General features: G+C 42.8%; 1 protein-coding gene across 1 annotated transcript; it reads right to left on the reverse strand.

Annotated features, from left to right (window-relative positions):
* Nucleotides 1-18,201: 18,201 nt before the first annotated feature.
* pyya (peptide YYa) lies at nucleotides 18,202-39,313 on the reverse strand. The gene is made up of 4 exons (XM_028818846.2): nucleotides 39,188-39,313; nucleotides 31,258-31,445; nucleotides 20,518-20,598; nucleotides 18,202-18,679 (listed from the first exon to the last, which is right to left on the reverse strand). The coding sequence occupies exons 2-4, from the start codon at nucleotides 31,443-31,445 to the stop codon at nucleotides 18,655-18,657; spliced, it is 294 nt and encodes a 97-aa protein (XP_028674679.1). The 5' UTR covers nucleotides 39,188-39,313; the 3' UTR covers nucleotides 18,202-18,654.
* Nucleotides 39,314-72,089: the final 32,776 nt, after the last annotated feature.

Genomic DNA, 72,089 nt, shown 5'->3' on the forward strand with positions numbered 1-72,089 from the left:
TATCTATCTATCTATCTATCTATCTATCTATCTATCTATCTATCTATCTGGAAGATGAATTTGTCTTTTTTTTAAAGGGTCAGCTCAGGTTGGACGACTGGGAGACAAAGTCAGAGAGACGAGATGTGCAGAGGAGAGATACTGGGTATATTGGGAGAAGGATACTAAGGATAGAGCTGCCTGGTAAGAGGAGAAGAGGAAGGCCTGAGAGAAGGTTTATGGATGTGGTGAGAGAGGACATGAAGGTGATGGGGGTGACAGAGCAAGATGACGAGGACAAGAAGAGTGGGAGAAAGATGATCCACTGTGGTGACCCCTAAGGGGAGCAATCAAAGGAAGAAGAAGAAGAAGAAGAAGAAGGAGGTGGAGAGTCGCAGAAATGGGTGTCCACATGGGAGTCTCTGCCATCTCCATCCACAAAGGTATGTCCGGACCTTCGGGTTCTGTATTTCAAAGACTTGGCTGAGGTCCCCACAGAGTCTCCTCTGCTGGAGATTAAACAGGTTTAATTCTCCCAAGTATGTCAGAGTGGGACATGTCCCTAAGTCCTATGCTCCTGGTTGTTCTCCTCAGCGCAGCCTCAAATTCTGCTCTGTCTTTCTTGTAGTGTGGTGACCAGAACTGCACACAGGACCCCAGATGTGGTCTGACTAGTGCGTTATAGACTCTAAGCATAACGTTCCTTGATTTATATTCGACCGTTTTTACATTTTATTTACCTTGTCAATGACTTCTGCACATTAGACGATGACAACGTTGTGTCAACCCCTAAATCCTTTACAGAGGTTGCTTCCTGTAGCTTAGTGTCTCCCATCTCCAGAGGTGGTCTTAGGGGTGTGCGGGGCACAGGGCTGATTACGTCAAATGCTGTACCGGTATGTGTGGACTGTATAAACTTGTGTGCGCATTTAATAAAAATAATGGCAACACAGGGTGGCATGGTGGCGCAGTGGTAGCGCTGCTGCCTCGCTATAAGGAGACATGGGTTCGCTTCCCGGGTCCTCCCTGCGTGGAGTTTGCATGTTCTCCCTGTGTCTGCGTGGGTTTGCAGGTTAGGTAAATTGGCGGTCCTAAATTGTCCCTAGTGTGTGCCCTGTGGTGGGCTGGCACCCTGCCCGGGGTTTGTTTCCTGCCTTGTGCCCTGTGTTGGCTGGGATTGGCTCCAGCAGACCCCCGTGACCCTGTAGTTAGGAAATAGCGGGTCGGATAATGGTAACATACACCGAATTTTCTCATTACAGTATTCAGCTAAATTTCTGCAAGATAACACGCAGACTTTATCATAAATATAACGATACAATTTATTTAAAAAGTGCAATTCATAATTCATGACAGTACCACGACAGTGCGAAATGCAATGCAGTGTCATGCGGAAATTAGCAGGGCCTCTTCTAGAAAAAGTACCCAAATACTCTGAGTCTCGATTTTGCAGGTTGTCACAGTCATAACTCACGTTGATGTCATGTCAGCCGGTTATCATTAGCGATGCCTTAATATTTGGACTATGGAAAGTTTTCAAAGACATACAGGGTGGGGCAGAAATAACTCCCACATTTTGGAAAAATCACTGTGGGGTCCCCAAAGCAGGTAGAGGGGTGCAGTCCGTTCCGTTAGGTAGGGTATATAATAAAGTTTTCAGTTGTCACCATGCCGTGGTCGGGTGAGCATCGAGGCTTTGTAGTGGAGGCTTTTTTCACAAATGGCGAGTCTGTAACTGCGACGCAGAGGGCGTTTCGCACGCAGTTCGGTTTATGTGGTAATGAAAGTGTTCCAGACCGGAAAACGATTTTGCTGTGGGTTCAAACAGTAAGGGCAACAGGATCTGCACTGAAGAGAAAACCACCCGGATGTCCAAAAAATGTGAGAACACCCGAAAACATCGCTGCAGTGAGGGCTTCAATTGAGCTGTCTCCAGCGCGTTCAGCACAGAAACATGCCTCAGCTCTTCGGATTTCGGAAAGAACTGTGAGGCGAATTTTGCATACTGACCTTCATTGTGAGATTTTGTGACTTTTTTTTTTCTGTGGGGGTACCTCAGGGCCGAGGTTTTCAAACATCAGTCCTTGGACCAACTAAAGGAGGCCATTCAAGAAGAAATTGAAGGAATTTTGTCCGACATGCTATAGTAATGGAAAACTTCCAAGAACGGCTCCAAATGTGTATCCGCCGTCAAGGCCACCATTTGGACGATATAATTTTTAAAACTTAAAGTAAAAAAACTTTTTTATATCTACATTTGGGAAATAAAAAGTTTTGGTGATACCTCGTACCATTTTTTTTCAATCCCCCTTTGAAATGTGGGAGTTATTTCTGCCCCACCCTGTACATGTATGGAATTTGACCTTGAAGAGGGATTTTAAAAGGGTTCCTCTTAGAAGCATCTCAAAAATATATATACTGGAGAATATAATTTGACAAATTTGCTCAAACGGGACACGTGGACCTCAAACGCGGGGCCTGGGGCGGTCACCCCACTTGCCACCCCCCCAAACGCCGCTCTTGCCCATCTCGTCTTTATAACTCACATTCCTTCTGCCCACCTGTAGCCAGGGACGTGCGGTCAGGGGAGGCAGAGCCTCACTTGTCATCAAGAAAAGTAAAAAAACTAATAATGATAATATAAAATAAATATGCCCACTGGTCTGTGCTATAAATTTTTTTTCTGTATGATTCCAATAATTTTGATAATTTTTATTGTCAAAATCGCTGAATTTGCGCATTTCCTGTTCAAATACAGGGGAGAAACGCGAGGTGCGGCAGCGAAAAGCTTCAGCTCACCTCGGACTGCGCTCTCCTCACACTCTGGGTTGATGCGTGTAATTGGCGCGTGCCTGTTGCTGTCTCTCTGTATGTCACCAATATAAGGTTTGCAGACACGTTTATTATACACCCTGACTTTCTCATATCTTTAATGAATGTGTGTGACATATTTAGTCTTGCTGATCGGACAGTGAAAAGGCACAAGGTCAGGCAGACAGTACCGTGCAGCCCTGAAGGGGGCGCATGTGAGCTCAACAGATGCTCGTTGCTGCTCTTCTTCTACACAGAGGCGCCGATAATTTAGCGACATCAGAAAGTCAAGGGCACTGCAGCGGGCCGTTTATTTTTATTTTTTTTTTGTTGCCGACTGACTGCCAAAATGGAACATTAAGACAAAACTAAAGGAAAATAAGGAGGGCTTTTAGAAGAAAGTGATGGAGATTTTCGTGGAGAAGGACAGGCTGCGCATGGACTTCATTTACAAATAAAGGTAAGACCATACACGATTTTCAATATTATAAAAATGGTATCAGAGTAAGAAAAAAAAAACAATCCAATATTTAAAAACAGAATTTTGACCTTAAATAAAACATTCTTTTGTTTATCTTGTTATCCTTTTGTTGAGCAGTCTGCATTAAATTTGATTAAAGCGTCATAATTAAAAGCTTTTTCAAACAACTAAATATTTCAATTAAGGTCAAAATGTAAATCCACTTATCTCGTACACCTCTCTGTACTTTCATTTGTATTGAATGAGTGTGAATTGTGGAATTGCGACGGCAAATTGAGAACAAATGGTGGGTGAGGAGCAAATGCGCTCTCTCCGCTCTCTCACCACTAGAAATGTGACGTTCTGTCTTATCCAAGTATGCGCCTTACCGATGTGTGTGTAAAGAATGCTGATGAGATATGAAACATAACCAGTAGTCAGTGTGCATGCTGTCTGCCAACTGAATAGTGAAATAAGCAACTCTTTAGGTTTATATATGAAGAAATGTCCAAGGCCAATCAAGAAAAAGCCAAGAAGACTAGCCAAGTAGTCCATAACAAGAAGAACACAGTAAACCCTAATTTTTTTTATCCACTTTGTAAGATAATGGACTTTGAATGGAATTTCATCTGTTCATCTGTTGTGATGTGAGATTTTGCATATAACTTGATAAATATTTTGTATGTCTTTATTTGTAATTTAGGCAAAGCAATGTAATTTAGTGTTACTTTGGTGAGAGACACCCCCCCCCCCCTTTTACGACTGAGTTTCTTTGAATTTTACGTCAGAGTTGGGGGGGTGTGCTTTAAACCAGTTTGGTGAATGTTTCTCTACTAAAGTCTTTCAACCCCTGCAAGGAAGCCAGGTAACTTTAACATATGGTTTTGGGAGGGGTGGCAGGTTTTAAAATGTTGTATTTCCCCATTGGTGTGAAATATGGCTGTTTGGAATTGGCTTGGATCAGAAGCTTTTAAGTACCATGATGTCCTATTGGCTCTAGGGGTTGGACAGAGAATCTATAAATCTGCTTGTTCAACCACATTCTCTCTCTCTTACTAACCAACATATGATGAAGAAGTATCTCTCTTACCAAACTGATGAAGACCATCACACCATGAACTGAAAGGACAACACAATGGGGACCACAGCTTAGTAGCCATTTTGGAACAGGCATGCGACCTGTTCTGAAGAAAGCTAAGAACCAATGATGCTTTAACTGGAGACATTTTTAAATAACTACAAGTCTGTGTGCCGCCTGAAACTACACATCACCATTTAATCAGGTTGTATGGTTGCCAATATTCAAATGTACTTTGCATATTGTTATTATTTATGAATATTATCAATAATACATTATTTTATGTGTAACTTAACTCCTGCTTGTCTTTTTACTACATCTAATTGCCTGAGGTTATAGATATAGAAGGGAAGGTGGGGATAAGTTATATACAATAATACCTTATAAACAGTGGTAAGTCTGTGAGATTAGGCATTCTAAGGCTACATATTAATAATACAATAGGGGAAAGTAGAGCAATATATTACTCTACCAAGACAAAACATCATCCAAGACCACTTTGTTCACTTTTAATTTTGACATTTTAAGCCATTTTTGTCTCGCATGGTGTTCATGTATTATTAAATTACAGTGTAATACTGTAAATGTTAATTACAGCAACTGCACAGTAAAAGTACAGTAAGTGGCTGGCAACTCTGCTGCCAATATTTTATTATAAAATTACAATGAAAACTTTTACAGTGTATTTGTAAATCTAACTCCCCTGGTGGTAATTTAATAATACAGTATGATACTAAAATATTATTGTACAATACTGTATTATGAAATTACAGTGTAATACTGTAAATGTTAATTACAGCAGCTGCACTGTAAAAGTACAGTAAGTGGCTGGCAACTCTGCTGCCAGTATTTTACTATAAAATTACAATAAAAACTTTTACAGTGTATTTGTAAATCTAACTCTGAAGGAGTCACCAGCCATGAACCTCACCGCACGTCACTGCCTGTAGCACTTTGCACTTTCCTACCTTCAACTTCATTTTCCAAGTGTCCCCCCAGATCTGGAGCTTCTCCACGTCATACTGAATTGTTTCTGCGGCCTCCACAATGTCTGGCATTCCTCAAATTTCAGTGTCATCTGTGAATTTAACAAGTTTAGTAACCAAAATGAAATCAATGTCATTTACAGAAATCAGAAAAAGTAAAGGACCAAGGACAGACCCCCGAGGGACACCACTGATGATTACATTCTCCTCTTATCTGTACTCTTTGTCTCTTGCCGGTTAACCAACTTGAGCTCCAGTTTTGTAGGTTACCTCTGAAGCCCACAGCTTCTAGTTTTGGAATTCCTCTTCGGTGTCCAACTGTGTACAACTGAAAGTCTAAGTCAATTGAGTCGCATGATTTACTCTTCTCAGTTATTCCAGTTGCCTGTTCAACAAAAAAATCTAAAGCTGGGTTTGGCAAGATCTTCCTCTCGTAAACCCATGATGGCTGCTGTTTAGTAGGTTATTTTCATACACATTCATTCATTCATTCATTTATTTTCCGGGATGTGGAGGGAACAGTCTTAGCAATGAGGCCCACATGTCCCTTTTGCCAGCCACACTTGCCAACTCATACTGTGGGATCCCAAGGCTTTCCCAGGCCATCTGGAAGATATAATCCTCTCAGCAAGCTCTGGGTCTTCCCTGGGGTCTCCTCCCAGCTGGTCATGCCCGTAAAACCTCCATAAGGAGGCATCCAGGAGTCATCCAGTCATATCAGATGCCCGAACCACCTAAAATTGACTGCTCTCGATGTGGAGGGTCAGTGGCTCTACTCCGAGCCTCTCCCAGATGTTGGCGCTCCTTAGCCTATCCTTACATGAGAGCCCAGCCACCCTGCAGAGAAAGCCCATTTCAGCTGCTTGTACCTGTGATCTCAATCTTTCCATCGTTACCCAAAGCTGATGACCTTAGGTGAAAGTTTACAGATGTGGTGAGAGAGGACATGAAGGTGGTGGGTGTGACAGAGCAAGATGACGAAGATAGGAAGATATGGAAAAAGGTGATCTGCTGTGGCGACCCCAAATGGGAGCAGCCGAAATAAGAGGAAGATTAGACAAATGTGTGGATTGTTTTATTGAATGTCAGGACCGCAGACAAAGCCCACCAAAATGATTATCTTCAGCTACCTGCTTTTGAAAAGAGCGAAAGGCAGCATTCTCAAGTCAAGGTGGTGGGAGATCCATTAAAGACACTCCATGTAACACCAGAAACGACCAGCCTGGTTTAGCTTTATGTTGTTCATTAAAAGCATTCAGCTTTGGCAGGCTGAAGAACATCTGGAGGTCCAGCAACCTGAGGATCTACACTAATTTCAGAGCCACGTCCTCATCGTCACTCCGTATCATTCAGAATTCTGGAACACCACCGGTACAAAAGATCTGTGATTCTCGGGTAACATTTCCTGTATGAGTCCTTAGTGTCCCGTCAAGGTTGCTGAAGGCACTGGTCCAAGTAGCTTTGACCTCCCCAGGAATTGGGGTTGAGTTGAGTTGCATCAGAATCAGGAGCAGGCTTGATATTCAGGATTGTGGAAGCTACAGAGGGAGCGGATGTCACACACAATGAAAATCTGGGAAAGGGTTATAAAGAGAAGGCTTCGGGAAGAGACCACCACAGGGGAGGAGCAGTTTGGTTTTATGTCACAGAGAGAGAGGAACAACTGCAGTCAGTGCATTGAGACGGATGAGAGAGAAGCACCGAGAAAGACAGAAGGATCTGCATATGGTGGTCATTGATTGGGGCAAGGCTTATGATAGAGGGCCACGTCAAGAGGTCTGGAGGAGCATGAGAGGGAAAGCAGGATGAGATAAGTGTGTGAGGAGTGTCCAGGATGTGCATGAGGGAGTGAAGACTCGGTTTAAGTGAAGTGTTCGTTTAACAGGTCTGCACCAGGGGTCTTGTTGAGGTCCTTACCTCTTTGATCTGGTGATAAATGCGGCGTTCACTGGGTGTTCAAACTGTTCTTTATACAGCTTTCAGTAAATCCAAAATGCTGCTGTGAGAATTATTACAAGAACTTGAAAATACGAACACATAACTGCAGTTCTTAAGTCCTTACACTGGCTCCTGGTTAAGTTTAGGGCAGATTTTAAAAATCCAACTTTTAACATATAAAGCCTTAAATGGCCGAGGTCTGGCTTACTTATCTGAACTTATCATGACTTACAAGCCAGAACGTACATTGAGATCTCAAGATGCCAGTCTGCTTATGATTCCAAGGATTAATAAAATAACAGTGGGAGGTCGAGCTTTTAGTTACAGGGCCCCTAAACTGTGGACTGGCCTGCCTGCTACTATAAGAGACGCCCCTTCAGTCTCAATTTTCAAATCCTGACTGAAGACTCACGACTTTAGTTTAGCACACCCTGACTAGAGTTGCTGATCAGCTGTGCAGACTGCATCTCTGTTATTAGTTATTAGCAATAAAACATAAGTAATATGGTTGTTAAAATTTGTTACTAACCCTCACCTAACACTGTTTGTCTTCCCACTTCTCAAACGCGGCACTTGGTGCCACTGCCTTAATGCCAAGTCGTTTGCCTGCCTAAGGAAAAGTCATCTCTGATGGAAGAGCCCTGGAATTGTCAAGTAGAAGGGTCCTTTCATCTTATTGGCCGGGCTGGCACTGACTCAGCTATGGAATGGCCAATAGGGAGAGGCAGCTTGATGGCTGAGGTGTCCAGGAAATCTGAACCAATCGGAATCCTATTATGTGATGTTATCTGCACTTGTGTTTTGCTCTGTACAGTACTTGTACTATTACTATTATATTGTACTAGCCAACCCACGGCGTAGCATATGCCGCATAATTATGTATCGATGGGTGAACACTTCCTGAAAGACACAGTTGTCCAAATGGGGTGGGTTTGAGGATACGACTGTAAGTGAATGAAAAGATGGAACTCTGGAGAGAGCAACATACAATTGTCCGTGACTGAAAACTGGAGGACCGCCGCTGCGCCCCCACCTCCCAGAGCGAGGGACGAGGCTGGACTGCGGTCGCGTGCGGAGGGCGGAACAGGGTGAGAGGGGAAGGACGCCCAGTGAGAACGCCCTTTCCGCACCCTCTGCCTCTCTGGAGAGAGAGTGGGGAAGTGGGTCCGAGAGGTTTCGGATCCTAACCGTCCGACGATGGGTCGGCACAACCGGTAACGATCCTTCCGCAGGTTCACCACATTTACATCCTCTAGACAGGAAAGTTTGATCGTTTGACGCCCATTCCCCTAGTGTGTGCTTGGTGTGTGGGTGTTTGTGTGTGTGTCCTGCGGTGGGTTGGCGCCCTGCCCAGGATTGGTTTCCTGCCTTGCGCCCTGTGTTGGCTGGGATTGGCTCCAGCAGACCCCCGTGACCCTGTGTTTGGATTCAGCGGGTTGGAAAATGGATGGATGGATGGATTACTTGTGTTCTGTTCTGTGTACTGTGTTGTATTTAACCCTTTTTTTTGACACCCTCTACACACCCAAACTACCCACAAAGGGGTCTCGCTCTGAATTGCCTTTAACCAGATTTCTTCTATTTTTTTCCCTATTAGGGTTTTTTTTTTGGGGAGTTTTCCACTTGGCGAGTCAAGGCTGGGGGGCTGTCAAAGGGGAGGGCCTGTTAAAGCCCATTGCAGCACTCCTTGTGTGATTTTGGGTTATGCAAAAATAAATTGTATTGTATTGTATTGTATTGGGAGTTTGCATGTTCTCCCCGTGTCTGCGTGGGTTTCCTCCGGGTACTCCAGTTTCCTCCCACAGTCCAGAGACATGCAGGTTAGGTGCATTGGCGATCCTAAATTGTCTCTAGTGTGTGCTTGGTGTGTGTGTGTGTGTGTGTGTGTGTGTGTGTGTGCCCTGCGGTGGGCTGGCGTCCTGCCTGGGATTTGTTACTGCACAAAACACCTGTTTGTTTTTCAAATCTCCTACCGTTTACATCCTTACTCTCCTAATTGCTATTCTAGCATATCCTCTTCCATCATTTCTTTATTTGGGAAAAAAAAAATCTTATTCCTATATTCTCTTGTCATTCCTCAAAACATCCTCTTTCGAAAATATTGGACAAACGTCCATTTTACATGCATTTATTTTAAATAAGATTACAATTCTCGGTAAAAGCCTTATTTTCCGTTCTTCAATAGCCACAAACCCTTCCGTCCCTCCAGAGCAGCGTCTCCATTTCTCGCTTCACCTTCCCTTCCTGCTGCTTTCCCAAGCGTTTTTTTTTTATTTTCTATCCCCGTATGTAGTTTTTTGCGTTTTTTGTGCATTATTATCCCTTTGTGAACCTACGCCTGCCCAGACTTGTGGTTTCTCGACGTGAATTTCTCTAAATTATGGCAACAAAGAATTATCAGCTTTGTTTGGTATCAATATTTAGGGCCTCCTGCGGCCCATGTATTAATCTAGTTGGTTTGGGAAGTAGCCGTTCGATTTGACAGGAGTGCTACAAAGTGGCAAAAATATGGGGGATCTTGGGAAGAATTTGCCGTTTTGCTGTAAAGGGGGCGTTCCTTTATGCAAATATTCTAACTTTATGCAAATTTTGAATTCTGTACCACTGCGAGTTTACAGCAATGCAAAAGTCATTCATAAAATAATCTTGCACATTGAAAAAATTAATTAATACTGACACCTAAAACACTGCTTAATATAAATTACTTTAATCTGTTGATACCAATATGTTGTTTTTCCGGAGCCAATCAGGAAACAGATCACGGCGGCGCTAACGTTTTCTTCTTCTCTCATCCATCCATCGTTCTGTTGACGTAACAAGCCCCGAGCTTAGCCTATACTCTGCTGCCCTCTAGCGGCACATGAATTTAGGTTCAAGGTTATTTAACAGGCATCTATTGGAGTATCGTTACTTTTTAAGTAATCACAGCACAATATATGATTTTTTTCAGATTAATAGATGATTTATTTAATTAGCGATATACTAAGTGGTCATTTGGAATAAAAACCAACTGTGAATTTTGATATGGGCAGTGAAACGTAGTTTCTGTATTTATTACAATAGGGGGTTGTCTGCATGAAGGTGCAATCTTTAGCCTGTGATCTCAAGCATTTAGCCCATCAACTGGACAACTTCCCCCTACCCATCTAATCGATATATGCATCTACAGGGGGGGATTCCCACTTTTCCATGATGAGGTAATGACTTTATCAGAGAGGGGGGACTGAGCCCCTAATAAGTGTTGAAGCTGGAGACACCTCTGCGCCAGTCCTATCCCCCCACTTAATTCCTTCAAAATAACATTAAGTCGAGTCTTGAAGGTCCATAAAGTCTTGCTGTTTACACTACTACTTCGAAATGTTTGTGCGGAATTTACTCTTAACAAGTTTCTAGTTGCACACTATATGATTTTACTTAAATAAATGAGAAATGCCTTACTGCAAATGTCACCTGTTGGAATGACAAATGCAATGCACTTTATTACTTCAATTGTTTGTGATACACCATCTGTTGGAATGACAAATGGAATGCATTTTATTGCTACAAATGTTTTTGCTGCGCCATCTGTTGGAATGACAGACTGAATTCATTTTATTACTATAATCTGCCATCTGTTAGACTGACAAATGAATGACAAACATTGTATTGTTTTCTAACCTGGTTAATACAGACCAGGGTCTCAGGGGGTGCTGGAGTCAATCCCAGCATGCATAGGGCATAAAGTAGGAATAAACCCTGGACAGGATACCAGTCTATCAGAATGTGACCACACGGACACACTAAAATCACACTAGGGACAATTTAGTGAAAAAAGAAAAAAACAAACATGCTCTATGATTCATGGCTAGATCACCAGTATTAGCTAATATTCAAAGTGTTTATATAGCGCCACTCATTCCAGCAGTATAATTTTAAGGATTATTTTGACCCTGTAATCCTTCCTTTAATACAGTTGATGTTGCTGTGTTCACCTTTCCTAGTGCAGCAGCTCCCAAGGGGGCTCCTACAGGGGGACACCACTTACGGGTGAAATGGCCTCAGATACCTGATACAGAGAGCACTCAGAAAGGCATCCATTGTGTCGCCCCCTAATCAAACAGCCTTAATGAATAAGTTTGGTATTTTTCAAGTGGATTTCTTTAGATAGATAGATAGATAGATAGATAGATAGATAGATAGATAGATAGATAGATAGATAGATAGATAGATAGATAGATAGATACTTTACAATCCCATCACTCATTTCCAGTACTCATGAGCTCCATTACAAAATGCAAGAGCAGGCCAGTTATATAGAGAGATAGATGGATAGATAGAAAAGGCACTATATGACAAAAGGGTTGGGACGCTTGACGATTACACCAACAGGCACTTTAATGACTTTGACTTCAATATGGAGTTGGTTCCCCCTTTTGCAGCTCTAACAGCTTCCACACTTCTTGGAAGTCTTTCCAAGATTTGTGAGTGTATCTGTGGGAATTTGTGCCCATTCATTTTGTAGAACATTTATGAGGTCAGGCACTCATGTTGGACAAGAAGGCCTGCCTCGCAATCTCCATTCCAGTTCATTCCAAAGGTGTTTGATGGGTTGAGGTCAGGGCTCTGTGCGGACCAGTTAAATTCTTCCACACCAAACTCATCCATGTCTTTATGGACTTTGCTTTGTGCACTGGGGCACAGTCATGCTGGGATAGAAAAGGGCCTTCCCCAAACTGTTTCCACAAAGTTGGAATCAAAGCGTTGTCCAAAATGTCTTGGTATGCTGAAGCATTAAGATTGCCCTTCACTGGAAGTAAGGAGCCTAGCCCGAACCCTGAGAAATGGCTCCACACCATTATCCTTCCTTCACCAAATTTCACAGCAGTGTGATTCATTTCTCCATAGAACACGTTTCCTCTGCTCCACAGTCCAGTGGCGGTGTGCTTTCCACCATTCTATCTGACGGCTGGCATTGGACTTGGTGATGTGAGGCTTGAAAGCAGATCCTCGGCCATGGAAACCCATTCCATGAAGCTCCTGCTCCACAGTTAATGTCAGTGGAAGTTAGCAACTCTTCAGCTATGGAACCAGCTGGGCATTGCTGACTTTTACACACCATGCACCTTAGCAGTCGTTGACCCTGTTCTGTGACTTTACGTGGTCTTCTGCTTCATGGCTCACTTACTGTTGTTCCTAAACACTTCACTTTCCAATAATACCATGTACAGTTGACCATGGAATATCCAGCAGGGATGAAATTTCATGAACCGCCTTATTGCAAAGGTGGCATCCTATCACAGTACCACGCTTGGTCAATGAGCTCTTCTGAATGATCCATTTTGTTCCACAAATGTTTATAAATGGAGACTGCATGGCTAGTTGCTTGATTTTATACACCTATGGCAATGGGTCTGATTGAAACACCTGACTTCAATAATTAAAAGACGTGTCCCATATTTGTGCATATAGTCTAGATAGATAGATAGATAGATAGATAGATATGAAAGGCACTATATAATAGATAGATAGTGTGGCTGACAGCCGGGTCCCATGCCCGGCAGGGACGCCCCTTCTGCATCTGTTCCGGGGAGCAACCATAGGCAGCTCAGTACCCTCCCCTGGGATGCTTGGTGGCAGCCTCCCTGGCGGACAGTGATTCCCCAACCCGTTGCATGGCTCTATGGGAGATGGAGTCCTCCACAGCCTGGTTGGGGGCTCGGATGGCCGTTAGGGGGAGCTGCATGGAGTCAGCAGCCCAGCTGGACGAATCTTCAGTCCCACCTGGAAGGGCAATTAGGACCAGGTGGTCAAGCAACTGGAATGCTTCCGGGTGGGATATAAAAAGGGCCAGCCACCACCACTCGAGGAGCCAGAGTTGGGAGGAAGGAGACGAAGCTTGAGGAGGAGTGGTGGTAAAAGGGAGAAAGGATTGTTGCTGTGTTGGGATTGTGCTTAATGGACTGTGTCTTGCCTGTGTGTCACGGGGAAGACGTGCGCCCATGGGTGAAGAAAAATAAAAGTCTTGTGTGTTTATATGTGCCTCTGTGTCTATCTGTGTCGGGTCAGGCGCCTATATAGTGCCTTTGTTACGATAGATAGATAGATAGATAGATAGATAGATAGATAGATAGATAGATAGATAGATAGATAGATGTGAAAGGCATTATATAATAGATAGATAGATGTGAAAGGCACTATATGATAGATAGATAGATAGATAGATAGATAGATAGATAGATAGATAGATAGATAGATAGATGTGAAAGGCATTATATAATAAATAGATAGATATGAAAGGGGGCAGCACGGTAGCGCAGTGGGTAGTGCTGCTGCCTTGCAGTTGGGAGACCTGGGGACCTGGGTTCGCTTCCCGGGTCCTCCCTGCGTGGAGTTTGCATGTTCTCCCCGTGTCTGTGTGGGTTTCCTCCGGGTGCTCCGGTTTCCTCCCACAGTCCAAAGACATGCAGGTTAGGTGGATTGGGGATTCTAAATTGGCCCTAGTGTGTATGCTTGGTGTGTGGGTGTGTTTGTGTGTGTCCTGCGGTGGGTTGGCACCCTGCCCGGGATTGGTTCCTGCCTTGTGCCCTGTGTTGGCTGGGATTGGCTCCAGAAGACCCCCATGTCCCTGTGTTCAGATTCAGCGGGTTGGAAAATGGATGGATGGATGGATATGAAAGGCACTATATGATAGATAGATAGCTAGATAGATAGATAGATGTGAAAGGCATTATATAATAGATAGATAGATATGAAAGGCACTATATGATAGATATCTAGATAGATAGATATGAAAGGCAGTTTATAATAGATAGATATAAAGTATAATTTCTCTATCTATCTTTGTCTCCAAGCGACATGTGGCAGATTAACATTTCAGCAGCCTCCTGACCTCAGAAGGACATGTTCTCTAGGAAGCTGCGGACCGCAGAGGGGACAGGGGTCCCTGGAGAAGCCAGCTGTATAAGTGGGTCGTGAACAGTGCTGGTGGGAGTGCAGACATTACTCTGTCAGTTAGTACTTTATTCTGTGTCTCCCTGCTGCTAAGGACTATTGGCCTGTGAGCATGGCTGCCAACGAGCTTAGACGTGGACCATAGCCCCAGGTTGGCTCACAGAACTGGGGGATAGAGTGTCAGTCAGGTTGTCTCTCAGCATGGATGAGTGGAGCCGTTTGCAGGCCAAGGGGACAAAGGACCTGGGAGTGCATGGCGCCACAGAAGACCTGGTGGCTCAATAGAGGCACGCTGAAGAAGCCAACAGTCCTTTTCAGGGCCACGCCAGCAGTCTGACATTAGGTATCTGTTGCACCCCTTGGGTCATTATACTGGTGTTAGAAGTGGGATAGAACCAACTGACAACTCAAAGACGGAGGACTCGTTCAGAACTAACTCCTGTGGACCCCCTCAGCCAGGTTCATGATGGCTCACTTCAGGCTGGGCGGACTGGCGTGTCCTGTACGTAAGTGTCCCGTGTGTTACCCTCAAGGCCGAGGGGTCGGAGAAGAGGGCAGAGTAACAACCCTGGGTCCAGATTTGAGAGGTACATATTCTCCAAGTAGCCACAAACTGCAGAGGAGACAAGGATGCCTAGAGAAGCCTGGCTATGTAAGCAGCCTGTGAACATTACGTGAGTAGGGAATTGCATATCCAGCCCTGTAGAGAAGCTGTTTATTACGAGTCTCTCTGAGCTGCTGAGCCAGATCAGCTTGTGAGGAGGAGATGGATGGTGTGCTTGTTTGCCAGCTGAGGGAATGAAACAGCTGGGCTGGCATGGAACTGCAGAAGACCTAATGGCACAGTGGAGGCATGCAGAAGAAACCAAAGGTCCTTTTCAAGACCACACCACCAGTCTGGCATAAGGTGACTTAATTGGCTCCTTCATCTCTCACACCCCCTGAGTCATTACACTGGTGTCAGAAGTGGGAAAGAACCAACTAATGACCCCAAGACGGAGGCTTGGTGTAGTATTAATGCTGGGGGTCTCCTTTACCATGTTCATAATAGAGGATTGGAGTGTCTTGGACTTACAGTAAGTGTCCCAGTGGATTCAGATTGCGTTTCCCTTGAGGGTAGGAGGTCTGAGAGAAGGGAAGTGAGTGCAGACCAGAGAGTGTCATGGTTGTTGTGGACTGCAGACTGGAAGAGGAAGCCTGGAGAAGCCTACATATGTATGGTTGGTTATGGGGATTGCAAATCCAACCCTGTCTTTACTACACGTCTCTCTGCTGCTAAACCATGTAGGTATGTGAGGCGGAGATGGGTGGTGTGCGCGTGTACTGGCTAAGGGGGTGAAAAGGTCCTTTTTAGGGGCACACCAGCTTTCTGGCGTAAGGTGGCTAAATCCATTCCTCCTTCTCTTGAACCTGCTGGTTCATAATATTTGACCATGATTGTGCAGAAAAAACAACGACTTTAAAAATACCAAACTCGTCCTTTATAACCAAAAGCAAACGCAGGGCACTAATCAGCCTCGGACAAGGCGTCAGGCGTCGCACACTCCTAATTCACACTCACACCGTCGGGTAAGGCTCGTCAACCCCCCTCTAGTGTAAGCTTACGCGAACATTTACAAGACACGCCAGCAGATGGCGCTAGAGATTACTACTCACTTGACAACGACTAGAAATGAATGAAAGGAACGCGCGCTGGTCTGCAATCTGCTTAGCGCCGCCCGGGAAACGTTTTACTGAATAAAAAGAAAAAGAAAAGATGTGTTTGCGTTTTAGTGTCCCCAAGTTCAGATCTGACAGGCCTCAGGGGGCGCGAACAGCCAGAGAAGCGGACAGTAAAGCAGCTCCGCGGTTTTTCAGTAGCACGTAACTGTAAGGGGTCTGTCCGCCAATTCAAAATTTCTTTTAAGGACGGGAACGGTGGCGCTTGTGTCACCTCGTGTTGGCGATTGGCTGATGAATTTGGACGAGTATACCAATTCTTCATTTCATTATTCTCTAAAAACCCATTTTTATTGCGTGCACAGCGAGGTGCGATTTTCTTTTTCAGTGGCACAAGTTAACCTTTTTTTGTGCATGTGAGTGACACGCCAATGAGACAGGTGACCTTAAATGAAGTGGCGCATTGGTCTCCGCCATTGTTCTAAGCGACACCTGCAAATAAACGAGCCTCATTAAAACGCAAACGCTCATTTACCTGCATGACAGCTCGTGGGAAAACGTGCAGCCATCGGAGTGGTCGGCAGATACAGCTGTGCTCGATGGGGGGGCTGCGCACCAAATGGCGTTTCACTTTCAGTGTCCGTTCTGCCAGGGCAGGACCATCAGGTTGCACTCATTACGAACCTGGTGTGCCACAGAAGAGGTGTGAGGGAAGGACAGGAAAGGAAAGGAATGGAATGGAGCGCCTAATTGACATGTTCTCTAATCAAAAGTACGTTCAGCTGTTTTCGTGCGCTTTAATAAGCCGGTGCTGCGCGATCCCATATTCCTCTCAGCTGCTCCTTGGATAAACAAAACACTTATAATAAAGTAGCTTTTAGTATTGTGTGTGTGCGCGCGCGCGCGCGTGTTGGGCTGGGCTGGGCTGGAGTATGTAAAAAAAAAAAATGTCTACAGAAACACTGAAACATCATATAGAGTGCAATACACAATGTGGAGGAGCCTTCTACTTGGCAAAATGAGGAGTTCAGAAAGTAGAGAATTACTTCAGCTGTCTCTAAGAGTCCTCCGATAGATAGCCTATAGGTGATTTACTTCAATAGATGGGGAAGGCAGATCGTATTAGCCAAATATTAAAGGCCCATTATGGATGGATAAATGTGTAAAAGAACAGAAAGTTGAGATAGATAGATATGTAAGGCACTATATAATAGAGAGATATATAGATGGATATGAAAAACACTTAAAAATAGATAGAATGATATGATAGGCACCTATATAATAGACAGAGAGATAGATATGAAAGGCATTACAGTATATAATAGAGGGATAGATATAAAAGGCACTTGATAGATAGATGGATGTGAAAAGCACTATATAACAAAAGCATAGATATGAAAGGCACTATATAATAAAAGGTTAGATGTGAAAGGCACTATATAATAGATAGACGGATATGACAGTTATGATATAATAGAAACATAGATGGAAAGTGCCCTATAACAGACATGATATGTGGAAGGCACTATATAATGGCAGGATAGATTTTAAAGGCACTACTGTATATGATTGATAGATAGATAGATATGAAAGGCACTATATGACAGACAGATAGAAAGATAGATAGATATGAAAGGCACTATATGCTAGAAAGAAATGAAAGGCACTATATGACAGATAGATAGATATGAAAGGCACTATATGCTAGATAGATATGAAAGGCACTATATGACAGACAGATAGATAGATAGATAGATAGATAGATAGATAGATAGATAGATAGATAGATATGAAAGGCACTATATGCTAAATAGATATGAAAGGCACTATATGCTAGATAGATAGATAGATAGATAGATAGATAGATAGATAGATAGATAGATAGATAGATAGATAGATAAAGGCACTATATGATAGATAGATAGATAGATAGATAGATAGATAGATAGATAGATAGATAGATAGATAAAGGCACTATATGATAGATAGATAGATAGATAGATAGATAGATAGATAGATAGATAGATAGATAGATAGATAGATACTTCCATGTAACATCTATCTATCTAATAGAAACATAGATGTGGAAATTGCTCTATAACAGAAATGAAATGTGAAAGGCACTATATGATAGATATGTGCCAACAAAAAGGCTCTATATATTGGGTAGATACACATGAAAGACACTATATATTAGATAGATTAATACATAGATGATAAAGAAACTATATCAGACAAATAGAAAAAGCACTAAATATGTTGTAAGTATGTTGGTGGAGTGTTGTATCCTGTGGTGGTCCGTTGGTTTTTGATGTTTTACCTTCGTAATGCAAGGCACACATCATCTTGAGATCCTCCTCCCAGTTTTAATCATCCATTAAACTTTATTCTCACATAAGCATTTTTACAATACAAACAAAAGAATCTCTTTTTTTTTTAATAGTGCTTTTGACTTCTTATATTTTTTTTTTCCAATGTCATTTCTCATAATAAATTATGTACAATTGTCCCTCTATAGGTACACGCCAAATTAAACCAAAAAGTGATGGAGGGGATAAAAGGGAAAGGGCAGAACAAAAGCCGAGAGAGAGAGAGAGAGAGAGAGAGAGAGAGAGTAAGAGAGAGAGAGAGAGAGGGAAAGGGAGAAAGAGAGAGAGAGTGAGGGAGAGAGGGAGGAGAATTGCATGCTGCGAAGGTCTGAACACAATTAGGAAATGTCTGAGTGCGGCCGTCACGCTCCTGCTGAGGGGCTCTTCAATGCGCCAGGCTCCCAGTGGTGGGCATGACACCAGAGTTGGAGAGAAGGTAAGGAATCACCACATGTAGGAGTCATCAAATCTGAAAACAAAAATACAACAACAGGACAAGTCAGGCTTTCATGGATGTTGGGCACACTTGAGTTCACACCAAACACGCGGGAGTCTCTGAACCCCCCAAGGTGACTGAGAAATGAAAGAGAATCTCAGCTCCCAAGCTCATTTTAAGTGTGTGGGTGGCTTTAGTTTCTCTGTGCTTTTTCACAGATACGAGACGCTCACAGTAGCTGAGAAGGGGACTGCACTCCAGTGGGCTTCTTAAAAGAACGCTGCAGTTTCGTGTGCTTAATAAATGTGAACTCACAGCTCTGACGGGTTTGTGAGAGGAAGATCTGGCCAAGACAATCCACTGGACTTTTGCTACATGAACAAAGCCTGTGTTGGAATTTACTTTGACTTACAGAAGCCTCGTCAACCTTTAAGAAATATGGGAGTGAAATGTGGGGACACTGTAGCTGTTAGATGAACAAGTAAACTTGATGGACAGAATGTTCTCCTCTTGTTTGTCTAATTTCTGACGTTCTTACCCAAGAAATGAGGTAACCTTTAATCGGAGAATCGGAGGGCCTGAAAACGGATGGAGAGATAATTCAGACTTATAGGATTCTCAGAGGGTTCAATCAGGTGATTCAAGCAGAATTCATCCATGAAGAACTGAATTGGAACCATCAGAGAATCCAAAAACCTTAAATGAGGACATCAGGTGGTGACTACATGACCTTACTCAGGATAAGGCTGTATAGAAAAGGACATGAAGTAACCCTCATGTGGACTAGGGGTGTGACCGTAAATGGATTAATGGGGCCATCAGACATCTCGAAGACTTCATTAAAGTAAATCCAGAAGCATTTGTCCAGTAAGCTGGTGAAACTCAAAACTGAGGACACCTAGTGGCGAATATAGGAAACTGTGCAGAAATCAAAGTGACATAACTTTGAATGGGGCTATGTGGGTCTGAAAATGTAGACGGGAGATCAGATCCTTCAGAATTGTAAAAGCTTCCAATGGCCCACAATCATTAGAATTCATCCAGTGCAAAAGAGAAACACATAGATGAAGAACCCAAGTGAAGATGATGGCGCCTTTGGTAGATTAAAGCTGCATAGAAACTAGGGCCAAGGTTATCCAGGTCTTTGGACAGCTCAAGGACTTCATCAAAGTGAGTCCAGAAGAATTCATCCACTCAGGACACCTAGTGGTGACTGTAGGAAACTGTGCAGAAATCGACTTGATCTGACATTGAATCTGAAAATGTACTTGGAAAATCCATCCAGTGAAATAGTGAAAGATATAAATGAGAACACCTAATGGTGACAAATTAGGGGGGACAAAGGTGGTACAAAAATGTAGATGACATAACCCTGAATTCAAAAACGCTGGTTGGAAGTTAACATTTGGTTTGAAAGTTGTTTCTTTCGGAACTCGTAAAGCTTCAGTTAAGTTCTGGTACAATTCACCTAATGAAATAATGCAATATGCAACTGAGGACACCTAGTGGAGACAGCACGACATTACAATGAATAACAGTCAGTCATGTTATCTGAAAAATGAGATGAGACCACCTTGAATTTGAGTAAGTGGGTTTGAAAATATTGATGGATAATTCAGTCCTTCAGGGCCCCAAAAAGCCTCAAAAAATGAAATTCAGCAAAGAAATGTGTGCACGAGGACACCTAGTGGTGACAGTGAGATTATACGCATGAAAAAAAAATGGTACAAAAATGAGGTGAGGTGAGGATATTTGAAACTAAACATTTGGGTACCACTTTAAAAAAACGTAATAATTTTTCAATGAGGCTGGGGAGGTTAATAGAACTCAGTCTCTTTTTTCATTCACTAATCCCTTACTCTTTTCCTCACCTTGTCCGGGTGCTGCGCTCAGAATTATCGCCGAACAGCAGATCAGACAGCACAGTCTCAGGACTGGACCTCTTACCATATCTGGGGGTGAGAAAAAACACAATTCAGTAAATCACAAGATAACATCGCAGAAGAAACAGGAGACTTCACATTACTTAAAGAGCCACCAAGACGTCCAATATATTTGTTGAGCATGTGAGATGGACATTGCCGTTTAGAATCATCGCACTTAACCTCATAACAGATGGACGCTGGTAAGAGAAGACACTCAAATAATCCACCGCCTCATCAAAAACTCCCACACTTGCAAAAATGAGAGACAAAAGGCTGACCAAAATGTTCCTGCTTTTACTGAATGCTACTTGATGGTTGGTGGGGTATGTGGAAGAATACGTGTAACTTCAGTACAATTGGACAATCAGTACTAAGGTGGTGCATGGCGTAAGAATCTATGGAGCGAGAGTGCTCATGATCTGCAAGCTTCCACTTAGATCAACTCAACTGTAGACACCTGACCATCACACCTTGTCACACATGTGCACCTGGGGATCATCTTCTTGGTTCAGTAAGATAAACAGTAGCACTCCAGGACAAGAGGGGGTGCTGCCACTAACTGGGATCACCTCTTCTACCTGAAGTTCCAGGAAGCCGTCCAAAGGAAAACACCTAACCCCACCCACAATCCCCAGCAAAGGCTCCGCCCATTCCAGTTGGACAACATAAAACCGAATGAGCCCAGGAAGGTGGAGTCTCATTATGACCCAGCGAATCACAACAAGGCAGAGCACCAGTGTGACAGACAGCAACCTTTAATCCATTTGGAGAATCTTCCGTTTTTGGGCTGCTGTAACAAATCTTTACATTGTGCCCCCTCACTGGGCCTGGGACCGCCAAGTCAGAAGTTTTGTTTCTGTTGAATTTTTTTTCCATTTTAGTCATTCTAATATGTGTTCTCAGACCATACTGTGTATGTCTATCTATCTATCTATCTATTACAGTGCCTTTTAATCTATCTATCTATCTTATAGTGTCTTTCACTCTTTAACTCTATCTATCTATCTATCTATCTATCTGTCTATCTATCTATCTATCATATAGTACCTTTCATTCCTATCCATCTCTCTATTATATAATGCCTTTCCTTCCTATCTATCTATCTATTACAGTGCCTTTCACTCTATCTATCTATCTATCTATCTATCTATCTATCTATCTATCTATCTATCTATCTATCTATCTATCTATCTATCTATCTATCTATCTATCTATCTATCTATCTATCTATCTATCTATCTATCTATCTAATAGTACCTTTCATTCCTATCCATCTCTCTATTATATAGTGCCTTTCCTATCTATCTATCTATCTATCTATCTATCTATCTATCTATCTATCTATCTATCTATCTATCTATCTATCTATCTATCTATCTATCTATCTATCTATCTATCTATCTATCTATCTATCTATCTATCTATCTATCTATCTATTACAGTGCCTTTTAATCTATCTATCTATCTATCTTCCTGTTTTGGTTTAACAGAAGAGTAGTCTCACTGAAGCCATATCTGTAATACATCTGGAGACAACCAGGAGTGAATTTTGCTTTAAACAGAGTGGTTACAATTAGACGGGTCTCAGATGATGCTCCACAACATTCACCTTCTGACTGCACAACTAAACAAATAACTCGAGAAATGTAAATTGGAAATGCAAACAGGCCGTGACGAAATAGCTGCAATGTTTTAACACGTTGAATACCCACAGACCACAACGCCCTTCCAAACTCTGTGCTGTTGTTATGTCATCTAGTGATTCTGTAGCTAAAATGACAGAGAGATATCATAGCAGACAGAGGCATGTCTCTAATGTGTGGAGCCAAGCAGTTGTGGTGGTCTACATGTGTGTCTGTCTCCATCATCACAGCATTTAATACAACAGAAAAATTAATTATTAACATTCAGTTACCTTCTGCTCTTGTGCTCCTGAATGGATAGGTGCAGTTTTAGCTTGTTATTTCTGTCTCTTGTTCAGTTTGTTTTGCTGTTTTCTGAAGCCCCGCCAATAGTTTAAAATGCACGGACTGGAGAAGCTGGGGATGGTTAGGTTTTTATAACTTTGGACAATGGCTATCCTTTAGAATTCTGTTACTTGAGGTACTTTTTATCCCTGGGGTGGTTAGGGGTAGGGTCAGGGTCAGAGTTTAGGAAGATGACTTGCAGGGGGAGCCTTTGCAGTGCATGATTTCACAGAACTATGCTCCTTTTAATGGTCTGTCCCCTGGCATGTCTGGCACCCTTGAGACTAAAAGGAGAGCGCTGAAGTCCTTACCACCTGCTGGATTTCCACCACCCATCAGCAGAGCACCTGCAGTTCACATCCAGCTCAAAGAGCCCACCTTTCCACTTTGTCTTTGAGGCTCAGATTCCCATTCACTTTCTTCAATGCCAAATGACAGCTGTGCCAGTCTCGGTATGACAAACCACTTCTGGCCCGGGAAAAATGCCAACGTGCCCGCAGCGGTTAAGCATTCATGAAACCTTATAAGCTGGAGAGTGTAGAGGAAATCGGAAACCCGAGTTGCCTGATAAGCACAATTACTTTCATATGACAGAGCACCCTGGTCTGCCAAATAATATCATTAGTGTCCGCCTGGTCTATAATGGACTCTTATCTGCAGCCTGTGGCCCAAAAATACAACTAAATCTCAGTTTTGTTCTTCCCTGTTCTTGATTTAAAATGTCATGTCACTTATCCATACCAGGGTGTTTATTACTGGAGAATCCACCCACTGCCCTCTGTAACTTAGCTATGATGTGTCCATCTGCGTCCTAAAGGAAGTTACAGTGGATATATATGAAAGGTGCTATATAAAAGATAGATAGATAGATAGATAGATAGATAGATAGATAGATAGATAGATAGATAGATAGATAGATAGATAGATAGATAGATAGATAGATAGATAGATAGATAGATAGATAGATAGAATCTGAACATGACACTTGGCGCCCTTCTGTCCTGAGATTAGCGGATGGACTGAAGAGTAGATTAGGACCCCATGGCTGCAGAAGAGACAGGGCAAGCTGATCTCAAATGCTGAGGCCTAACCATTTATTAAAATGGCATTTTTACTCAGCGTTAGCCTCTGAAGACGGTCAAATGTCACTTGGATTGAAGCAGCAGCCTGGCCTCTGCTGGGAGCCGTTTCTCAATATACTAGACGCTCTGCAAAATGTCAAGGGGGCAAATGGTTTGTTTAAAGAACACAGCTGCCTCGCCAATGCAAACCCTGGCAATTTATTTTGCGGGCCTACAGTGTGCGGGTAATGCAAAAATAAAGAAAAAAGAAGCACGAGGCGCCTCGACGGCAAACTCATTAACGCCTGCAAAGCAGACACGGTAGCCGTGTGGTTTTTAATCAGGGGCGCTGGCGTTAGGAGAAGAAAAGACAATAAAAATGCAAAACAAGAGGAGGAGGAGGAGGAGGAGGAGGAGGCTTTAACAAAAGGAGTCTATGCGGAAAGAAAGAAAGAAAGAAAGAAAGAAAGAAAGAAAGAAAGAAAGAAAGAAAGAAAGAAATGAAACAGAATCTTTGTAATTAAATGATAAAATTGAATGCAATTAATAACATTAAGGAAAAGAAAGAAAGAAAGAAAGAAAGAAAGAAAGAAAGAAAGAAAGAAAGAAAGAAAGAAAGAAAGAAATGAAACAGAATCTTTGTAATTAAATGATAAAATTGAATGCAATTAATAACATTAAGGAAAAGAAAGAAAGAAAGAAAGAAAGAAAGAAAGAAAGAAAGAAAGAAAGAAAGAAAGAAAGAAAGAAAGAAAGAAAGAAAGTTTAATCTTAGTTGTATAGTTAAATGACAAAAACCAAAGGAAATTAGAAAATACTAATCAGGAAGGAGGAGTAAAGGGAAAAGCTAGCTCTTTCAAGAAAGAAAGAAAGAAAGAAAGAAAGAAAGAAAGAAAGAAAGAATATGAAAATTGAATCTTTGTCTTTAATTAAATGATAAAATTGAATGAAATTAGTAATATTAAGGTAAAGGAAGAGCAAAGGGAAAATGAAGCTCATGTTAGAAAGAAAGAAAGAAATTAAATTAAATAAATGAAGCTGAATTTTTGTTGTGTTTTTAAATGAAAAAACTGAATGAAATAATTAATATTAAGAAAAAGGAAGAGTGAAGGTAAAGGAAGCTCCTTCTTCAAAGAAAGAAAGAAAGAAAGAAAGAAAGAAAGAAAGAAAAAGAAACTGAAGTTTAACATTTGGTGTATAGTTAAACGATGAAATTAATAATATTAATGAAAAAGAAAGAGTAAAGGGAAAAAATAGCTCATCCTTAAAAAGAAATGAAGACGGTAAACTGGCTGAGTTCTTTCGGGTGTCTGTGGACCGCCACTCCTCTTTGCGCCAGTGGCTCTCCTTGACGCTCTGCTAGAGGAGTGGAAGTTGATGGCTCCTGTGAACGCCTTTCCCGCTGGGGCACAGGCAGCATTTTCTAGGTTTTCCACTGTTTTCTCAGGATGGCAGATGGCTGACGTGGTTCACCACATACAGTACCTAACTGTGGGCACAAAGATTTGTCGTAGAGTAGTGTTCAGGAGGTATCATTCATCTCATATGTTGCAGATAAGGTGCCTAATAATCTGTTGCCTTTTATAGTTTGCGCAAATGAATTCCACTTTGTCTTTTATTCTTCTTCCTATTCCTGTTCAATTTACAGCAATTAGCGCACTGCTGCCCTCTGTTGCCCACTAATGGATGCAATTTCTAATTTTCTCCGTAGGTCCCTTTTTTCCCTGCCAATGCCCACCCATTAATTTACCAGAACCATTTATCTACTGGGTGGCAGGTGGCAGAGCCCAACCTTGCAGCATTTCAGCATAAGGCAGGAGGCACTAGAATTGTTGTGCCACTCCATCTGAGGGTGCCTTCATTTACACAGTCTCTCATAATCTGGATTATGTCTTCAGTGGCTACTAAGGAATAAGAGTTTTAAGTGCATCCATTGGACTCTTCTGTTTGCGTATCACATACAAAGCCTTTGCTGAGTTCTTCCTACGGAGCAGTAAGTGACCGGTAGACGCACTTTAGGCCAGCACAGTTTTAAAGTCTGTATTGTGAGACTTATTAAATTCACATTAAGTCCTTGTTAACTAACTGAATAACGCATGCATGGTAGTTCCCTTATGTTAATATGTTAAATTTCTTCATTATTTTTTTCTGTGTGCATTTAGTCTCCAAATATATATATATATATATATATATATATATATATATATATATATATATATATATATATATATATATATCCATTCATCCATTTTCCAACCCGCTGAATCCGAACACAGGGTCACGGGGGTCTGCTGGAGCCAATCCCAGCCAACACAGGGCACAAGGCAGGAACCAATCCCGGGCAGGGTGCCAACCCACTGCAGGACACACACAAACTAGGGCCAATTTAGAATCACCAATCCACCTAACCTGCATGTCTTTGGACTGTGGGAGGAAACCGGAGCGCCCGGAGGAAACCCACGCAAACACGGGGAGAACATGCAAACTCCACGCAGGGAGGACCCGGGAAGCGAACCCAGGTCTCCTAACTGCAAGGCAGCAGCGCTGCCCACTGCGCCACCGTGCTGCCCATATATATATATATATATATTTGTTATTAATTAATATTCGCAATTGCAAATGCTGTGTGTGCCTGTTTATTTGGTTTAATTCAGGCATCCTTCCGGCCATTATCGAACCTGTTTAATCCGGTTCAGATCTTGATAACACATGTAGCGAGTGCCAGGCGCCAAGAGTTTAAGTGCACAAAACTCCGCCCATCCAGCCGATTCCTCGGCACCGCCCACTTCGAAGTCACAGGACAGCGCGCCAGTGAGCCGTCGGTCTCTTTTTGATCTTCTGATTAAAAACACAGAAAAATCATAACCACAAATATTACACTAAATATAGCGGGAAAAAACAATCTTTTCTTTGACATAAACAGCTCAAAGCGGTTTCAGATTTTGGCAAGAATTTACCGATCTCCGCCTCTGCCTCTTCTGATGTTTCAATACACGTCAGATACGGCTACATAGCGGGATTTTCATTCGCAGAGCTCTCTGATTTTGTTAGAGGGAGGCGCTCAGCGTTTATTGTGATTTAGTGCGTCTAGCAGCTCTTTCGGAAATGTTCGACTGGCCGTATCTCGTATTATATAGGAATCTTTAAAACATAATAAAAGCATCGTAAACAAAGTTGTAATTAATGAAACCTAAAGGTTGCTCTGAAGAACTGATCATTTTGTGCCAGTGTCTGAAGCGAAAAAGAGTTTTTCCATTCGTCTACACAAAAACAAAAAGGGAGAGCTGTACGCCCATATAACAAAACGAAAGAGGGACACACTTTGTGCGAAGTGTACCGAGGACTGCACTTCAGGAGTACGATTCCCTCGACGTGGTGACAGGTCCTGGTCAGCACAAGAGCCTTCATAGTACCGAGAGCTTGTGGGAAGTGGCGCTATGAAAGAAAACGCGACGATAATCTGAAGAGTAAACTTTTAGATGTTCCGCAACTGCATGCTGAGAAAACGACGAGCAAAACGTACAAATGGAGTCCAGGTGAGTGCGCTGGGGTGTACTTATCGTGAGTGCGTACTTGTAGGTGTAGGTTATCAGTGAATGAAGCGTAAAGTATGAGCCACAGGGTTGTCACGTTTAGTTTTGCTGTTAAGAGTGTGATAAACAGTAAATTAGAATGGGCGAAGCATAATTGAAGAACCTGTGGATACCAGGGGGTGCCCAAGACCCCCAACCGCCCATGCCCCCCCCCCCCCTCCCCCCTCCTCCTCGATCACCAGACACAACTCAAAACTTCTTCGTTCTTTCTGCTGTTCCCTTTAGGGGTCGCCACATTGGATCATGTTTTTCAATATACAATAATTTACTTACAGGGTTAAATGAGTCTAGCACAACAATAACGCACAATTGGTCACTTTCCGTCTCCATCCACCATTTTTCTCTGAGTGTCACCCACCTCCTCTGACTCTGACTGACCGTCTGGTGCAAATGAGGTGTGCCAACTTTTACGCTGGACCCAGTTTCTTCTGGGGTCAGAGCATTGCACATTGGAAGTACTTCTGGGTCAGGTGGAAGTCCCCTGAAGTAGGGACAGGGTTCCCCTGCAGCACCCCCTGGTGGTACCCCAGGACTACAGCTCCCACTATGGGTTGCAAATGAAATTTCCACCAGAGGGATGCTTGTCACTCTGTGTACTGGGGGAATAGGTAGCCCAACTAAACAGCCACCTTCTGTCCTCCTGACCTGGAAAGGTACCAGCAAGCAACCCAGCAGGGATGCCTGCCCATCCACTGAAAACTCTCAAGCACACCTTTACATATTTACGTTATATCCCAAGTCAAATATTATAAATTGCTCATAACATAAATCTTATTTACAATAACACATTTAAAACTGAGAAATTATGAAAAAGTACACAAAACGATTTTGAAATGATGGAAGACTGTTGTCTGCTGATTGTATTTGTAACCAAATAAACACTTTACTTTTTTTCAAACTAGTTTGAAAACGTGCTCATGGCATAACATTCAGAATTTCTGAGATTGGATTTGCTGTTTTGAAAGACATGCTAGGTAGTTGGATTGCTAACGCTAAATTGTGGGGGTCTGGGTGTTTACAATGCTATATACAAACACGTTTCCTCTGCTCATACACACAACAGCTCTAAAGAATAAAACCAAACAAATCCAACTTCAGATCCCCTCTTTATTACTGGTGGGCTCTAAACGTCATCTTGTGCACTTGCTGTGGCGTATCGCTAAGTCACAGTGCCATCTAGAGAAGGAAGGCCACGGTGTCCCTTTAAAATGGGGCGGTGACATCCATCACTTTCAACTCTGTGACGGCCAGTGTGGTGGGCTGGCCTGGTCACATCACTTCCAGAGAGGCAGACCGAATCAACACGCAAATTAAAAGGGCAGGCTCAGTTACGGGGCACACTCTGGACCCCCAGTATAACAAAGGCATGAATGTGGTCGACCAACAATAAGCTGGTAAGCCCATCAACAAGAATCTGGAAATGCTGGGAGGAGGCTGCTGAACTGGTGTGGGACTGAACACGGTGGCCCTGGGCATCTCAATCGGTGCGGGAAGGACCAGGTAACCAAGGAACTTAAAGAAGGCCGGCTCGGACCCCCGAATCTCAGCAACAAGAATACATTCCATTATTCATGTTAACTTCATCCTCTTTTACCTTTTTAAGTAACAGTTCTTCCCTTTTAATCTGCTTGCCATCACCCATATGCTAAAGATGCTCTTGGATGTTCATTCATATAAAAGCTTTGAATGAACAAGAATCGGGACTACAAGGGAACAACACGCATGTTGCATGGGGCGCTCCAGAGACGTCTTTCTTCAATGCTGTTCTTCTATACTGGCTGGCATCTTGAGAGCTTTTATATACTAGAGACGAAGGTAACCAAAGAATCCACCGAGTTTGGGATCAAGAAACTCCCTTTCAACAGCCAACTCAGATCGTATTTCATTTACAATATCTGAACAGTCCTACGCTTGCACAAATTGTGTCTTCTACAAGTCCCGGCCTACTTGGCACACTTTTCAGTGTCTTTATGGTTTTGTTTTATTACTACACATTTGAAAGTATCGACTCTTCATTAGGCCCCATCGTCCCGTCCCGTTCTCCTACCAGTGTCATTGTTAATGATACACAGTAGCTGTGCCCGTCATTTCCTCCAGAGGACCACACGGTCTTGGCTAGAACAGGGGTCCCCAACTCCGTTCCTGGTGGGCCACAGCTGCTGTAGATTTTCATTAATTTTCTAAATTATCGGCCTGTTTTGCTGCTAATTAACTTCTTTTGAATTCATTTTAATTGATTTGTTTTTTTTTTTTTAAGATTTGTTCCCCTGAATTTCTTCATCGTTCCTCTGAATTGCTTCATTTCTTTCCTTAAATGGCACCCAAACAGAAATGAAATGTGAAGTGAAGGAGTCAACAGAAGACCAACTAAGTCGGGGCCTCAAACTCCAACCAATTTCACTCTAACCAGTTACTTAACTAAGCGCAGAGTCTTGTTGTTAATTAAACCCATTCTTGAATTCCATGGCTCTCATTGTGCAATAGCAGACGTGTCCGACATTGTGGATCTTCTCTTTTCTAAGAGCTCTTGTTCAAATGTTTTGTGGACCTTAGCAGACCAGCATTCCTGAGATGTTCACCTTTCTTTATTTTCAGATATTGTATGATGGATAGACACACTTTGCTGGTCCTGTTTTGTGTCTCATTATTGTTTGGCTGCTAATTAAGGAAAAAGAAACAATTAAAGGGTGGAGTCTTCAAGAGAAGGTCAATTAAACTGAATTCAAAAGAAGTTAACGAGCAGCAGAAACAGGTCACTAATTAAGAAAAGGGTTAGAATGAAAACCTGCAGCCACTGTGGCCCTCCAGGACCTAACCCTAACCCTAACCCTAACCCTAACCCTCCAGTTGGGGGCCCCTGTGCTAAGCAAATAAATGTCAATGTATTTATAAATGTAAACTCCTAAAGCCAACGCCTCTTTTAAGACTATGAAAATGAATGAAAGCAATCCAGGGTGGTCACTGGACAGCAGCTGTGACCCCACACTGACCACAGGTCCTGCACCTCACTTCTCAGAAGTGCAACACTGGCAAGGCTGCGTGAGACGAGTCCTCCCTCTTCTCATCCCCCCCATCAAGGTGGCTCTGTGCGTGCATGTGACAGCTGACAGCCAATCAGAGCTCACCTGGAATGTATAGAGTGCAGCAATGAGGAATAAGAAACACTGGGGGGGGGGGGGATTTGGACCCCACAAAGAGAAGAGAGGGTCGTCTGTCTGATGTTTCGTGATGTTTTTATATACCACAATAGAATGGATAAAAAAAAAGTAAAACAAGAGCAAAGATTACGTAAACCCCTCGCACAGACCCCGGCGTCGTTATTTGGATGTCAGAAAAAGGCCAGAGCTCCCGAGACTTTGGAGAGGGGAAAAGTCATCGTCACGCAGCGATGTTGTCATCCCTGCAGTTTCTCAGGTCACAAGATCAACAAGTGCAGTCGTTACGTTTGACAAAACCGACTAGTAGTCCTGTAATGTGGCTTTACCTTAAGAGTCGATGAGCTCCCCCCCCTACCCCCCCCCCCCCCCCCACAAACTAATAGAACATGATGCACATCTGGCACGACAAGGATGGCTGATAAATATTTTTTAAAAGTAAATTTTAAATTTCCTTGAATGACTCCCCCAGTCCCTGACCATTTCAAACACATGCTACACATAAACTCATCAAGCGCCCTGGTCGTTCATTTTAAATTGAATCTGATTATTGCATTAAAGGCAATTGCTGAAATGAGCCATTAAAAAGATTAATGATTATCTCATTTTGCCGAGGTAATGTTCCAAAAAAAAGAAGGAAATTAGAAAAAAAAAAAAATAATAAGTCGCTCAACTCGTCAGTTGGGTTTATGACGCCTTGCGCTCGCTCCGTGCGCTTCTTAATGGCAACGCTGCTCTTATACGGCTTTATTGGATATGAACAGAGTCACTCGGTGGTTCTTTTGAGGGATTAAAGCAGTCCTTAATAATAATAATCATCATCATAATAATAATAATAAAGAGATAGCCTGGGGGGCACTTAAACCTTCCAGAGCATCACCCTTCCCCTCAGAGACCCCCGCACACTCACCTCTGCCTGGTGATGAGGTTGATGTAATGTCTGAGTGCGGAGTAATATTTCGCCAGCTCCTCGGGGGGCGCGTCATCTCCAGGATTCTCTGGTTTAGGAGGGTAGGCATCGACAAAAGTGCCCAGGCATACCAGCACACAGAGGACCAAGGCTACCATGGCACTCCAGGGTTTGACAGTCACCACCATCTCTGCAAGGAGAGAAAACCCTAACGGTCAGCGTTAGAACCTGCACAAGCATCCCATCTCCTCCTCACCGAGGTCCTTCATCAGTGGGTTTAATGGGAGCGAGCACAGTGAAGTGCGATTCAGCTTGGCATGGAAAGGAACTTCAGTGGGTAAGATGTATCTGCAAAGTGTGTGGAACATTGAATTACACTGTGCAGAAGAGCAGGATGAAGGATAGCCAAGCATCAGCCGTAACCACCTGCAGTTTACAATCCATTTGAAGCCTGCCCAGTACTTGTATGGGAGACCAACCAGGAAACATGGGCTGCTGCTGGAAGACCAGCAGGGGGATGGTACCCTGTAGTCTTTGTGTGAATCCTAATGCCCCCCAGTCTGGTGCTGGGAACACTGTGATGAAAAAAAAACTGGTGTCATCCTTCGGATGAGACATAAAACGGAGGTTCTGATTCACTGTGGTTATAAGAGACCCCTGGACATCATTCAAAAACAGTTGGGTGTGCCCAGGTGTCCTGGTTATATTTCCCCTCATGTGCTGGTCATTCTGGCCTCCTAATCATAACCCTGTCCCCTTATTGTCTATCTCCCTCCCACCCATTCAACCACCTAATAGCTAATGCATGGTGAGCAGACTGACACAAGAATGGCTGCCATCAGATCATCCAAGTGGGTGCTGCACACTGGTAGAGGTTGAAGTGGCTTCCCTACTGCTAGCGTAAAGCATTTTGAGTGTCTAGAAAAGAGCTGTCTGCCTATCTAGCAAGCTATCGATGATATGGCACCTTCTAAGTAGTTATCGATGATATAGTGCCTTCTGTCGGTCTATGTTTGTTGTGTGAGGTTTTGTCTGGGCTTAAGGGATCTACCATGCCCTCTACAGGTCACATTGTCAATCTCATATATAGTGCCTTTCATATCTCTCTATCTATCTCTCAGATAGTGCCTTGTATCTGTCTTTATGTATTGGGTGTAGAAGTGTCTGCCACCTCCTGGCATCTGCTACTCACCCTACAGGTCACACTGTATATCTTGTATATAGTGACTTTCATTCATATCGTCCTCTTATATAGTGCCTTTTCTATCTATCTATCTATCTATCTATCTATCTATCTATCTATCTATCTATCTATCTATCTATCTATCTATCTATCTATCTATCATATAGTGCCTTTCACATATCTATCTATCTATCTATCTATCTATCTATCTATCTATCTATCTATCTATCTATCTATCTATCTATCTATCTATCTATTATATAGTGCCTTTCACATATCTATCTATCTATCTATTGAGGCACCCGGCTGGGATTCCTACCCGGCCTGGACACTGGGGAGACAGGAGGAGGGCTCATGCCTCCTCCAGACCACGAGGGGGCGACCGTGCCTGATGGACCCTGGTGTGGCTGAAGTGCTGGGGGGAAGAAGAGAGGGAACACCCGGAGTGCTCCCGAGGAGACTGCCGGCACTTCCGACACACTGGAGCATGTCGGGTGGAAGATTGCCGGTGCACACCTGGAGCACATCCGGGTATGGATAAAAGGGGCCACCTCCCTTCATTCGAGGCTGGAGTCGGGTGGAAGAGGACAAGGTCTGAGAGAAGAGAGAAGAGAGAAGGAGGCGGGCTGAAGGCATTCTGTGGCTTTGGCCTGGACTGTTGGGGTGATTGGTGCTGTGGCACTGGGTTTGTGCACTTATAGATATTGTAAATAATGTAAATAAACGTGTGTTGGGACTTAAAATGGTGTCGGTCTATCTGTGTCTGGGCTGCTTCTCACACTATCTATTATATAGATAGATAGATAGATAGATAGTGCCTTTCACATATCTATCTATCTATCTATTATATAGTGCCTTTCACATATCTATCTATCTATCTATCTATCTATCTATCTATCTCTTCAGAGGTGGGCAATGTTGGTTCTGGACGGCCAACCCAATTGCTTAATTAGAAGCCAATCCTTGCCAATCTCAAATCTTATTTGATTTCATGGCTTCTTAGTCTGCAATGTTTCATTCTTATAGTGTAGATTTTTTTTCCTTTACAAGAATATCATTCAAATGATTTGAAACCTAATATGAATGCCTTTCATTCTGTCAAAATTATTAAACCAAATGGTGCATGATTAATCCTCACAGGTGTAAATGGAAACAAGCAAGATGGAGGACCGGTGGCTCCTTTGTCATTGGCAGCTTATTGCTAATAAGGAGCCATTAAAAAGAGGCAATGCAGCTGTTTAAGACTGAAACAACAATTAAGGCTGGGGAACCTTGACAAGCAAGACGACTAAAATGAGGCAGAAAAATGTTACTTGAGCAATAAGTGCTTCACCAGCAATAGATGATTCTGCATTAACAAACTGGGTTGGAACAAAAACCTACAGCCACTGTGGTCCTCCTGGACCGATTCTTCCCACCCCTGTCTTATATAGTGCCTTTCCTATCTATCTATCTATTTATTATATAGTGACTCCTGTCTATCTTAAATAGTGCCTTTCATATTTATTTATCGAGTATATAGTGCCTTTCCTATCTATCTATCTATCTATTATATAGTGCTTTTTGTCTATCTTATATAGTGCCTTTCCTATCTATCTATCTATCTATTATATAGTGACTCCTGTCTATCTTAAATAGTGCCTTTCATATTTATTTATCGAGTATATAGTGCCTTTCCTATCTATCTATCTATCTATCTATCTATCTATCTATCTATTATATAGTGCTTTTTGTCTATCTTACATAGTGCCTTTCACATTTATCTATTTATCGAGTATATAGTGTCTTTCCTATCCATCTCTCTTTTCACTGAACCCACACACATTGCTTTTACAGTTGTAAGCAGCCAGCAGCACTGAGTGCACACACACACACACTAACTTAGGGTCACCAAGTAATAAAACTTTCATTTCCATGGGAAATGAGTAAGAAAATCAGAGAACAAGGAGAACTTGCAAAGGTCGCACAGGCAGTGACTGACAGTGCTAACCACCACGCCACTCCAAAGAACGCCAATCAGCCGATTCCATTGAAACCCCAAAGTCCTTTCATGGCCTTGGGGGGCAGAAGTCGATATTCAGAGAGCCCAGTCATTTTCATTTCAATATCCAAGGCTTAAAATAAAAAGGACCCTAAGGTGTTACTAAGTGCCATCTTAGGAGTGAAAGTGCCACAGTGGTTCTTCAGAGCAATGCCACGCTCCCAGAAGAACCATCCCCAGGAAGGTTTCTGAAAGAACCAGTTAGTTATTTAAATTCCTAACAGGCTCCATAAATATCCATGAGTAGATGATAACAGATTTGTCAAGTCCCAGTGGGCTCCTGATTTTAAAGGACCCTCACTGCACACAGTCATGCAGGCGAGCTTCAAATTTTCTGTTGTGTCCCGTTTTGGTAGCCAACTAGACATTAAAGATTTCTCTTTGGCACACTGGGCTCGTGATTCCCCCCAGGACTCTGCTCAGAAGAAATACATTTACATTTATTTGCTTAGCAGATGTTGTTATCCAAAGCAACCTACAAAACAGGTCAACATAATCGAGTAAACATCAGTCGGGGGGACTGTTTAGGAACACGTGATCATCTCAAGTGAAGAGCTGAGAACAAAATACGAGCGAGTTGTAATTCTCAGATTTACAAATCCTTACAATTTCAAATGCCACTGAACATGCTTACTCTGGGGGTTTTATGATGGGCTGGCAGTCCACCCAGGGTTTGTCCCTGATTTAGCCGTCGAGACCGACTCTGCCTCTCATAAGTGCATCAACTGAATCAGACAGTTGGGTGGCATGGTGGCACAGTGGTTGCGCAACCTTCCTCACAGTAAGGGATCAGGGTTCACGTCCCAGGCCCTGGCTGTGTAGAGTCTGCATGCTCTCCCCGTGTCACTGTGGGTCACCAGGTGCTCCAGTCTCCCCCCACAGTCCAGTGACAGGCAGGTTAGGTGGACTGGCATTGCTCAAGTGGTCCATGTGTGTTCGCCCTGCGATAGACTGGCGTCCTGTCCAGGGGTTGTTCCTGCCTTGCGCCCTGTGTTGGCTGGGATTGGCTCCAGCAGACCCCCGTGACCCTGTAGTTAGGATATAGCGGGTTCGATAATGGATGGATGGATGGGTCCGACAATGAAAAAACTGGGTGGGGTTTTCATGTTTTTGCCCGTTTCAATCCTTCTCAGAAAATGATTGTGTTGGTTTGTATTTGATTTTTGAATGAAAATAAAAATATGCCCCCCCCCCAAAAAAAAAAACTAACAATTTATATTTTTTAATGTTAAACATTAATTAAATTATGTAGCAGTTTTAAAGTTGAACAAACCAGGCGTGCCATGAAAATTATGATTGAAAGCGTCGTGACCGACCGCACAGATGACAGTTTCTAAGAATGGTGTGGAAAACGTAACGATCTTTCCGGATCAGCTTTCTCGTTCATCTCACGACACATCAGACCTCGTGTGTAGGGGGACAGGCGTCATTTCACCCATCTGTCTAATTAACCAGCTTATTTAGGGCAGGGGCATAAGGCAGCCGCAGCCCATGCAACAATCATAGGGCAGAAAACAGGAACAACACCTGGCCATGGCACAATCAGGCCAATTCAACTAACATTCGTGACACGGGACTGGTAACGGGGAGAACAAGTAAAGTCCACGCAGGGGATTCCTTAATGCGAGGCAGCGGCGCTACCACTGCGCCACCATACCACTCTGACGCTTTTCAGAATGGACGCGTCCTCGTGTCGCGTGGTGCATCGCTGCCTGTGCAGCCACCAACGTCCGGTGACACCGACACAGGCTCGAGCCTTCTGTCCTCGTCTTGTCAGCAACTTGAAGCAGGCGGCGGTTTAACGAAACACAACCTCAGATTTTCAGAGAACCCAGGAGGTCTTCATCTAGAAATTGAGATGCGCCATTAAACGTAACTGGAGCCCTAGCTGGGAGCAGAAGAAAAAAAAACTCTCCCACTTTTCAGATGTGGTCTCTGTAAACGTTCAAAGACACCAATTCGTAAAAATACCGCGTGCTGAAGGCGGCTCTGCTACAAGCTTGTCGATTACACGACTAGCGGGGGGATTTGGGGGGCTCTGCGAACGCGCGAAGACATCGATTAGGAAAGGGGAGACAGCTGAGCGCCGCCCCTCCGCGCACCTCTTCAGTTTTATTCTGTCTCCAAAAAATGTTTCAAGTTTCCCCCATCTTCGTTAAAATAAATATAATTCTCTTAGTTGTAATGAAAAGACAAATCTCTGACAGAGTTCTGTGATAAACAGACACATTTTTTAACAAGAAAGAAACAGTGAATCTCCACTACTCCACCACAACTCCCCCATTACACTCCTCCTACTCCACACACATTCAAATAATTATCTATGATAGATCGATAGATTTTTGCATTATAGTAAGCATAAACAACAAAGCTGAAGACCATTGCAAAAAATGAATAGATAGAAATATAGATAGATAAGGCACTGGAAAGGCGCTATATAATAGACAGATAGATAAACAGATAGATAAGAAAGACACCATATAAGAGGTAGATATATGTGAAAGTCATATACGATCACGATTGACAATGTGACCTGTAGAAGGCGCGGCAGAACCCTTAAGCCCCAGACAAAACTTCACCCCAAACAGATAGATAGATAGATAGATAGATAGATAGATAGATAGATAGATAGATAGATAGATAGATAGATAGATAGGCATGAAATGCACTATATAATAGATAGATAGATAGATAGATAGATAGATAGATAGATAGATAGATAGATAGATAGATAGGCATGAAATGCACTATATAATAGATAGATAGATAGATAGATAGATAGATAGATAGATAGATAGATAGATAGATAGATAGATAGATAGATAGATGTGAAAGGGACTATATAATAGATAGATAGACAGATAGATAGACAGATAGATAGATGTAAAAGGCACTATATGATAGATAGATAGATAGATAGATAGATAGATGTGAAAGGCACTATATAAGGCTGTTGTAATAATAGATAAAATCATTTTATATGATTAAAAAGAATTATGAATATACAGGTAGATATGAAAAGTATTAGATTGCATTCAACTGAACATAATTAAGACTATTTTATTTTTATTTACTTATTTTTTAGGAAGTATCTGACGCCTGCCAACTTGTTTATCTACGATCTTCAGCGTTACTCATTAACCGACGTCTCCAAATTCTTCCCGGATTTGATTGCAATGCAATTAATATTAATTTGTAATTTGCATTTTAATCTTTAAATTAACAAAAGCTTCATTAGTGCAAAAAATGAAAATCACCAGAGGCCTGTAGTGTAATAAAGTGTAGTGCAGATTGTCAGATAAATCTCTTTTGTGACACCAAGATCAGTATCTCACGGTTAGTTTTTTCCGATATTAAAGTTTTTTACTCCACTCGGCCTCTCTTAATCTCTTTAAAATTAAGTTTTGCAAATGGAGTTGAGAAAGTAAAATTAAACAAAAAAAAAAAACAAATAAATAAAAACCCACGAACAGGGGACAAAAAAAGCAGGCATACTTAAAGAATTTGCGTCGGCTGTGCATCTGCGCCGATCACTGACGAGGCCGACTGCGTAAACGGCTTTTAATAGACGAGCGATGACGTCATGAGCTTTGGCCACCTGAAAGGCGCCCCGCGCTCCTCGCAGACTGTCAGGCGTCCACGATCGTTGTAGTTTAGTAAATGTGGCTTGGAGGTTGATCCTGAAAAATATGTTCATAGAGTAATCCCTACCATTAAAATGAATTGGTATTTCGAACATCTTTTGTTTTTAAGACAATACAAGCTTCCATTTGTTTCAATTGATTGAAAACGCACCCTACACTCTTAAAAATAAAGGAGCCAAAGTGGTTCCTCAGAGCAATGCCACAGGGGAACATTTTTTGCCAACCAAAGGAAGCATCCATATAAGGGTTTTCATAATGAACCTTAATTTATTTAGTTCTGTAAGACGATCCATAAAGACTTCCATCTGCATACAATCGCTGCGGCTCAGCTCAGGTTTTCTTGATCTGCTCCTATCCTGCTAGCTCACCTACTAGACGTTAAAGATTTCTGTTTGCTCCACCTGTCAACGACCCTTTCAAAGCCCTAGGAATCAACTTCACATGCGGATAGCCCTTTCGCACAATAAATTGCTTCTTTGTCGCGCAATGGCCCTAAGAGGACCCACACCGCCCAGTAAAGTGCTATTGCAGAATCGGGATTAACAGGTGAAATGTTCGCCTTTGTAGATTTTTGACGGAAAAAAAGCAGAGGTAAACGGGTTTCAATTCTCCTGCCACTTGCCATTCGCCCTTCTTCGTCCCAGCAGAACTGCGTCTGCCACAATAACTAAAGCACATTACACGCTCCAGCAACTGCGCTGCTTCAATATAACGACATCAGCGCCCTCAATTTAAAAAGGACATATTAAGTGTATAAGTACAATAATAATTGTAATGACTAAATTCGATTAGACGGATGCGAGGTAATAATGCTAATAACGGAACTGCGATTTAAAAGACGATTTTAGGAGCTTAGCCGGCAAACAGACGAGAACAAGGCGCAGTTTTCCAAGCCCCTTTAAATCCAAGGTCGCATTACCTTGTACTCGGAGGAAAACTTTTTCTTCCTATATGACCCCGCTTATATTCTTCTCTGTCTTAGTCTCGCACATATCATTCCCACTTCGTTTCGCCCACTTCAGCACAGATTCACGGAATCAACACAAAGTCTGCTCTACTCACTTTTTTTTCGTTTGTTTTCTTTTTCTGGAAAGCTGAGAGGGTCGCGCTGCTGCTCGGCTGTCACGCGGGTCACGCAGGTGTTGAGTATCCCAGGCAGCAATAGGCAGTGATGAGGGTCTGCAGCCAAGCCAGCTTAAATACTCACGAGTGTCGTCCCCGTCGCCCTCAACGCCCCCCCCCCCCCCCCCCCCCCCTTCCCGCTGGCTTGGCACGCAGACCGGAGCCCCCCCCCCCCCCCCCCCCCCCCCCATACACAGTCCTCCGCATGATGGGTAACTCATCACCAGCTGCTAACAGCCGCTGTCCAACCTCGTTCCACACCCCCTCTGTCTCCATCACTTGCAGAACATGGGTGCGAAGTGACAGCCCCCCCTCCCACTCCATTACACACACAATCTATAGCACCTTTCCCATTGATCTCCTTGTAGTGGAAACGCGATATGAAAGCTTTAGCCATTTAAGAGACTGAATGTGCGCGCAGCTCAGCAATCGTTTGGATTTGCTGTGCCTTAAGGTTGCACTTTTTATGTTTTATTTTAAAATGGATGCATTAATAACAGCCATGCCACCTGCATTTCAAGCCCAGAATGTTCATGCCAGGCCAGGCCAGGCCACTCTTAACAAAGCTGGTTCTTTAAAGGCCTTTTATGGTTCCTCACTCTCACTTAACCAAACGCCATTTCATTCTCTTAATGGTTCTTTGCATCTGAAGTTGGTTCTTTGTGCTTTGATGAACTTCCTGATATGTAGAAAAAAACCCTGAAATCTTTAATGCCTAGCAGGACATAACAGATTAAGGAAACCTGAACTTAGCTGGTGCTATTGAATGCAGGGAGGGTCCTTTAAAAATCAGGAGCCATTGGCATTTCACAAATCTGTGACCATCTCTTCATGCTTATTTTGTGGGCCGGTTACTGATCTACTTAAACAAAAGTTCTTTCTGGGACCTTCATGTAGATGGGTGTTTAAGGAACCAAAAATAGTTCCTCTATGGCATCGCTCTGAACAACAACAACAACAACATTTATTTATATAGCACATTTTCATACAAAAAGTAGCTCAAAGTGCTTTACATAATGAAGAACCACTCTGGCTCCTTTGTTGTACTTGGATGGGAGATCATTCAGATAAAGCTTGGGGTGGCTGCTGGAAGAGGCGTTGGTGAGACCAACAAATAGAAAGGGCATAGTGAATTCATAGTGGTTCAGCTTGGCAAGGAAGGGAATTTCAGCTGGTAAGAAAATGCATGGAACATTAAATGATGTCTGTGCAGAAGACCAGAATGAAGGGGAACTGTCCATCCATCTATAGTCAGCCATAGCACCCACACTTTAGAATCCAACTGAAGCCCACTTGTACAAGAGACCAACCATGGGCTGTGGCTGGAAGAGGTGTTGGTGAAGCCAACAGGGGGAGCTTACCCAGTGGCTTGAGTGTGGATCTCAATACCCCCCAGAGTAGTGATGGGGGCACTGTGATGTAAAAGTGTGTCGCCTCCCTCCACGTGAGACATAAAAACCAATGTCCTGACTCTCTGTGGTCAGTAAAGTTCTCTGGGCATCCTTTCTTGAAGAGTATGGTGTTTTGACATGTCCTGGCTAAATCACCCACCATGGCATAGTCATTATCCTCCATTAATTATTCCCTGCCTCTAATTAGCTAACAATCTCTCACCACCTAATAGCTCATGTGCGGTGAGCAGATGGCACAGTGGATGCTGCCCATTGGTGGAGGTTGTGTATAGCGCTTTGAGTAATGAGAAACATGCTATAAGAAATTATTATTATTATTATTATTATCCATCCATCCATTATCCAACCCGCTGAATCCGAAGACAGGGTCACGGGGGTCTGCTGGAGCCAATCCCAGCCAACACAGGGCACAAGGCAGGAACCAATCCCGGGCAGGGTGCCAACCCACCGCAGATTATTATTATTATTATTATTATTATTATTAACACCCACTAACCTATAGAACTTTTAAGGACCACCATCCATCCATCCATTATCCAACCCACTATAGCCTAACTACAGGGTCACGGGGGTCTGCCTGGAGCCAATCCCAGCCAACACGGCAGGAAACAAACCCCGGGCAGGACGCCAGCCCATCACAGGGCACACACACACACACCAAGCACACACTAAGGACAATTTAGAATTGCCAATCCACCTAACCTGCATGTCTTTGGACCGTGAGAGGAAACCGAAGTACCCAGAGGAAACCCACGCAGACACGGGGAGAACATGCAAACTCCACGCAGGGAGGACCCGGGAAGCAAACCCAGGTCTCCTAACTGCAAGGCAGCAGCGCTACCCACTGCGCCTCAGGAGCACCATGTTGCCGCCATATTGTTACAACATTCTATGATCTGATTATTACTGTAATTATTTATTTTTTGGCTGACACCTTGGTTCAAAGCGACTTACAATATTTGACAAACAATTCACTACATTTATTTATTTATGGTAGCTTTTATTTCTAGCTTGATGACAGGCAGGTAAATCGTTCTGGTCAAGGTCTCACGTATTCTTTTCATTCAAGATCAGATCATTTTAAGAAAACGTTCAAACAACAATGAAGAAGGAAAGTTCAAAGTACGGCGTTTCGAGCGCGCTTGAGGATTCGGTTAGAATTTTTTTATGGCGATCATTGCCAGTCCAAGGAATACGAAGCCCTTTAACGTGTAGTGAAGACTTTCTCGACGGTTCGATTTGCATTAAAAAAAATCTTGTTTTTCTAAAAGCAAATAACGACAATTCAAAGAGCAGCGGAGACGAGAAGCAAAATGAAACGCGGCATTGATTATTTGACATCCCGCGTCTGGTCGCGACCCCATTGACTCTTCTTTAACAGTCATAAATACGTCGTTAACTTTTACGGTGCCGTAAATTAAAAAGATAATGTGTGCACATTTCTAAAGCGTATGGTTCGTTAATTTATTTTTTTTTAGCAAAGTTTCGTTTTTTGTGTGACTTTCGAAGTTAAGTTTGAACCTCCAGGATTAATTTTGGGTTGACGGTCTTGACGCCTATAAATAATATAATCAGCTCTCAGAATACATCTGATATTCTAAACATCTGTTTTGTAGTGTTTAAATTGAACCCGTGTCCGATAACCTGACCAGTCCAGTGTTGGCCCTTCTTTGTGCCAAGCTGCGCCGAGTTAATCCCCAAGATCCTGAATTGGGTGCCCGAAGGTTAATCTTTGGCTTAGGCAGAAAATGAATAGATGGACGAATGGATGGATTCATTTTAGGAGGAACGCTCATTTATTTTTTGGGGATAAACTTGAAAAGACTGGCTGGTGACTCCACACTCTTACAAATAAAGGTTCTAAAATGGCACTTTATTGGGTTTTGTGGTTCCCTGGAGATCCATTGCTTGATCAGGAGCCTTTTCATTCTGCTTGGGAAGGATTCATTGTACATGAAGTTGGGGTTTGGGGCTTTAAAAAGGTTCCTATTATGTGGACAAAACAGGAATTTGAATGTTTAGTTGGCGACCTAGAAGAATACAAACAGATCAAGAAAAACTGAACTCGGGTTTTGGTTGTGAGCACCAGGAGTCTTTTAAAATAAGGAGTCTACTGATTTAAGGTTATCATCTTATTGTGGCCGTCCGTGCAGCCAATTACGGATCTGAATAATGGAAGTATTTTTCTTGAACCTTTATGTGGATAGTCCTTTAAGGAACCGAATACGGCTACCTTATGGCATCGCTCTGAAGAACCGCTTTAGCACCTTCTTTGTAAGAGGGTACAATCAGGGCTTTAAAATAATCACACAGACTCATGAGGACAACGCTCGCTTTGCTCTTTCTTTCTTGCTTTCTTGGTTGCTCTTTGAAAGGAATCGGAAGCACAGAAATTGCACCCAAAATGCTCTGCGCGTCGTAAAGGCCACCCTCGACCCCCCTAACCTTGAACTCCCACTCCTGGCCCTGCGACCCCCAGAGGCACAAGTGCACATCGGCGGGGAAGAGGTTTTCGGGGAGGCGTGGGATCTCATGACATCTGCAAGTGACGCGACAGTCTGGGTGGCTCTGCGTCTACGCTCGTCTCAGTCCCCGTTTCGTGCTTGAGGGGCGCATTAATCCAACGACGGAACAGAGAATGGTCACTTTAATGGAGAGATCCGGGGGCACGACAAGGTGACCGACTTCATGTTCGGTGTATCGCTGATGCACTCCGGTTGTTTATTATTTAATGAAATGCGAATGTTTTATTTAATTTTAATGATCTTTATTATTACATTATTTAAAACACCACAAAACAAATCAATAAAATTAAGCACACAATTAAGCAGACAAAACAAAAATCGATTAAAAAAAATACATCTCTCAAGTCGTTATTAGTTTGCTTACACGGCACGCTGATCGCAAAACACCCTGATAGTTAAAAAAAATGCTGCTTTACACTTATTTCTGATTAAGTATATGCAGTACTTCGTTTTTACAAATGTTTCAGCAAACAAAAATGAATGATGTGACAGACATCTAATAAGAGATAGATAGATAGATAGATAGATAGAAAGATAGATAGATAGATAGATAGATAGATAGATAGATAGATAGATAGATAGATAGATAGATAGATAGATAGATATGAAATGCACTATATAATCGATAGATAGATAGATAGATAGATAGATAGATAGATAGATAGATAGATAGATAGATATGAAAGGCACTATATAATCGATAGATAGATAGATAGATAGATAAATATGAAATGCACTATATAATCGATAGATAGATAGATATGAAATGCACTATATAATAGATAGATAGATAGATAGATAGATAGATAGATAGATAGATAGATAGATGTGAAAGACACTATATGATAGATAGATAGATAGATAGATAGATAGATAGATAGATAGATAGATAGATAGATATGAAATGCACTATATAATCGATAGATAGATATGAAACTCACTATATAATAGATAGATAGATAGATAGATAGATAGATAGATAGATAGATAGATAGATAGATAGATAGATATGAAATGCACTATATAATAGATAGATAGATAGATAGATAGATAGATAGATAGATAGATAGATAGATGTGAAACTCACTATATAATAGATAGATAGATAGATAGATAGATAGATAGATAGATAGATAGATAGATAGATAGATGTGAAAGACACTATATGATAGATAGATAGATAGATAGATAGATAGATAGATAGATGTGAAAGGCACTATATAATAGATAGATAGATAGATAGATAGATAGATAGATAGATAGATAGATAGATAGATAGATAGATAGATAGATAGATAGATCTGCAGTGGGTTGGCACCCTGCCCGGGATTGGTTCCTGCCTTGTGCCCTGAGTTGGCTGGGATTGGCTCCAGCAGACCCCCGTGACCCTGTGTTCGGATTCAGCGGGTTGGAAAATGGATAGATAGATAGATAGATAGATAGATAGATAGATAGATAGATAGATAGATAGATAGATGTGAAAGACACTATATGATAGATAGATAGATAGATAGATAGATAGATAGATAGATAGATAGATATGAAATGCACTATATAATCGATAAATAGATAGACAGATATGAAAGGCACTATATAATAGATAGATAGATAGATAGATAGATAGATAGATAGATAGATAGATAGATAGATGTGAAAGGTAGTATATGATAGATAGATAGATAGATAGATAGATAGATAGATGTGAAAGGCACTATATAATAGATAGATAGATAGATAGATAGATAGATAGATAGACAGATATGAAAGGCACTATATAATAGATAGATAGATAGATAGATAGATAGATAGATATGAAATGCACTATATAATCGATAAATAGATAGACAGATATGAAAGGCACTATATAATAGATAGATAGATAGATAGACAGATAGATAGATAGATAGATAGATAGATAGATAGATAGATAGATATGAAAGGCACTATATAATTGATGGATACAATTTTAAGATGGATGTGAAATGCACTATATAATAGAATGAAATTCAGAGCTTGAAGTGAAACCAGATTACTTGCTATTTTCTCAGTTTATGCCGATGTATGCCGAGTTTGTGGGTCCCCGGGGGAGGGCAGTCTTAATAGCATTATAGGCCCCCGGGCAAAGCAGTTCACTGGCGCCCCTACCTACACAACCACTCACAAGTCACAACATACATAGATTATTAGCATGGGGACCCTGTGTTCGTGGGGCCCCGGGGCAACTGCCCAGCGTGTCCATGCGTTAAGACAGCCCTCACTCCGGGCCCCCGTAAAACATCATGCACCACAGTTACCGTTCCGGTAATTAAAGTTGCCGGTAGTCTAGGTAGGTGTCTGTGAGTACAGGCACTATATAATGAACAGAGATAATATTCTGAGGATTACTCTTTTTGATTTTGAGCCCCATATTTACTAATAAAGGAGTCAGAAATTACCACGGCTCACTTGGATATTTATAGAAAATATCGTGGAGTTGTGCGCACAGTTTTCAACTTCGTGTTTTACTGAAGTAGCAAATGCGACCCTAAGTGTCACCCACATCCGTCCAGCCCTTTTTCTGTGCCCGTCTAATCTAAATTGAGGGTCTCGTGGTGCTAAAGCCAAGCCAGGTCGAGTCTTAAGCGCCATGTTGCGAGGGTTCTTTCAGCATCACGTGCACATTCACGGACCTCGGACCTCGTTTAATTAGCCAATTAACGCTAAGGGCGGGCCTTTGAGATTTCGGCGATCCCGGGCAACAATCGGTGAAGTAGCAGACTCGACAATGTTTAGAGTTCAGTATCTGCAGCTAACTAGTTGAATAATTTAAGTAAGGCTTATAAAGGAATGCTATTAGGAATCGTTTTTCATTACACTGCTGTAGTAACGTATTCTTTTTATTATAAACGTAATTGGGGCTTCAACTAGTAAGGCTAATAACAATTCTAATATTCATTATACACAACTGCTAATTACTACTGTAATAATATAAATGCTAATTATATTACTGCTGATTCTTTTTTTATACTATAGCTTATTACTAGTTACTTCTATAATCATATCCATACTGATACAGACAATGCTAATATTCCACGAGAGTGTGGCTGGATCAATTATTCTACAGGCGTGAAGCGTCTTGTCATATACGACTCGTTTATTTAACTTAACTACGAATGACAACCGTCTGTTCGTCCGTCCATTTACCCGTCCATCCGTTTTCTAAACCATTTCTCCCGTTCAAGGTCACGGGTAACCGGGTATGAATCGTAGAACACAAAACACGGAGCTGTCTGAACAGATTTCCAGCAGCCGTCTAACTTAAGGTCACTTCAAATGATTATTCAGGGTTGACACTTTTTGCCCACAGAGGGCGCTCTTAGCGTTGTAAAGTCGCTGTTGATTGAATAACTGCGAGCCGAAATATTCCAAATGAACGATAAAAGTTACCGTAATAGCGCATCTGTCAAGGAAGGCGGAATGAATGAAACCATGTGCGAGGGCGTAAGTGCCTCTGAGATCTGATACACTGAGGAAACGGATAACGTAAAGACCACCAACATTGACAACCAGTCCTGACCATTTGTCATTCGAATTTTAATAAAAAATACGTAGTTGAAGAAGCAATAAATAAGTTAGTAAATAAATAAATTAAGGGTACATAAGGCTGCAGAATATGGCATTGTCTGTTGTCACTGCGTCACCGTGCCACCCATGCTAACATTTAAAGGTTACCAGCCAATCCGCAAATTGAGCACCAGGGGGCGCTAGCCGGGCTTGACAGACATACGCACGTATCAAAAGCGTGCAAACCGAAGACTAAAGATGAGAATTAGACGCTTGTCTTACACTTTTGTTAATTTATAGTTACATTGTTTTTTCAAATATTTTTCACTCACTGCTTCCTTTGGCTGCTTTGGTCCCCTTTTCGTATTGTACTGAATATCCATTCACGCACAATAAAAGAACTGATGGCAAAGCTGCTATAAAGTGAAGTGGAATCAGTCACCATGAAAGGTGCAGTGGAAGAAGACTGACTGGCTGAGTCGTTCATGTCAAGAATGTCAACGTGGAGTTGGGAATTTGGTTGATAATTTTAAGTCTAAGAGCTAGTCTTTTTTAAGATTGTGAAAAACTGAAGGCACGATTTTAAGGAACTGAATAATAGATAGAAATGAAAGGCACTGTATAATATATAGATAGAATGTATGTGGAATATTACGAATAAAATTAAACAAATAAGCAAATAAAAGTACTCCAAAATTTGACAATAAATAAATAATAACTACATGAAACGTGAGTGCAAATGATTAAATGTGTCACAAAATCAATTGTTTTTCCTTATTTCTTCATGTTTTTATTTTCTTCATTTATTTATTCTGGTGGCCCTGCATGCGCAACATGAAATACACAATGAAATGAAAACGGCGAACACGTTCAGTCGTCAACGTTCAGAGCTTCACTGCATGTTGTGTGCCCTGTCACTGAAATAAATACACGAAGAAATAATTAAATAATAATAATAATGATAATAATTAGTACACAGAGGCATCAGCTACAAAATAAGAAATAATTAGAAAGGTACAACATTTCATGTTGTTATTAGTTATTTATTGTCTCATTGAACAGTAATTTTATTTATTTCCATATTTATTTAATTTTGTTTATTCCCCATAACGAAGGGCACTATCTGACAGAAAGACAGATAGATTGATGAATAGATAGATATGAAAGGCACTATATAATAGATAGATAGACAGACAGACATGAAATGCACTTTATAATACAATACAATAACATTTACTTTTGTATAGCCCAAAATCACACAAAAAGTGCTACAATAGGCTTTAACAGGTCCTGCCTTTTGACAGCCTAAGCTTTAACTTTCTAAAAAACCTTTGTAGGTAAAAAATGGAAGAAACCTTGGGAAAGGCAGTTCAAAGAAAGACCCCTTTCCAGCTAGATTGGGAGTGCAGTGGGTGTCAAAAGAAGGGGGTCAATACAATACAATAGTGCAATGGAAATATTACAAGTACAGAGCAGAATTCAACAGTAGGTGATATCATCCGATTTGTTCAGAGTCCTGGAGACCTCGGGCATCAAGCTGCCTACCCGTATTGGCCATTCCACAGCTGAGACAGCACTGGGCCAGCCAATCTGATGAAAGGACCCCTCTACCCAACTATTCCTATGATCCTCCATCAAAGGTGACTTTAGTTTAGGTAGGCAACACAACTTGGCAGTTGGGCAGTGGCACCAAGTGCCACATTTGAGTACCAACAAGAGAAACAGAAAAGGTGAGGGTCAGTAACAAATTTTAACTATCATGTTACTTATAGGGCGGCACGGTGGCGCAGTGGTAGTGCTGTTGCCTCGCAGTTAGGAGACCCGGGTTTGCTTCCCGGGTCTTCCCTGTGTGGAGTTTGCATGTTCTCCCCGTGTCTGCATGGGTTTCCTCCGGGCGCTCCGGTTTCCTCCCACAGTCCAAAGACATGCAGGTTAGGTGGATTGGTGATTCTAAATTGGCCCTAGTGTGTGCTTGGTGTGTGTGTATGTGTGCCCTGCGGTGGGCTGGCACCCTGCCCGGGGTTTGTTTCCTGCCTTGTGCCCTGTGTTGGCTGGGATTGGCTCCAGCAGACCCCCGTGACCCTGTGTTCAGATTCAGCGGGTTGGTAAATGGATGGATGTTACTTATATTTTAGTGCCAACGACTAACAACGGAGATGCAGTCTGCACAGTTAATCAGCAGCTCTAGTCAGGGTGTGCTAAACTGAAGTCGTGAGTCTTTAGCCGCGATTTGAAAGCCGAGACTGAAGGCTCATCTCTTATAGTAGCAGGCAGACCATTCCACAGTTTAGGGGCCCTGTAACTAAAAGCTCGACCTCCCATTGTTATTTTATTAATCCTTGGAATCATAAGCAGACTGGAATCTTGAGATCTTAATGTACGTTCCAGTTTGAAAGTCATGATAAGTTCAGACAAGTAAGTCAGACCTCTGCAATTTAAGGCTTTATATGTTAAAAGGAGGGTTTTGAAATCTGCCCTAAACTTAACTGGCAGCCAGTGTAAGGACTTGAGGACAGGGGTTATGTGTTCGTATTTTGTTGTTCTTGTAGCAGCATAATAGATAGAAAGTAGATTATGAAAGGCACTAGATAGATAGATAGATAGATAGATAGATAGATAGATAGATAGATAGATAGATAGATAGATAGATAGATAGATAGATAGATAGATACTTTATTAATCCCATAGATAGATAGATAGATAGATAGATAGATAGATAGATAGATAGATAGATAGATAGATAGATAGATAGATAGATAGATAGATAGATAGACTCAATTCAAATCAGTTGTACAATGAAATGCTTGCTTGCATGTGCCCCTGTGCCCCCGCACACTGTGAACATAGACACAAAAAACACACAAGTAAGTAAATAAATTAAACCAGAATCCTAGGAATAACTAGAGACAGTGGCAGAAGTATATGTGCAGGTAGCAGTGGAGGTGACACAAGGTTACTGATTGTTCACGAGTCTGACTGCAGTTGGGTAGAAACTTTTCTTGACCCTGGAGGTGGGCGTCCGAATGGATTTTAGTCGTGTCCCAGATGGGAGGAGGGTGAATAGTGACAGTGGAGGGTGGTTGGGGTCCCGCCTGATACAGTCCACTTTCCTGAGACAGTGTGTAGTGAGGATGTCATGGATCGCAGGGAGCTGTGTGCCCGTGATCTGCTGTGCTGTATTCACCACATGCTGTAGAGCTCTGCAGTCCTGAACTGAGCTGTTGCTGTACCGGGATGTGATGCATCCTGTCAGGATGGATTCCACAGTACACCTGTAGAATCTGCACAGGGTTGTGGAGGACATCCGGGCTTTACTCAGTCTCCTGAGGAAGTTGAGGCATTGTTGGGCTTTCTTGACTACTGCTGCAGTGTGACTTGACCATTTGAGGGTGACTCCGAGAAACCTAAAGCTGCTGACCTGCTCCACAGCCTCACCTCCGATGTAGATGGGGCTGTGCTCTGTTGCCTGTTTGCGGAAATCCACAATCATCTCCTTAGTTTTGCTAACGTTGAGGGTGAGTTTGTTGTCCTGACACCATTCTGCCAGAAGTCTGACCTCCTCCCTGTAGGCCGTCTCATCGTCCTCGCTGATCAGACCTATTACAGTGGTATCGTCAGCACACTTGAAGATGATGTTAGAGCTGTACTTAGCTATGCAGTCATGCAAAGACACTTGAAGGAGATGTGAAAGGCACTCTATATGAAAGGCACTATATACAACAGAATGATTGGTAGAGCCAAATTTTGAAGTTCATCTGAGGTAAGCTTGGAATCCACAGAGCCACCTTCCTCCACTCATTTCTCAAGCCCTCACTCTTTTTGTTCCCGTGGCTCCGCTCGTCTTTCCTAATTGAAGCACAACAAGAGTGGAGAAGCAGCAAAGTCCCGAGCCGCACATGGGAGATGAGAGCGGAGCAGAGAGCGTCCATATTCCGAGTTCAGCCGTCTCTCTTTCTCCTCCAGACTAATAAAGGAATGCGCGGCCCCCATGGCACTCGAGGGGCCCGATCAATAGCTGAGTTGTTGAGCGCGTGCCAGGCCACCGGGGCACCATGAAACTGAAGTGAATGAGTGAGTGGGGAGACGTGACAGTTGGCCTCTGCGGAGAGTCATCATGAAAGGCGCTATAACAACCAAAGCTTGTACTATTAGTGTAGAGCACCCTGGGACAGCGCTTACAGCTGCCTTCCACATCACTCGCTTATTTAATCGATGTCAGAATTTTTAGTGGGGTTTTAACAGTGCAATGACTGCATAAAATATGGACTTAAAGGTTTACATACCATTATTTAAAAAATGCAAGACCGCATGAAACAAAGAAAGATTCAACACTTAGAATATTTTAAAACTGTGGACACCTTGACTGAGTGAGGTCTGACTAAGTCCATAAGGTCTGGACTAAGTCTACTGTTAATATGTTTATTATTTGGGGCGGAGTGGTGGCTCTGAAGCTAAGGATCTGTGCTGGTATCCAGAAGGTTGCTGGTTCGAATCCCCGTCACTGCCAAAAGCGATCCTACTTTGCTGGGCCCTTAAACAAGACCCTTAACCTGTAATTGCTCCAGGGGTGCTGTACAATGGCTGACCCCATTGTGACATGAGTAGAAATTCTTACTTGGATGTGTAAATCAATCTGAAACACTCATCACTCTCAGGCGCCATGGTCAGAGAGTAGAAGGACCTGACCTCCAAACTTCAGTTTACCTCACCATCCAGGCATTTTCTAAACCTTCCAATCCATAGAGGGGTCAGGGGGAGAACTGGAGCCCATCTCAGCAAGCATCAGGCACAAGGAAGGATCAGGGTGAAAACAGAGAGAGAGAGACACACACACATAACAGGGTCCAATTGAGTATCACCAGTCCACCTAACCTGCATGCCTTTGGAATATGGAAGGAAAGCAGAGCTCCCACACAGACACGGGGAGAACATGCCAGCTCCACGTAGGGTCTGAATGCACTCTGAATCCACTCTATAGTGCCTTCCATATGTATTATTAAAATGTATCTTAGAGAGTTGAAATAACATCAAAACCAAAGGGCCCTGCTTCATCAGATGTGTGAGGCCAGGAGAAAGCTCTAGAAGAACATCAACTGGCACAGGAGTCTTGGCATCAGCTGCTGACTGGGAGACCAGAATGGATCTCAGTTTTACTAAAATACACCTTATTACCTCAACTCCAGGTGGTCCAAACATTTTCCATTCCACAGTTCTTGAGGCCACTGTGCTTCTGGGTGCTCTCAAAGCTTTAGAAATGGCTGCATTCCCTTACCCCCTTTGGCAGCAATTCCAGCCTGAAGTCTTCTTGGGTGAGTCTCTACAAGCGTTGCACATCTGAATTTTGGTGGTTGATGCTATCCTTCTTAGCAGATCCTCTCAAGCTCTGTAAGCCTGGGTGGGAAGTGTCTCTGATCTGTCATCTTCAGGTCTTTCCACACGTGTTCTTTGGCTGAGCCATTCAGAGACACTCAAAGACTTGTCCCAAAGCCACTCCAGTGTTGTCTTGACTGGTGCTGTAAGGTGAACTGTCGCCCCAGTCTGAGGTGGTGTGCACACTGGAGCAGGTGTTCTCCAGGGACCCCTTTGTGTTTTGGATGCCTTCATCCTTCTCTCAGTACTCACAAGTCTCCCTGTTCCCTGCACCCCCATAACGTGATGCTGCCACCACAATGCTTCACCGTAGGAATGGCATTAGGCAGGTGATGGGCAGTGCCAGCTTTTCACTTGGAGTTCTGCCCAAAGAGTTCAATTTTTGTCTCATCAGGCCAAAGAATCTTTTTCCTCAGGCTCTCAACATCCTTGGAACCCATCAGATGCTGTTTTTTAAAGAGTGACCTCCATCCATCCAGCCACTATACCATAAACACCTGATCGATGGAGTGCTGCTGAGATGGTCATCTTTCACACAGATTGTCCCATCTCAGCAGAGGACTTCTGAAGCTCTGTCTATTGGTGTCTATTGGCTTCTTGGTCAACTTCCTGTCTGAGGCCCTTCTTGTCCAGTTACTCAGTTTGGTCAGATGGCCAACCCTGTGAAGAGTCCTGATGGACCCAAAATTGTTGAGACACTATGCTCCTGGGAATACTCAAAGCTATCCAAATGGTTTCATCCCCTTGTCTTTATCTATGTCTTGCCACAATTAAATCATGGAGGTTGTGAGTGACACATGGGTTGGACGGGCATCCCGACCAGAGAAGGGGATGGTTCCTTAGCCGGACAGGAGGCTCCAAACAGGCAGATAGGCCACGAGAAAGGAAGGAACCAGACCCAGAAGAGATGGTCAGAAGGGATAGATGGACAGCCCATTAGACACTGCAGGGGATATGTTATTCTTCCAGGATGTGAGATGGCAGCAGCCCTCCGTATCAACATCCATTTGGGAACCAGGAGGGAATCCTGGGAGATGTAGTCCAGCAACACAGAGCTGCTAGGGACCATGGAGGCACTACCCAATGTATGGGACTTCTGTATGACCTGGAAGTACTTCCATCAGGGAGTGGCCCTGGCACCAGAAGTACTCTCATGTCTTTAAATAAAAGGGACCACACTCCCTTATCCAGGTGAGTCGGAGCTGGGAGGACGTGGAGCAACAATTGACTGGAGGAGGGCAGTGTGGTGGTGAGAGGAATTGTGGAGACAGAGAGGGAGAGAGAGAGAGATATTTTGTTCTCGTGCTTTGTGCTTGTGTAAACATTTTTTGGGGAATTGTGAGTAATAAACACACCATTATTTGAACCCGGGACTCTTCGGGGGTTCATGTTGGGGTTTGGGGCTCACTGATGGCTCGGTTCCATCACAAGGTCTACAGAGACTTCATGGCTTGGGATTTATCCTGACATAAATTCACAGGTCCACACGTGTGCCTTTCTCAATGACGTCCAGACAATTCAGTTTGCATCAGGTGGACTCCAATCAAGTTCTAGAAACATCTCAAGGAGAAGGAAAACAAACAGGAGGCACCTGTGGCACCATTCTGGAGGGCCACAGCAAAGAGTCTGAAGACGTCTGGGAAGGAGGGATTTCACTTTTGGATTTCTTTAATAAATTTGCAAAGTTTTGTGTAAACATGCTGTCATCTATGGGGGTCACCTTCTGGGTGAGCATGGGGGTCTCCTTCTAAGAACACATTGTGAGTGAGGCTGTGTGAACAAGTGGGCTCTCTGGTGGCCAGGGGTCAGTCCAGCGCTGTGACCTGTCTCAAGCCCGTGACATCCTGGACAGTGAATTAGATGACATGGGTTTGAGAAAGTTCTGTAATGTTTAATCTGTTTAGGTCCTTGCATGGCTTGAGCATTTTGTAGCTGTGCTAAGAATGAAAGACGCTATATAAAGTAATCGACTGGTGGTACAGTTTTGCTTCAAGGCACTTTAATACAGCATTCCTTAAAGGGCACTATATAACATAATGAAGAACAATTGATCTTATGTTTCAATGAAAACAATGCACATTATGCTGTGCTGTGTGAAACGTGCATTCATCACAGAGCTGGAGATGTTTTGGGGGGTAGACCCCCCCACACCCCCCCTTGCTCATCTGTCTGCTGTAACCCACCTCGTGGTGCAGGGCTCAATATGAAGGAGATCATCACTCTGCCTCTCGGTAGAAGGGGACACACTACAAATAATCGGCTTGATCCAAATTCGTGACAGACCACCGCTGTTTGCTGCTGTTTGCCCGGCCATCTCCGCTTCCCTTCAGGTGACTGAAGAACAGATAGCGCCTGCCACAGACTCAAGATTCATGTTGTAGAAGTGAATAATAAGACAAACAGGAGCAATAAGCTTTGATATCTGTGTTTTCATATGGAGACCCTCAAGGCTAGCAGCCAGACCCCCTCCATGCCCCACTAGCTGCACCCTTCAGCCTGCATTGCCTTCTCGAGCAACACTTGCTGGTTTTCTTCATTGCCATGTAGTTTTTGCTGCTCTTTCATGGCTGAATTTTTAAAACCTTTTTGGTGAAATGATTAAACTCTCATCCAGAGGTCTTGGTGGTCCATGTTACAGTGGTCAGTATATAGGGCATAGATGCCTTCTTTTACTTCTTTATTTGAAAAAAATAAAACAAAACTGTTCACAAAAGCAAATTAACAGTCAAGGTATGAGTGCACCCCCAATGCCCCCACTGCCAGCACTGCCTGTTTCAGTGCCCACTTGTCACTTATCACATGAACACTGGTATCCTCCAGCAGGAGCCACCCTTCTAACACTGTTGCTTTAAACCTTTTAAAACCCTTTAGCCCCCATCCACCCCCATGTATCCCAGCAGTTGGCAGTGCTTTGCAAAAATCCACCTTAATAAAAGGACAGTTTTCAATATTTCTTTACATCTGTGTTTACATCCAGTTGCTATGTCTCTATCATTCCAACAGACGGTGCATCACAAATATATATATAATGTATTGCATTTGTCATTCCAACAGATGGCACATTACAAACATTAAGACTGCTTTTATGACTACCAGATAGCATTTAACAGATAAATGCATTGTATTGCATTATCATTCCAACGGACGGTGCATCACAAATATTTGTAGTCATTTAATGCATTGCATTTGTCCTTCCTACAGATGGCACATTACTAACATTAAGACTGCTTTTATGACTACCAGATAGCATTTAACAGACAAATGCATTGTATTGCATTATCATTCCAACGGACGGTGCATCACAAATATTTCTAGTCATGTAATGTATTGCATTTGTCCTTCCTACAGATGGTGCATTACTAACATTAAGACTGCTTTTATGACTACCAGATAGCATTTAACAGACAAATGCATTGCATTGCATTATCATTCCAACAGATGGCGCATCACAAATATCTGCAGTCATGTAATGTATTACATTTGTCATTCCTACAGATGGTGCATTACAAACATTAAGACTGCTTTTATGACTCCCATACCAGATAGCATTTAACAGACAAATGCATTGCTTTATCATTCCAACAGATGGCGCGTCACAAATATTTGTTGTCATGTAATGCCTTGCATTTGTCATTCCAACAGATGGCACATTACAAACATTAAGAGTGCTTTTTTGACTCCCATAACAGATAGCATTTAACAGACAAATGCATTGCATTGCATTATCATTTCAACAGATGGCGCATCACAAATATTTGTAGTTATGTAATGCATTGCATTTGTCATTCCTACAGATGGTGCATTACTAACATTTGTAGTAATGTATTTTATTACTACAAATGTTTGTGATGCACCATCTAAGAAGACTGTTATGGACACTACTGTAATCCAAAGTGGTCCGAGTGTGAAGCACCCGCAAACGTTGTGACTGCAGTGAGGGAGCGCCTGTTGATTTTGAGACTTTTTATAAAACACATTTTTTATAAATCTAGATGATTTTACGTAATGTTATAAAACAACATTTTACATTTACAAGACAAGCGTCTCTGAACAGGACTACAATGGCCAGATGTATGAAAAGTTTTACGTAACGTTGTGAAAGCACCGAACGGCTCCCTCAAGGATTTGAGGTGTCGTGTGTAGCGACATGAGAAACAAAATCAGTGGAAAAGACTGGGGGTTGGGGAATGGTGGTACATGGATTGGGACTTTTGAGATGGGTTAACTACCCTTTATTTAAACTCCCACATTTTATTAGCACTTTAGGAATACAAAGTGATTTGACAATCCGCTCAATGCCGTCGACCGATTGGACACCGCAGGTCCTGTCCTCGTTATTGACGCTTCGTTTCCTTAATTATTTATTTCCACATTTTTTAAACACATTTAGTGTACGGTTTGCGCACGCTCCTTCTGCCTGCCACCAAACACCGGATCCGGTTAGGTTTTTCAAATCTTTAGCGTCTGCGCCGTGAGGCTGTCAAGCGAACGTTTTCATTCCAAAGTGTAACGCGTTGTTCTCCTCTAACGGCAGTTGAAAGAATCGGCGCACTTAAAAATGCCAGGGAGCTGAGCGCAGCTTGATTTATGCGTACCGCTTTAATGAACGGCGCACATCGACCGCGGGGGAGTGACGGATAGCATAGGAGAGACCCCCCATTGCGGGGGCGGCACCGCATTTCAAGGCGCACTTGAGATTTATTCAACTGTTAAACAACGAAAGAATCGCACAGGAGATCCACGGACACGGGAACAAAATCGACGCTCCATCTGTCAGAACTGAAAGGGAGAGGATTACGTGGGAGTGTTCAGACCCCCTCACTTTCTGTACGCTTTAACGTGTTAGACATTTAAATTTAAATGCATGCCTTTTTAGCCTATCAGTCTACATTCAATAACCCATAACAAAGTGAAAAAAAAAAGATTTAAAAATTCATTAACAATCATAAAGTGAAATCTTTCATTCCTGTAAACATTCAGACCCTGGTTGAAGCCCCTTTGGCCGGCAGCAATTTCAGTTTCCAGTCTTCGTGGGCAAGTCTAGTGGTACACCTACAGTTTTGGGACCCTGAAGCGTGAAGTTTAATGGGTCGGTCAGGGGGAGTTTCGTATGTTCTTCAATGGGGCTGTTCCGCGGGGTTCGTAAAGTGTGGTGATCGCAGCGGCGCAGGAATGGCTGTCGTCACGTCATCCGGGTGGGTGCTACACATTGGTGGCGGTCGAAGTGGTTCCCCTCTGCCTATGTAAGGCACTTTGAGTAGTGAGAAAGGTGATATATAAATGTATTTAATTATTATTACGATTGAATAGAATATACAGAAAGAACAAGCCTTTGTAAAAAAATTAATTACAACGAAGTTACGAGCGCCACTCCAATTTCAACAAGCAAACAACGCCACTATTGTGAAAAAAAAATACTACAACACATAATATACACAAGAAGAACAACGTAAAAATAATAAAATATTTAAAAAAATGTTATTGCGCTAAAGGATATTGCACACTTACCAAACTTATAGAAAAACAGTATATGTAAAATATATACTTAAAAAAGAGCATGAGATAAGAATGATAAAGATGAGATATGACAAATATTAAATACTAGTCATTTAGCCCGTTACAATAACGGGTGCTAGAACAGTAGTGCATAAATATTAGTAGGAACAGTCTATATTAAATGGCAAGGGACTTTGACCTCATTCTTTTTGTTGGTCGTATCTTTCTTTCTTTCAGCCTTTCTTTTGTTGATGTTTACTTGCTGAGCTGACCGTTCTTCGTGGGCTGCCGCCGTGTATTGTGTGTCTTTAATTTTCTGTGACAGTAATACTGTCTTGTACGGCTCTATTCAATAAGGGCGCGTAGATAATTTAGTTCAAATGGCTGTGGAATATGTGAAGAGCAACAGGTGCAGATCTTTATTTACGCGCGCCTTTATTCGCTGCTCCCAACTGAGGTCGCCCTTTTGAGGCTCGCCTTTTTGTGCGCGCCCTTATTGAAGGACACCGTCTTGTACGTCCGCTGGCTTGTACGTCCGTAATATACGTCCGTACGTCCGTAATATACCTTTAATTTTCTCTGGCTGTAATACAGGCGTGCGCATCGGTAATATGCCTTTAATCTCCTCTGACAGTAATACTGGCTTGTATGTGGCTGTAATATGCGTCACTGTATTGTGTATCTTTAATTTCCTCTCGCAGTAATACTGGTTTGTATTTCCGTAAAACGCCTCCAACTTTCTCTGACAGTAATATCGCGCATCGCACCGTGCCCCGCGCATGCGCACTTCACCAGAAGACACCCACACACACGGACACCTGGACGCACATAGGGATTTTATATATATAGATAAGATAAAAGATAAGAAAGAGATCAAACGAAACCAGTAGTAATACAATAAATAATCCCATTCCGTTAGGGAGTAGCTGCACGAGAGCAGCAGCGCCAGTATGTGTCTATTTTGCCATCATTGACCAAAAAATGATTTAACCGCCTTAATTTGTTCATCTCTCTTCAAAGTATTTATGGCCATTGGAGAGAAACTGTTTCTGAATCTTAAAGATCTGTAACGCCGACCGGAGGGCAGCAGCTCAAACAGGTGCTGACGTGGGTATGAAGGGTCCTTAATGACATTTGTGGCTCTGGTGAGACAGCGGGAGCAGATAATGTCCAACAGAGAGGGCAGACAGCAGCCTGGGAATTCTGACTCTCTGGAGAGCCTTCTCGTCTTTTGCGGTGCACCGGTTGTACCACACAATGCTCCCGATGGTTGAACGATGAAAAGCCACCGATAGTTTTTGCCCCAAGTTGTTTTTCATGAGCGCTCTCAGAGAGCGCAGTCTCTGTTGCATTTTCTTTCTTAACATTGCTGTGGTGTTCTCAGACCAGGGAAGGTTCTCTAAGCCAGGAATTTGAAGGTCCATCCTCATGTCAGTGTGTTTATACTGTACTTCCTTAGAAGACTGGCATCCTTCAACATCTGCAGTAAGATGCTGCAGATGTTCTATCAGATGGTTGTGGCGAGTGCCCTCTTCTACGCAGTGGTGTGCTGGGGAGGCAGCATTAAGAAGAAGGATGCCTCACGCCTGGACAAACTGGTGAGGAAGGCAGGCTCTATTGTTGGCATAGAGCTGGACAGTTTGACATCCGTAGCAGAGCAACGGGCACTCAGCAGGCTCCTATCAATTATGGAAAATCCACTACATCCATTAAACAGTGCCATCTCCAGACAGAGGAGCAGTTTCAGCGACAGACTGCTGTCACTGTCCTGCTCCACTGACAGACTGAGAAGATCATTCCTCCCCCAAACTATGCGACTCTTCAATTCCACCAGAGGGGGTAAACGTTGAACATTATTCAAGTTATTGTCTGTTTTTTACCTGCATTTTTTATTACTCTTTAATTTAATATTTTTTGCTGCTGGAGTATGTGAATTTCCCCCTGGGATTAATAAAGTATCTATCTATCTATCTATCTATCTATCTATCTATCTATCTATCTATCTATCTATCTATCTATCTATCTATCTATCTATCTATCTATCTATCTATCTATCTATCTATCTATCTATCTATCTATCTATCTATCTATCTAATAGAAAGTCACGTTGAGTGACGTAACGTTACATAATGTTGTGAAACTCACTTAAGGTCACCAGAGCCCAGCGCAGCCACCTCAGACACCAGGTGGGCCGCCAGTCCTGTCCAGGACCTCCACTATGCTGCACGCTAACATGATTTGTTGGGTTTATGTCGGAGTCCATCTGCCATGAAAGGTGTTACATTAAATGGAGGTGAATGAATTGGTGACTCTAAATCCGAGCGGGCAGGCATCCAAAGTCTGGAATAAGACCCCCACAGGCTACTGGGTGGCTCAGCTCCTTAACATAGAGTTAATCCGATTTTTAACAATGCAGCACATGGTAACGGGTGTTTTAATGCAACGCCATATTTCTCACTTGTCATTTTGGTGTTAAGATCGTTTAAATGCCCCCCTGGGAGTGGGGGTCCCCCCGATCATTTCAAGTTATGGATACTCGATCGTTTCCATGAGTGGGGGGGCGTCATTTCATGAAGCGGATACTACATCATTTCATCGAGTGAGGTGGGGTACTCCATCAAGTTGGGGAGGTGGGGTCTTAGTGAAAAGGCCCCTTGCCCAGGAGTACCCCGATGGCAGATCCGCCCCACCTTGTCCCCAGTGCTGTCTTGTGCGCTCCCCCATAGTGGGATAAGCAGGTCAGATGGATGGAAGGCCTTAATGATGTGTGTGATTCCCATCACGCCCCCCCTCCCCTTCCACCACCATTACAGTCCCCAGACCCTGGCGCTGGTGGCAGAGTTTCGTGTTATTTTGTTTTGTTTTTTTTCTCCTTCAGGTCTTTCATTATTTAAAATTGCGTACACCAAACCCCCCTGATAGTTACGCTCTGATTGCTTTTTGCAGAAAGACCCCCACTTCAGATGACTGGACAGCTTTTCCAATCAATCGGTGGGATGAAAGAAAACAAAGTGAAAGTTAGTTAAAGGAAAACTAAATGAATTCATTAGCGGGCGAGTAACGGCCTTATCTTTCATTAGGCGCTAACGAGGCCGGGGAGCCGAATCGATAAAGGGAGACAGTGAAAAACAGGCTGGAGGACACTGCAGCTGGGTAGCAGATAACGGGCACTTGGAAGAGCATCTCCTGTCAGCGGGATGGGGGGGCTCTGAGTCACTGACCTGACCCCTCCCCACCCCCTATCCACGTCATTCTAAGTCCTGGAGCTTCTTCTCGATGCAGCTGCTGTTTTGAGGTGCTGCCTGTAGGGGGCAGCGGGCTGACTGCTCATCACCCCCCCAGCGTCCTTTGGGCTACGTGCCATACAAAATGGACGCTTTCTGATAGAGTCCCCTAAGCCCAGTTCAGAAGACCTGGGTGACTTGTCCGGGAGTGGTGGGAACAAGCCAAGCTGGAATATTAGGGGTCTAGAGTGCTGTACATTTTTAGGGTTTCCTTAAAACTGAAAACAATATAGCGCCTTACAGTACTGAATGTTTAAATGGGAGCGGGGCCACTAGCTATCCTCCTCTTGGTCGTAATCAGCAGGCTCTTTGTATTTCTGGATGGGCTGCAGCCTGCTCACCAGTTATGAAGATGTGCATCACGTATGTGACAGCAGGCTTGTTGAATGGGAGTCTGTGGCCATGCCGAGGGGCTTCTACGAGGGGCATCTGAAGACCTTGACCTGGACAAGCAGATTAGGAGCTCAATAGGTGCCTGGACATTTAGGAGGAGATGTGGCTTAGGGGCTATGTGGGGTCCACAAGGAATCTGTCAACACGGCCCCCATGGACTAAATCGCTAAAATGATCTTTACTAAGTCAGGGTGAATAAATGGAGTCGAAGTCTACAGTGGAGGGACCTCTAGTGGAGTTCTCTGGGTTTCTAATTCCTCATCCATTAAGCCAGGCACGTTACTGTAAAGGGGGACGTGCTATGCGGACAAGGAGGGCTGAGATGGTAGATCAGTTAAAAATATTGGAGACCCTTGGACTCAGGTATCGGATCCTGACTTACCCACAAGTCCTTGCAGCTTCCTCTAAAGGCTCACCTGGCTCAGAATTGACTGGAACCTTCAGACTTCCAGTTATTTTACTCACTGGGGCATGTGGACCCCCATACTGAATGACCTCCAAGACTAATTAACCTAATAGGTTGCATAGACTCCTCTAATGGTAGACTTGGCTCAGGGGCGCACAGTAAACAGAACTGAGGAGTTCCAGTCCTCCACCTTCTAGGCCATAAGGCCTACCCAGATAGGCTCAGTGAAGTGGTGAGGGCTGAACTGAGAGCCCACCTGAGCCATGGGAGTCCTGATTTGTGCACAGGCTGGAAGCATCGCCTTTTCTAAAAGCCTACATGGTGTCCCCTAAGTTTAGGGACAAACTGAGAAGTGAAATGGGACCCGCCAAGAGCCAGGGACTGAAATGGCGTCATCTGAAAGTCATTCTGAAGACATGCTGGGAACGGAACTGCCATTCTCTCCCAGCCACCGGACCACACGGATTCCTCTGAATAGTCACTTCTATCAAGGAAATGGGCTTCCAGTCCTTGTCCTCCTGGTCCAGATTGCCTCCCCACTGATCCTCGAGGACCGAGGACGTAAAAGATGTACCCTTTGGGAGCATAAGGCCTACTCTGACTGGTCTGGAGAGACTTGCTGAAGTTACAATGTGGTTATAAAAGATTTATATTTACATTTTTTATATTTTTTATATATTGTAACAAATCGACTCCAGACAGTCACAAGGGTTTGGGGCAGCCACCCGTATAATATGATCCTGGCTGCAAAAGGTTTTGAAAGGTGAGTTCTTTACAAGACAGAGTCCAGAACAGAACTGATTAAGTGGAGGTAAGATGGCGGTTTTAAGGGCTACAGGAGGAAATGGTGTCATCCATGCCAGAACTGGAAGTGACATCTTCAGGACTAGAAGTGACGTCATTAATGGCCCCAAAACCGGAAGTGACGTCGTCAGTGGCGCTGGAAACTGGTGGGATTTCCCAGGAATGGTCTGCAAGAGACTGAGAGAGACAGTCAGAACACTCCGCCACCCCATGGTCTGACGTAGTATTACAGTTACTTAAGCCCTTTAGCTGCCTCCTAATCACGCGTGTGTGACAATATTTATATTTATATTTACATTGTCAAATGAACAGACAAATGCCACAGAAAAGGTTTGGGGCAGCCATTCATATACTTGAAATCAGGCTGTAAAGTAGGCAATTAAATGCAAGTTGTTTACAGTTCCGAGTCCAAAGCAGAACTGACTGGATGGAACAAAATGGCGGCTTTATGGTTAGGCATAGGAAGTGAGGTCAGTAGAGTGGGAACTGGAAATGAGGTCACTGGGGCCCAGAACCGGAAGTGACATCATTGGGTCCAGAACAGGAAGTGACATCATTGAGCCCAGAACAGGAAGTTACATCATTGGGCCTGGAACCGGAAGCAACATAATTGGGCCCGGAACCGGAAGTGACATAACTGGGGCCCCGGAAACTGATGTGATGTCATTGGGCCCAAAAAAAAAAACACCACCCTGGCACTGGAAGTGATGTCATTGGGCCCCAGAACCAGAAGTGACATCATTGGGCCTGAAACTGAAAGTGGCATCTTTGGGCCTGGAACCGGAAGTGACATAATTGAGGTCCGGAAACTGAAGTGATGTCATTGGGCCCAAAAAAAAAAACCCACCACTCTGGCACCAGAAGTGACATCATTGAGCCCAAGCCCCAAAGGGAAATGGAAGTGACATCATTGGGGGTGAAAAACGGTAGTGACGTGATTGGGGCCCGGAAACTGAAGTGACGTCATCGGGGCAAGGTAGAATTTCTTTCTCTCTGCAGAGGAAAGAGAGAAAGGGTTAATACACTTCGCCACCCCCTGGTCTGGCATGGAATTGCCCTCATTTGAGCCCTTTAGCTGCCTTCCATGTGTATGTGTGTGATGTTTTTTTCAAAGCTCTCGTTTTTGTATTTTTGGACATTTGGAATTTTAACCTCTTTAGTGTTACATTTTTTCTCAATGAAACGTGTCAAAAAGCGTTGCATTTCTTGGTTAGGAAAATTACGTATTTACAAAATCTGATCTTTCCTACTGTAAAATGAGCAAAACACCAAAAGTACAAAGTCAGAAGTATAGAAAGTATAATAATGATACAAATAATAATATAATAAAAAAAGTGCTAATAGATAGATAGATAGATAGATAGATAGATAGATAGATAGATAGATAGATAGATAGATAGATATTTTATTAATACCGTATTTACTGTCAAAACGTGTCGTCTGTGCGGTATATGCAGTGAAATACACAATCTAACATCACAGTCGGGACAATAGCAGTCTGATTCCTTGCAGATTTTCTTTCCAGACTGATCAGCTTTTGATCAGCACACTGCACATGTGCGGCTGACATGAGCGTCGTTTTCGGATTCATCAGATTCCCTTTCGATTTCACTGCCTGACAACACATTCACTTTCGTCATCGCCACTCGTATCTTTGTCAAGAGCATGGGACACCTGGGGTGCTGAGAAATGTTTCTTATGAGACGCCATTGTGAGGCTAGCAGTAGATGTGCCTGCACCGTTGCCCGGGTAACACCTACATAAGACACGTCTCTATCGTTTCCAGAGCAACGCTCGGCACTAACACTGCTGGCACTTTTACATCCCGAGTAATCCTCGGGCCCAACGCTTACATGAGACGCATCTATACAGTTGCCCAAGTGACACTCGGGTCTAACGCTAAGGAAGTTATAAGGAACTGTTTGCTATTATTATTCGATTGAAACCTAGCAGTTAGAATTAATTCTAAGTTACAGGAGTTGTGGTATTGTATGAGGAAGTCGGGAGTGGCAGAGAAGTACATAAGCGTTGTACAGGATATGTACGAGGGAAGTGTGACCGTGGTGAGGTCTGCAGTAGGAGTGACGGAGGTGGGATTACATCAGGGATCGGCTCTGAGCCCTTTCCTATTTGCAATGGTGATGGACAGGCTGACAGACGAGATTAGACAGGAGTCCTCGTGGACTGTGATGTTTGCTGATGACATTGTGATCTGTAGTGAGAGTAGGGAACAGGTTGAGGAGACCCTGGAGAGGTGGAGATATGAGAGGAGGGGAATGAAGGTCAGTAGGACCACCAAGACAGAATACATGTGTGTGAATGAGAGGAAGGTCGGTGGAATGGTGAGGATACAGGGAGTAGAGTTGGCAAAGGTGGATGAGTTTAAATACTTGGGATCAACAGTACAGAGTAATGGGGATTGTGGAAGAGAAGTGAAGAAGAGAGTGCAAGCAGGGTGGAATGGGTGGAGAAGAGTGTCAGGAGTGATTTGTGACAGATGGGAATCAGCAAGAGTGAAAGATTAGGTCTACAGGACGGTAGTGAGACCAGCTGTATGGGCTGCAGACGGTGGCACTGACCAGAAAGCAGGAGACAAAGCTGGAGGTGGCAGAGTTAAAGATGTTAAGATTTGCATTGTGTGTGATAAGGATGGACAGGATTAGAAATGAGGACATTAGATGGTCAGCTCAGGTTGGACGGTGTGGAGACAAAGTCAGAGAGGCGAGATTGCGTTGGTTTGGACATGTGCAGAGGAGAGATGAGGGGTATATTGGGAGAAGGATGCTAAGGATAGAGCTGCCAGGTAAGAGGAGAAGAGGAAGGCCTAAGAGAAGGTTTATGGATGTGGTGAGAGAGGACATGCAGGTGATGGTGTGACAGAGCAAGATGTAGAGGGCAGAAAGATATGGAAGAAGATGATGCGCTGTGGTGACCCCTAACGAGAGCAGCTGAAAGAAGAAGAAAAATTTTTAGTTTTTCTTGTAGGCACCACCATTTTGAGAGTCCTGTTGTCCGTCCGTTCCTTCATCCTATCCCTGTATTGTTTTGCCCGCTTCACCACCCATCTTCTCCCGCATGATGCCACTTTGTTTTCCTCCAATGCAAGACCAAAGAGGCGTGAAGCGTTTTTGAGCGTTCAAAGCTCCCACCTATCGCCCCACTGTTTGGACTAAGGGGAGCTCCTGACAGTGCCGATGGGACAGTACTTCCCTACCAGTATTACTACGGAGCTCATCACCACTTTCATAAACTCCTTGACACCACTAGAGCTGATTCACTTGACATCAGCCAAGTGTCTTGAAGCAGGTCAGCCATTCCCTCTCTTGACTCTACGTGCGCCATTCTGTTTGTATGGCCGAGTGATCAAACTTTCTACTTATACAATTTCGTGTATTAGGAATTTGTTCATTTTCACATACCCCTTGGGGTCAGAGTGCCGGGTCAGCCATTGTACGGCGCCCCTGGAGTAATTGCAGGTTAAGGGCCCAACAGAGTAGGATCCCCTTTGGGAGTAATGGGGACTGGAAGCGGCAACCTCCCGGTAACCGGTGCAGATCCCTAGAAATGGATTTGCTGGCTCTCTCGCAGTGTCTGTAGCCATGATCCAAAGTTCTCTCCCCTCTGGTGGTAGGTGAAGGTTGGGTGAAGTCCTTGTTGAAGTTCTTAGCCCCCATCAGCGCAGTGTTAGGATGTCTGAACAGCTTCTTACAATTCTGATGGTGCTGCAATGGTGTCCACCCTGGGGCAACGTGAACAGCCGTGATGACAACTGCACTGACTACCTGGGGACGTGGGAAGGGACGACATAAAACAAAAAGAAACTCAACGTCCAATGAGCAGAAGCAGGAATGAGTCTTCATGTTCACTGGATTACACCCCCTGTCATTTGTAAAAAAGGCCCACGCCGTCGCCTCTCCATTTCATTCTGTCTTCTCCACAGACAGAGAACAATTCATCCGGAGAGATGATCTGTGTTGCCAGACGGAGGATATCGCAGTCCTGTAGCCTTCGGTGACACGAGACTCTGGCCCGCCGCTCGTCTAGCTTGTTGTCCAGGGACGTTCAGCGGAGTGCGCGCCAGAGAGACGTCAGGGCAGCTGTTCACACAAATCTCCGCGCACTTGAAAGCTCTTCATAGCACCATTAAGATTAGAGGCCGTGAAGTGTCAGAGTGTGTTAAACGCTCGATAGGAAGCCAAGCTTTTTCTGTGAAATTGACAAACAAAAAGAGGCACCAAAATAGCCTTCCTCTCTCCTCGTTAACATACCTGAGTGAACGCCGATCGATTCATAACCTCTGCTGTACAAAGATTGCATTGATCCTGCCTGACTGTCACTAAAGAACAGAGTCTCCCTGGCGGGCACATTTAGCGCTGCTGAGGTCCCCCTGCACACTGGCATCTGGGTTCAAAGTACTCGAGTGCCGTTCACCTGCCACGTCATTCCCACATTAAATCACAGAGGGTCCAAGGAGCTGGGCATTAAGAGGGGGCTCTGAAAAAGCAATCGTGCCTCTAGAATGCTGCCACCAAGGCCACCATCATTACCATACGCACTTTAACTGGGCTTCTGCTGAGAGCAGCTGGCTTAGAGCTCTAGGGATCAACGTTCACATCCCGTTAGGCTGGTGACTCCAAACTGGACAGCTGTTGAGGTGGATGTGAGCATCGGCTGTGACAATCCTGTGCTGAACGTGTGTAAGGAAGAAGCCAACCCTGAACAAGTCAGGTTATAAAAATGGAAGGATGAACAATTGTGAGGGTCTGATCAGGACTTGGGAATGTATATAAATGTTATAAGTGTGACACACATCAATAGGTAGACATGAATGGTGCTATATAAAATAACAAAAGAGAGATGGCAATAGAAATGAAAGGCACTATATAATAGATAGATAGATAGATAGATAGATAGATAGATAGATAGATAGATAGATAGATAGATAGATAGATAGATAGATAGATAGATAGATAGATAGATAGATAAGAAAGGCACTATATAATAGATAGATAGATATGAAAGGCACTATATAATAGATAGATAGATAGATAGATAGATAGATAGATAGATAGATAGATAGATAGATAGATAGATAGATAGATAGATATGAAAGACACTATATAATAGATAGATAGATAGATAGATAGATAGATAGATAGATAGATAGATAGATAGATAGATAGATAGATAAGAAAGGCACTATATAATAGATAGATAGATACGAAAGGCACTATATAATAGATAGATAGATAGATAGATAGATAGATAGATAGATAGATAGATAGATATGAAAGACACTATATAATAGATAGATAGATAGATAGATAGATAGATAGATAGATAGATAGATAGATAGATAGATAGATAGATAGAGATCTGAAAGGCACTGTATGATAGATAGATAGATAGATAGATAGATAGATAGATAGATAGATAGATAGATAGATAGATAGATAGATAGATAGATAGATAGATAGATAGAGATCTGAAAGGCACTATATGATAGATAGATAGATAGATAGATAGATAGATAGATAGATAGATAGATAGATAGATAGATAGATAGATAGATAGATAGAGATCTGAAAGGCACTATATGATAGATAGATAGATAGATAGATAGATAGATAGATAGATAGATAGATAGATAGATAGATAGATAGATAGATAGAGATCTGAAAGGCACTATATGATAGATAGATAGATAGATAGATAGATAGATAGATAGATAGATAGATAGATAGATAGAGATCTGAAAGGCACTGTATGATAGATAGATAGATAGATAGATAGATAGATAGATAGATAGATAGATAGATAGATAGATAGATAGAGATCTGAAAGGCACTATATGATAGATAGATAGATAGATAGATAGATAGATAGATAGATAGATAGATAGATAGATAGATAGATAGATAGATAGATAGATAGATAGATAGATAGATAGATATCTGAAAGGCACTATATGATAGATAGATAGATAGATAGATAGATAGATAGATAGATAGATAGATAGATAGATAGATAGATAGATAGATAGATAGATAGATAGAGATCTGAAAGGCACTATATGATAGATAGATAGATAGATAGATAGATAGATAGATAGATAGATAGATAGATAGATAGATAGATAGATAGATAGATAGATAGATAGAGATCTGAAAGGCACTATATGATAGATAGATAGATAGATAGATAGATAGATAGATAGATAGATAGATAGATAGATAGATAGATAGATAGATAGATAGATAGATAGATAGAGATCTGAAAGGCACTGTATGATAGATAGATAGATAGATAGATAGATAGATAGATAGATAGATAGATAGATAGATAGATAGATAGATAGATAGATAGATAGATAGATAGATTTACCGGATTTCATTCCTAGATTATGGAATGAGTTTAATTTACTTTGAGGTTTGTCTTTTTGGCACATTCTTTCATTTATTTCCTCCTTCTGTTTCTCAGTATTTTTAATACATATTTGTATATTAAGGAGCTGTGCACTAGGGTTTTGCACTATTTCCCTGTCCCTTTCTCATTCTCCAGATATTAAAGCTCGGTGTCCTGCTTGTTGAGTTTGGAGTTAAGTTTCTGTTGGATTTTTCTGAGCCTCAGTGGAGACTTGAGGCCTAATTTTTTGAGGCAAAGCCCCAGTTTTGAGGTGTGAGGAGCAGGTGAAGTTCTACAGGCCTATTATTTTTGCTCCAAGATTGTGGATTCAGAAAGTGAGCTTCAGAATGACACTCTGTGCTTAGGAACATTTTAATTTATATTTTAATCTTTTTTAACTATGAGCTTTGGTTAGCATTTTGATGTTTGCTTCTCTTTGATACTTTCAGTTTTGACATTACAAATTTGTTTTATGTGAGATTTCTTTCTTTATTTCCTCATCATTATTATAACATCTTTCACATATCAATTATTAATACATTTAAATAAACAATGTTTTACATCATAAACCTCAAATGATTTTGAGGCTGCTAGATAAAGTGAGGCAATAGGCATAGTCGGCAGGATCTGCAAACAAGAGATCGAGTTTATTGGAGTTTATTGGACTTTGCTGAGCACTCCCAAGAGTCCGCTCTTTTCTGCTCACTATCAGTTATAAGTTATTTTCCCACAATCCATGTTGTGACAAACAGACAGGAAGATAACATTTATTTAGAAAGAAAAAGGCAGAGAATAATAATAATGAAATAGCAATAATAACAATTCTTTACATTTATATAGCGCCTTTCTTACTACTCCAAGTGCTTTTCATAGTGAGCAATGGCAGCCATTTTCTTTTTTTTTTTTGTGCCAGTACGCTGACCACACATTAGTTGTTAGGTGGAGAAGTGGTGAGAGAGATAGCCAATCAGAGACAGGGGGTGATTAGGGGGCTGGACTGATGAGGCCATGGTGGACATGTTTGCCAGGACATCGGGATACACCCTGCCTAGGGGTGTTTAATGACACACAGAGAGTCAGGACCTCGGCCTTACATCTCCTCCGAAGGTCAGTGCAATTTGTACAACACTGTGTCCCCGTCACTGCACTGGTTGCCACATTCAGACCACAGGGTAAGCGCCCCCCGCTGGCCTCACCAACACCTTTCCCAGCAGTAAGCCAAGCTTTTCCTGTTTGGTCTCCCATCCAAGTAGTGGCCGGGCCTGACCGTTCTGCCCCTCAGGTAGGTGACCTCTTCTGAAGTGCAGGTGGTGTGGTTGATGTGTGCTACTCATGCGACTCCAATGTGCTGTGAAGATGGCCTCTTTATAAATAATCTTAGCCGTATCTGATAAAGCTGCGAAAGGCATACAGGACCGGCATAACCAGCTGGGCCAATCAGTGACCAAAATGGAAGCAGGAATTAATTAACTATTGATCTGGTTACGTTACAATTTGTTTTTCTTTTTTCCTTCTTTTTCTCTTACAATGCATTTGATATCAAGTCATTACCTCCCTAATGAACACCTGCATGAGGAAAATAATGAAATATTGACGCTCCAGGCGAGCCAGGCTAAATTAACACTTGCAGTGCCAGCTTCTTGAGCCGGGCTTAGGTGATGCCACCCCGGAGGTGCTTGTGCTTCTTACGCTAAATAAAGCAAAGCTGTGACCAGGTCATTCACCTAATTACTTAATTCATTAATTAAATGTACACATCCTTTTTCTAACCTACTGAAGGCTCTTTCCGTAGGCATTGGGGCAGTGGGGAGCCACTTCAAGCACCACCAAGTGTGACAAAGCCTATCCAGACAGCATCCGGCGTACTGACAGGACCAACCATGGAAGAGGTGCCACTCTGCTACCGGTTGGGTAAATCAGTGACTGTTAAGCTGAGATTAAACGTTGTTATTTAATACATTTGAAACCCCCAGTGTGAAGTTTGCATGTTCTCTGTGTGGGTTCCTCCCAGAGTCCAAAGACATGCAGGTTAGGTGCATTGGCAATCCTAAATTGTCCCTAGTGTGTGCTTGGTGGGTGGGTGCGGGTGTGTGTGTGCCCTGCGGTGGGCTGGCACCCTGCCTGGGGTTTGTTCCCTTGTGCCCTGTGTTGGCTGGGATTGGCTTCAGCAGATCCCTGTGACCCTGTGTTAGGATATAGCGGGTTGGGCAATGACTGACTGACTATGGGTGGCAGAGCTTTCAATGTGATGGCCCCTAAAATTTGGTGAGGAAAAATCTCTAATTCATTTCAAACTCCTGTTAAAAACACATCTCTTCAATGAGTACTATTCATTTTCTTGTATGTGATTTCTATTGTTTTGTTAATGTGTTTATTGAATTGTAAAGTGTTCTTGAGTGTATGAAAGGCGCTACATAAATAAAACATTATTATTATTATTACAATTATCATTATTATTCATGGTGGTTCCACAATCTGTACTAACCCCTACTTTCTCTTCTGTTCTTTTTCTGGTTTTCTGTGGTGGCGATCTGCACCACCACCACCTTATCAGGGCACCATGATGTCCCTACATTGATGGATTGAAGGCCAGAAGTCCACATGACGGTCATCATCATCAAATTCTTCCATGTGAAGCCTGAAAACCATGAGGACTGATTGAGATCGCCTGGACAAACAGGTGAGGAAGGCAGGCTCTATTGTAGGCACGGAGCTGGACAGTTTGACATCCATGGCAGAGCGACGGGCGCTGAGCAGACTCCTGTCAGTCATGGAGAATCCACTGCATCCACTGAACAGGATCATCTCCAGACAGAGGAGCAGCTTCAGTGACAGACTGAGGAGATCGTTCCTCCGCCACACTATGCGACTCTTCAATTCCACCCGGGGGGTAAACGTTAACATTATTCAAAGTTATTGTCTGTTATACCTGCATTGTTATCACTCTTTAATTTAATATTGTTATTATCAGTATGCTGCTGCTGGAGTATGGGAATTTCCTCTTGGGATTAATAAAGTATCTAGATAGATAGATAGATAGATAGATAGATAGATAGATAGATAGATAGATAGATAGATAGATAGATAGATAGATAGATAGATAGATAGATAGATAGATAGATAGATAGATAGATAGATACTTTATTAATCCCAAGAGGAAATTCACATACTCCAGCAGCAGCATACTGATACAAAAAAAAAAAA

The sequence above is a fragment of the Erpetoichthys calabaricus genome, chromosome 14 (genome assembly GCF_900747795.2).
Source record: "Erpetoichthys calabaricus chromosome 14, fErpCal1.3, whole genome shotgun sequence".
Taxonomy (NCBI): Eukaryota; Metazoa; Chordata; class Cladistia; order Polypteriformes; family Polypteridae; genus Erpetoichthys; species Erpetoichthys calabaricus.

What these genes read in the sequence shown, in the direction of transcription:
- pyya (XM_028818846.2), bottom strand. Translation starts at nt 31,445, where the DNA reads ATGGTGGTGACTGTCAAACCCTGGAGTGCCATGGTAGCCTTGGTCCTC. An exon ending in AACCTCATCACCAGGCAGAG is followed by an intron (nt 20,599 to 31,257) that starts GTGAGTGTGCGG and finishes TCTCACCCCCAG; the next exon opens with ATATGGTAAGAGGTCCAGTC. An exon ending in GAGCGCAGCACCCGGACAAG is followed by an intron (nt 18,680 to 20,517) that starts GTGAGGAAAAGA and finishes TTTTGTTTTCAG; the next exon opens with ATTTGATGACTCCTACATGT.